Consider the following 65,899-nt stretch of genomic DNA (forward strand, 5'->3'; position numbering starts at 1 on the left):
AAAAAAAAAAAGCCCTAGTTTCTCAAATGTAAAAGTTGCCCATTCCCGTAAGAATAGCAGTTAAGCTGGCACCTGGTGTGTCACACTGTGTATATCTAGATGAAAGGGAGATTCCTGGCCAGCGTGTCTCCACAGCTCATTGATCTCCCCCTGCAGAAAGACTGGTATGTCTCCCTACAGACTCCTCAGCAGGATGATTTAAAACTTGCTGTTGAGCAATTTAAAGTCTGGCATTGGATATCTCTGTACGTTGCACAGTGAGGAGCATATTGGTAAGCTGCCACTTCTGCTTGCGGAGGAGGGCATTAAATCCCATAGCACAAGCAATGGTCCTCATAGTAATTTAAGGGATATTTTGTTAACGCTTATAATAGGAACCAGTGAGTCAGACTTGAGAGTGAGAAATCTGGGGACATGGGAAAATGTACTTGCAAAGAAATGTGGAGATCGAAGAAAAGAGTAGGAAAATATATATGGAATTACAATGCAACAGGAAAGTGGATGGAAATGTGGAGTATGTTTAGTGGAGTCACATATTGCTTGGCTTGTGTTGTGGTGTCATCTAAAAGCTCCAGTCAAGTTGTTAGTAAGCAAATGCTTTTCTTGGACTTAAGACTTTAATATCACTCTCTTTATTGATGTTTAATCAACTGGGCTACAAACTGCTAGACTTTGTTTTACAGCGTCAAAACTGAATGTAGGTTGCGTCTTTGAACAATTAAAATAATCTTCAGTTTTTAGGAGTATTTCAAAATTTTAACTTGATTGAAAGAGTTTCTGATCAAAAAGTATTGTGGAAAATTACAGACATAGAAATATATACTTGAAAGGAGAAGAACACATGAAAGATAGAAGCTAGGAAGAGTCCTTTGAGGCAGTGCTTCAAATAGAGGCAGTTTGCTATCCAACTGAGAGAGGTTGCTCAATATTTCAATACTTTTGTTTCTTCCTTGTGCACTTCTGGCAATTTGTCTATTTTTCAATTGAAACATCAGGCCTTTTGGTTAGGGAAGGAGAGCAGTGAGTCTCATTTTAGCATTGCTTAGATAACTGAAAAAATATTTTTGAGAGTTTATCTATCTGGATCTCTGGCAAAAATTGCTTAAAAAAAAAGTTAAATGAAGGATATTTAAAAGTCTTTGATAAGTTTATTTGTAGCTATAAGCCAATCAGTGTATATGAATTCTAAGTTTGAACAAAGTAAAAGGTGTAGTATTAAAAAAAAATATATCCAAGTCTCCAATCTCTCCTAAGTGTTATGACTTTCATCAGATTCTAGAATACCACCAAATATTTAGCAGAAGAGCTTTTCATCAGCCTCACTGATTTATCTGATGTGGAGGTATCATGGTGGCACACTGTATTGCATTTTAGTATTTTGTACATAAAAAGAGACAGATAAAAATTATCATCTCATAGTTAAGTTTGCCTTCTCTCTTCTTGCCTCATGTCAGATTGGTTGTGACAGTTTAGGATATAGCCAAGTGGTGATATCACGGTTCCTACCCTATGGTGATCTTTTCAGATTTTGTAACTCTTTTTGCTGTTTCTTAAAGGAGAGAATGAAATTTTTATTTAAAAAAATAAAAAAATTAAAACAAACAAACAAAGCAGCCCAATGTATACCTGAAGATTAATAAAAAAATTGCACCACTAGAAATTTTAAATAGAATTTTTGACGGGAGGTGCAATATTTTCAATACTTGTTGTTTTCTTTTCCCAGACAAAGTGATCATTACACTGGCGTTTGAGGTATGCTAACATATTGAAAGGTTCTACAAATCAATAGCGTTTGTCACTAACTTATCCAACTACACAAGTTAGATGGCTTTCTTACTGAGAAAGTTTGCCAAAATAGTGATTATAATTGCCATAATGAAAATATCCATTAAATGTAAGTGCATGGCTGCGTGCATGTCTTCTGGCCATGAGTACAAGGCATACTATAGAGAAAAAAAATATTTTCTGGAAGAGATTTGCTTTGTAGCAGTCATTGTGAGGTCAGTATATAATTATGATGTGAGTATTCTCACCTGATACAAAAACGTTGGAGGCCTCTTATTTTCCCACGTTCTGCACTGTACATCTCTAATTCCATGACTCTGCAGATGATTTCGGTTAACTTTGCTGGTTGTTGTTGTTGTTGTTGTTTTTTCCCCAATGATCTCTTCTATTCATTCATTTCTCATATTTGCTTGTACTGCTATGACACTACCATAGCAGCTGTGAAACAGTGCAGGTTTTTATGAGCACAACGGGTTTTTGTGGAATTAAATAGGAAGCATTACTTTTGAAGCAACCTAATTGTATGTGCCCAGTTAATTCAATGTAGTTGCTCATCTGCATGGGGTATCTCCCCACAGCCACTTTAAGGTAGTCTCCTTCTCTGCATTATCTGTTCACAAAGAATTTTCTCATTTTTTTTTTCCTAAACATTGCACTTTTTCTTTTTAACACCATTTACTGCTTCATGGTGTTTTAGAGCAAACACATGGCTTCGCATTTCCATTCACTTCCAGGTTTGTTTTCCTTTCTTTTGCTTACTTTTTCAGTCACCAGTTTTACCTCATGTTTCGTCTTATCCTTCTCCCTTATCATTTCCTGTTGAATTTCTCAATCAAATAGTCACAATGCAGCCAGCTTTTTTGAGAGCAAACTGGTTTCATTTCCAAGAAAAACAACAGAAGTGATGACTAAATTTTCTTAGAAGACTCAATTTTCATATGCGAAGTCTGGAGGAAAGTGATTACCGTCTTTCCTGAAGGTGGCCAGGTATAGTCTGAAATACTGGCCACTTTGATGAGAAAAAAATATATATGATTCTAGTGGCACTCTGTGCATTTATTACAATTATAGCCATCCTTAACAGGTTTTTGTTGGTTGGTTCTTTTGTGCTCTTATATTTTCAAGTGAAATTTCCTTTAATGTTAAAACTATCATCTTTAGAACATGGATTTTAATACAGTGTTGAGTTAAAATATATATTTATCTATGAGCATCTGTGTGTATTAACACAGATAAGAAAGAAATCACCCAAAATATTACTTTTATTTTTTAAAATATTTTTTAAAATATATTTTTTTTTATTTACAGCATAGAACAGAATAGTTCTCTTCCAAGAATTAAGAAGTTTCTGTAATTTTTTCATCCCTAACAAGCCATATTAGAAAAAAAATCATCTTTACAAAGCAGTTCTTCTTGACTTTAGAGCATTGTGAGTTTTGTTGTGGATTGCATCAAGACTGCAAATTTGAAGGGCTCATGTTCGATTCAGTTGGGCTCACAGCTTCATTTTAGGCTAGTGTGATATGATACAGATGGAAGAATACCTTAGTTGTATTCCCCAAAGTCTATTCTGCACTACTGATCTAAGAGGAATTGTATTCCAGGTCCTGCTACAGATTAGTCTCTATGTTAAGTGGCCAGATTAAAACATTTTAATCTGCTTTTCCTTGTCCTCTGAGTCAAACTATGATTAATCACTGCATTTTTTTAACCAGCTATTGTCTACCTCGTGGTCTTTGCAGTAACCATGCTAGGAGCTGGCAGAGATGTCAAGATAGACTAATTCATAATCTCTTTGTTTGTAGGAGAGGTTAGGTTTCATCAGTCAGTTTGATGGCACCAGGTACATTAAAATGTGCTTCTTATCTGTATAAAGTCTTTGCAGTCAGTTACTGAATCATATCTGTGTCATCACTTCAATCCTATTGGCGTGAAAGTAAAAGCTCTACATTTTTTACTGCACTTTTATGTTGAGAATTGTATTTTTTTTCAACAGTCACTGTTTTTTTTTTCCACAAAAGAGAAATTCCTTAACAGAAAAAAAAAAATCATTTCACTATAGTTTGTAACTATAGTTTAGTAACTGAACAAGGAATAAAACTTACGCCAGTTGCTCTGGAATAGTTTTCCAAAAACACAGCTTTAAAGCTTTCTACTCTTGATATCTTAAGAGCATCTAGTACTTGATATTTTTGTGGAGATTTTTTTTTAATTATTTGTAAAGGTGGTATTATTATTATAAACATGTCATCTCTACCCCAAACTAACCCACATAAAATATTTTGATGTACAAAACACATTTTATTCATCTGATAAAAAGCACTAGGAATATAAAGAATATTAGTCTCAGCTTTGCTGTATGTTACAAAGTACAGTATATTTGTAGAAAAAATTATTTTGGGTTTCATGAAATACATTTTCAAGCTGTAAAAGTAATATATGTCTGAGTTTATCGTGGAAGTTTTTGTGAGCAGCTCCAGTATCTAAGGCATATAACATTCCAGCCTTCTCACTGTGCTTACATTTGTCATGTCTTAGCGCTTGCTAGTGAACTGTAAGGCTACTAAGCCTAAATGGAGCCAGTAAGAAATGAATCTGTTACAGATACTTCAGTCAAAATTATTAATGTTCATTGTTAGGAAAGCGGCTGCCCTTTTCAGTGGACTGAATGATGATAGAAATTCTCTGAGGCTTGATAAGATTGTGACCAGGCTGGCTTTTGGTCTAGAAAGTAGATATAGCTAGGCTGTCTTTTGGTTTTGTAGGGATGTCTGGTTCTTTTTTCCTGCATACCTGCCAAAGTGTAACTCATTATCTATTTGTCTCATAGATTGTCTTTAAACTTAATCAATTTGTGTATGTTTGTCTTACAATGAATATGAGGTAGAAGGAAGTTAAGGGTACTTTTACTATGATGGAAAGAAGAAGCTATTTCTTTTGTTACAGGCAATGCTTATTAGACTCTGAATCTTTATATGTAGTAGAATTTGAGACACTAATTGTTGGACTCAGTGAGTAATTACCTATTCATTCACTTGTACTTTTAACTAAGCCAAGGATTGCTTACTTATATTTTATATTCCCTACGTACTTTATTCTTGTTGGGGCTGTTCAGAAAGTAATCCTTCCTGAAATAACGAAAGAAACATCTGAACTCAATTTAATTAACCTTATGGAACATGTATTTGTCCAGATACGCATTATGAGCACTCTTAGTGTGCACTTATAGAATCTGCGTTGGACCTGATGTTAAATCTAATAACTGCTAATAACTCTGCTCTTCAGATTGCTATAAGGAATTAAGCAACTCTGTTTGACTGAGAAGATTAGTTTTGTATGACTATGTCCTTATAAAGGCAAAAACAAAAATGTCTTGGGAACAGAAACAGCATGCCAAAAATGCCAAAGGTGTAGTGCTGATGCTATCTTTCCTATTGAAAAAATATGCTCCCTTTAAGCCAAAATTGACGTGATCTGGGACAGGGTTTGATAGCAAATGAAACCATCAGTTTATTGAAAGCAAGTGAGTTGGAAAAGCTGAGAAAAGTATGAAATTAGATAATTAGAACATCAGCCATGCAGAAGCATCTTAGCACACTGCAAACAATGTGAACAATTCCTACCACACTTTAACTGCGCCACCTGGCTTCTCCAAGAGCATGCCATGTGCCTTTTCATAGAATTGTAGAATATTCTGAGTTGGAAAGGACCCACAGGTATCATCAACTCCAACTCGTGAATCCACACAGGACTACTCAAAATTCAAATCTTATGGCTGAAAGTTTTTTCCAAGTGCTTCTTGAATTCTGGCAGCTGGCTGCTGTGACACCTGCCTTACCCTAGGGTGCCTGTTAATCTCCTTGATTATCTTGATGATGAACCTAATCTCCAACCTGACCCTGTTAGACTCCCTTAGGACTTCTTTCTCTCACCCTATCTCAGAACTTGCCTGGAGTTGCTGTTCCACTTCAGAGTACTTAGTTGCACTTGAGAGCAGTGATTCCACAAAGTGACCAAATTACCTCTATTACGGAAAGTATTAGTTGCATGCAACTGTTTTAACTAGAAACAGGTCTTCAAAACAATATATCAGTCTATGCACTTGCCTGCCTTTGCCTAAGAGTCATAATCTCTCAGACACAGAGAAGCACCCAACTTCCTCAGACTCTTCTTTCCATGGCTTCCCTCAGGGAAAACAAGGTCTTGACAATTGAATTCTCATCCTAGGACTGTCTTGTTAACTGTTTCAAACATTTTGAGTGCTTTGTTGTCTACAGAGGCAGAACAGCAGTGTCAGTTTGGCCTGGAGCCTGTAAGTATGTCACTGTCTACACTGAGTACTTCTTCCCTTTTTGTGACTGTTGGGAGGCTCACAGATTCATAGCGCTTGTGTTGTTTTCCCCAAACGTCACCTGCCCTCTTGCCAAAATTGAAAGAGATCTGTTAACATTTTCATGAAGCCATAACAATTGACCATTGTTGAATATTTAAGCCAGTCTTCCTAATATTACAACTTAAGTTATTGCAATTTTTGTTCCTCTTTGTCTTGCACTACCTTGCATCTCCATATTGATAATAGTTCTGCTGAAGTCAGGGGGAAGTAGTACAGAAAAGTTCTGAGCAAAATGATGTTACTGCTCTCTACAATTACTTGAAAGGAGGCTGTGGCAAGGCAGGGGTCTCTTCTTCTGGGTAAAAGCAACAAGACAAGAGATAATGGCCTTAAGTTGTGCCAGGGGAGATTCAGATTGGATATTAGGTAAATCTTCTCACAAAAAGTGGTCAGGCAGTGGAACAAGCTGCCTGTGGAGATGGAGTCACCATCCCTGGAGGTGTTCAAGATACATGTAGATATAATACATAGGTACATGGCTCAGTGGGCAGTATTGGTGGTAGGTAGACAGTTGGACTAAATGATCTTAGATGTATTTCCCAATGTTAAGGATGTTGTGATGATATGTAGGAATTTACCATAGTGATAACCAGGTCTTAACCTGTCTTGAGTTGACAGAAGCAAGGTGGTTTTGCCTAAATGTTGTAGATTTTATCTATGAGAAGATGAAGAATCTTTCAGGAGCAGGACAGAATATCTAATGTATATTTTTTGAATTGCCGGTGGCAATTAAATATTATTTTCCAGCTGAATTGAGATAATTGTCCTTATCTCAAAAGGCAACACTTCTTGCAGTTTAAATGATCTTGATATTAACATCAAAACAAATCCTTTTGCTCTTTTAGAAGGATTTGGGTTAAATTCAATAAAATCATAGTTTAGTTCAATGGTAAGGCTTTGGAAAATATATGCACACTGCAGCTGGTTCACAGTGCTGTAGAAGGCTAATAATTGTCTCTATGTTTCACCAGTGTGTTGACTTCCTGGAATTTATATATATATTATATCTTTAAATATGTACAGTTTTATGCCCTTCTAGTCTTTACTTAGTCATAATCTAGCTTCCTGAAAATAAGACTTTATTGTGCTACATTTACATTTCTAATGACATTTTTTGCTGAGGAAGTACATCTATAGATCATATTGGTTTCAGTGAGGCTTTATCCAACCACTTGAATCTTCATGCAGGATCAGGGCCAGGAGGCAGTGAACTATCCCAAACCCACACAATGAGTCAGTGATATGGTTGGAACTGGAACCAAGTGGCTGCTAGCTTTCAGTTTTGTCTGAAGTGTATTAGGGGATAATGCTTTTCATCTTCTCCATTCCCACTGTGATAAATAAATATACTTAAACTACAAGGAATTTCATAAAGACTCCAAAAAACTTCACTTCTGCAGCTATACTTGAGAGACTAGGGCCTCTTACATAATCCTGAAAAAATGGGTAGCACAAGCTTTAAGGCTGTTGGTCTTTTTTTTTTTTTCTTTTTTTTTTTCAAGTGCAATTTAAGTAACAGAAAAATTAAGACCATCTCTTTCACTAGCTGGCATTGTTATATTTTGTTCTTTCAAGGCAAGGCAGCATTTCTTCAAACATCTATTAATTCTAAAAAAAACCAGCAGATTTAGAGATGTTATACTGACAATGGCACTCAATAGGACTTGCTTTCCAGAAAATAACTCGTCACTGTATTATCACAAGTTCCAGTCCATACAAGGATTCTTGTTTTGAATGAACATTAAACCTAGAGGGGAAGCCAAGCCATCTTATGAGCTGGTGTGTTAGGCAAGCAGTGAGCAATCTGTTCTTTGTTAATGCAACAAAGACTGGAACTAGAGATTCCCTGATATTTCCTGAGAGTAACATCTGGATCTGTGTGAACTGGTTTAGTAAATATTTTTGTATATTTCACATGCTGTCGCTTGCATGATGAATAGTTTGAATACCTGCATATATTATGTTGCTTCTATAAAACAGTGATAACTTTGGTAGTGCTTCTGCGTTCCCCAGGATTTGATACTAATTTAACCCCAAGTAACATTTCATTTTCTTATTTAAGTTATGCCTACCAGTGATGGGAGTCAGTTATAGCTGTATTTCAAAAAGAGGAAACAATATGATATGTGAGCTTTTTTATTTCTGTGAGTGGTTTTTTATAGCTTCGAATGTGTCTGACTGTTTTGAAAAGATCATGAGAAGATTAGTGTTACAAATGCTCTTATTCAGATGTATGTAGAAATGAATCAGAAGAAAAGGTGGTGTTTTAAGGGAAAGAAAAAGTCTTTGACATTCATTTTGACTTTCATTGCATCCTGTATAATTCCTACAAGCTTCTATTTAAAACTGTCACGGTACTCTGGCTGTCGCTTTTATTCAATCTATTTAAATACATTTTGATGGTGAATTACTTGTCATTTGACATTTCTGTTCTACATTATGCTGCAACAATCTGACTGACTTGCAGTCAGGTCCAGAATGTTACAACTTGAAAATAACAGGTCTCAAAGCCTTTTATTTTTTCTTCTACCTGCAGAAGTTAAGGTCTTCCTCCCTTAATACAATATACCATTATCAAATGAAGAGATCAGCGTGCTAGAAAAGAACTGAAGTTTAAATTAAATTTTGAAAGTATGAATTTGAAACTTAGGAGAAGAATGAGGTGTGTTTGGTGAATCTAGATGAAGGAGAGATGAATGCAAAGGCAGTTTTTGTAATGTGCTTAGCAGACCCAGCTGGAGTCAAATTTTGAAAAATCTGGCCCTTACCACACACACAGAAAATATTTTAAAATAATAACAACATGAAGTCTGATTCTCACACTGCCCTGCGTAGCCTCAGTGAAATAGCAGACATGCAAGTGGTCTGGAGATGAACCGCAAGGAACCAGCCAAAGATATATCATTTCTTCAATATCATTTTACTGTTGGTTATTTTTTGTTGTTGGATAATGATGAAAAAGTGGACTAAGTGCTATCCAAAGTCTATACTGTTGGCAAGAGCAAACCAATATAGGATTTACATTCTTATTTTCTACTTTCCTATTTATAAATAATGGTCTCATCTCTCATAAAAAATAAAAATTACACATCTCACACCATTTAATGCCATCATAAAGAAAGGGTTTATGTAAGTCTTTGAAGCTCAGAGAATTCATAACTTAAATCTGCATTAGTGTTTCAGTAACCATGTGTGTTTGTAAGACTGATCTCCAAAATGAGTAAAAATGTTTGAGAAACATTTTATGGTGTGCTGTTGAGCCTACCAGCCTGATTTTGGCAGACTCCCAGTCTGAATGCTGACTTCTGTCTTCTGGGGCTTGTTCCCTATCTGGATGACTAAAAGGATATTTATCTCATCAAAAATGTAGCATTTTGTGGTATTTCATAAGCCCTAATTTGGTACCGTTTACCAAGTCATGAAACACTCATGTATGACACCCTCACATCTGGAACCTGCTCCTCTCTTTGCACCCAAGTGCTTTCATGCATGCTTTGCTGCTCACCCTCAATTGTGGAGAGAAAAGTGATGTGCACTACCTTGTTTGTAAACTGGATGGTTTTTAAGAACAATACTGAAATTTTTCAGTGAACATTTTTATTTAAAGAGCTAGAGAGCAAAGACTGGAAATGTAAATAGAGCTGCTTTGTCACTTTAAATACAAACAACATCAGGTTAAAGGGGGAAGGAAATTTGGTGAGAGTGTTTTTTTTTTTTTTTTTTTTTTTTTTTTTTTAACTGCAGTTGAGGTACTGAGGTCAGGACCTGTTGAATAGAGATTTAAAAATAATTGTGAAAAGTAATTTTCATAGCATTATTTGGCTTGAATGTTCTGAAGGCTGGTCTTCATGTCTACCAAGCTACTTTAAATCCTGCTAGATTTCAATATTAAACTATCGTAAGTACTGATTATTTTTGTAACTAGCATCTAATATGCCATTGATTATGCCTGATCTTTTAAGTACCAGAGCCTGGTGGTATGGCAAGAACAGCCAAGTGCAATTGCTGTTTTGTAGAGCCTATTAATGAAGACATAGGGAATAAAGTTGTCCATTTGCATCTTTAGACTTAATTTTTTTTAAGTTATATACTGTGCTGTCTTCAGAAATCATTTTGGTCTAGAGGAATGCTTATAAATTGTGTCTTGTTTCAGAGTTAAAGAGGCAGAAGAAGTCTGCAGACAGAAAAAGGGGAAATCACTCTACAATATAAGACCAAAACATGACTCCGGAATTGTAAGTAAAAATTGTAGCTATACTTCTTTTACCATTGTTCATTCTATCTTTTTCTTCTTTTCTTCTATAGACATCTTACTCTTGATATACTTCTTGTTCTGTTTGGCTATTATTTCTTTAAGAGGTGCTAGATTAAGCAACTTGAATGTTGTCTGTTAATGTTACTCCATAAAAGAGATGTAGAACAAGCAAAAGTAGTGTGTTATTGCTCTATCCTGCCAATATCTGCATCACAGTCTTAGTGTGGGAGGCACCTAGATGGGAGAAAAAACAACTACAGTCTTCAAGCTTATTCAGCCTCAAATTACTCTTTTCTAAAGTTACAATATGTAAAGAAGGTTCAGAATAGCATGCGTTTTGCAAATTGGATCACTGTGTCAGGTACTAGTAGCTTCTGTTTCACTGATCTGATTTTCTTTAAAATAGCAGCTCTTGGAAAAGATAATACTGTGCTTTGTCTGTTCTGAAAGTAAGTGTAATGATGGTAGTCTTGTCAATTCATTATTATGAGACTTAGAGGTAGATCTCAATACTAGGATCTTGGTTTATTTGGCGCTGCATAGATTTCCAATGATACTGAAAATTTGACAGAGAAAAGGAATGTAAATAAATTATTTCACAAGTTTACTGCAATTTACTTCAGTTCTGGTTTTGAAGGAATATTACTTGTGAATTCAGTTCTAGAGTATGTATAATTTAACGTTAACCTATGCATTTGTGTGCTTTACACATGTGAATTCATCATCTTGCTGAATTTTCTTCATTTGCATGTTTATTATTTTTCAGAAAGCCAAGATAAGTATGAAAATCTGACAGAAGAAAAACAAAAGCCATTGTTACATGGTTACCAAAACTCAACATGTCTGTGGGTGGGGTGTGAGGGGGAAGGAAACTACATCATCCTGATCATTTGCTTTCTGGACCCTTTGAATTTGCTTTTTGTTCTCTGGCGTTTTCCACCAATTGATGTGTTAATGTACATTCATGAATGAGTGTAAACACTTTAATGGAGTGCCCAGCAATAGACTAGATATTGACTTGAAACACCTTCCCTGTATTCAGTATCTCCTTTACCACTCAAAGATGATATTTTATAAAGTGTATGGTATGCTACAAATAGGCCAAGTCAGCATGCATAAAAACAGTATCTGCATCAGTTCTGAACATGCTGAAAATTGCATTAAGTTGAACTTCATAAGAATACTACTTGATAAAGTAAAACATTTCCATTCCTACTGGCAACATCTGTCTAAAGCAGATACTTCATGACAGTGCGCTTAGATTAGGGAAAGAAATGTTACTCCTAGTGAATTGTTTGTATCTGTTTCATGTTGGCATATGTAGTTTGTATTTTGAATCGTTAAGTGCTGCTTATACAGTATAATCAATGCTTTCCCAACTTGTTTGGTTGCCCTCTATGGCTAAATATTTGTGGAACAAGATGTTTACTGTAACTATGTTTAAAATCGATAAGGCAACATACTTTTACGACTTTTACTTCATCTTGTGCCAGATAGTGAATGCCAGGTGGTAATGGGGGTCAGAAATCCAGCATTAAAAAAAAAAAGGGGGGGGGGGGGGAGGCAGGGAGCAAGACAATACAGAAAAGCACAGAAGTACTATAGAGAGAATATGAGAGAGATTTGGCTGTTATAGTTTGTTAACATATAGAGCAGCTAATAATTTTACATGAACTTTAGAAAGCATAGTATAGATTTAACTGCTGATAAAAGTTACACAGGCTTTTGGCCACGTGTACGTGACTTCTCTTTTGGAATTAGCTTCACAGTTACTTTAAAACTCCTTTAGAGAGCCGTTAAATATGCACATGGGGACTGACATTTATGAAAAACAGTAGCCAATTCTAGTGACAGACACAGACTACCAACTAATTGACATTAATTTCACACTTAGCATAGTTGCAGGGTTTTCCTCCAGGCTTTCTGTGTCCCTTGCTAGATTAATGATTGAAATCTATGACACATGCTTTATTTCTGTTTGCAATCTAGAATTGATTATATCAGCCTTGATCTGTTCAACCAATAACAACTCTTTCCTCCAGTCATGATTAAATAGCACCAAAACAATCTGCCTGATTGATAACGTTCTGCTTTCAAGGCTCGCTTTTCCTGAAAGCAACCAGAGTTTAATACTGAGTTGGAGGCACATGCTTCATTCAGCCCTGCTGCCTGAAAGACACTGGAGTAAAAAGCAAATGAAGTCTAACCTGCGGGGGTGTGTTATTCCCTGTCTAATCTAGCACATCATCAGACATTCCTACCTGTCTAGAAGCTACTATACTATACAAGTGTCATAAAAGAAGTGTGAAATATGACCTCAGGAATCTGTTATTCTTCACTTATACCAAGCACTAGAAAAGATGGTTTTTTTTTCACTATGTGAAAAGTAAGTCTCCTGTTGCTGAAAAACATATTTGAAATTCTGTAGTCGTAATAATTTCTGTCAGGGGTATAAATTACTGAAAATGGAGTTCTAAAACTTTGTGTTGACAGGAGTAACATTACTATTTGGGGGAGTGAGAAGAGATTATTTGTTGTTACAACTAACTTATGGAAAAAAAAAACTTTAAAAAATAAAGCTATTTTAATGGCACTGATTCAAATCCATGTTTGTATTTATGTAAACAGTAGTCTTTTCCTCTTAACTTTGCTCCTAAGTGCAAGAATACAGTAGCATGTTTTCATTTGTAGCCTTCCTGTTCCCTTCAGTACCTACAGTATGTAATTATACTAAATGAAATAATAATCATCTAACAAAGATCACTATGTGCAATACTGTATTTAGTGTTTCTATTTCAATTTTTTTTAGAATGTTAATTTATATGAAAATAAAAGGAATAACAACAAAATAGTTGCCTTCTCTCTTCACTCTCATGCTGTGCTGTAGTTTTAGCAACCATGCACTAAGTGCCACTTCTCATCAAGAAACTAATGTGAAGGGATCAGTGGAAAAGGGGCTTTTGGATGCCCCATTTACATTACAATTACAGTTACATTACAATTTACATTACAATTACAGTACCAGTAACTCGTCCTTATGTGGATATAATACCTCTTCCCAAGTGGGAATACACTCACCATGCTTGTGCATGCCTCCAGTAGTGCATTAGGCTTAGCTGGTTCAAATACATCTCTTTACTACTGTGGAGCTGATCTAATACCTGTGAGGAATCTAACTGTTCCTACTTGAAGCACACCTGTAACCTGTTCTTATTAGTGCTGCCTGTGTCACATGCCTACTAAATTGCTATTATTGCAAAAATGTGTTCAAAAATATTATTTGCGTGTTATACCTTTTACAGTGTATATTGTAATCATATACTCATTTGACTTGGAAGTCACTTCTGTAGGCCATCTAGTTCAACTCCCCTGGAATGAACAGAGACACCTACAGCTACATCTGGTTGCTCAGAGCACCATCCAGCCTGACCCACAGCATGAGTGGAATCCCAATGTAAGTCACCATTACTTTTTTCAGTGGCACACAGAACTTTGTCAGAATTCAAAACGTTATTTTGTTTGCTTTTAGAAACTGGAAAGGCCCTTTAGGTCTCTCTCCCCATTTACTTGAGTATCTAACATGCTACACTTGCTGAGCCTTTGTTGTCATCATATAAATCATTCATAGTTGCTTAAACTGCAGCAGCTCAATAAGGACTTGTATACCTAAGCAGCAGATGTAACTTTCTGAGTATGAGAAGATCCTCCTTTCAAGATGACCTAAGATTTGTGTTGCTCTGCTTTGCGAATTAAACCTTTCAGAAGGACAGTACTTAGTCACAGTTGTTATGACGCAGCAGTGTTTGGCTTTCCTGTAGCAACTTTCATCTTTGTAAAGAACTTCCAAAAGTCAGTTAAGTATTAACCAACAGTGGCACTGGGAACGTGAGTAGTCACATCTTCCATAGGTTGTCATCTTTTCTTGTCTGATTTTTTTTTAAGTAATCAGCTTAAAAGTTGAAAGCAGCTATTAATTTCATCAAGAGAAGATATAGCAAGTCTTTGCATTGCTATTATTTGGTACATACTCTAGGCTAATAAGTAGGGCTCTGTTTATGCCAACTCCCTTATATCAGTTACATAACTTACACCAATTTTGAACTGCTGTGGACAGAGTAAGTGAAAACTGACAGAGCTGAATTCTTCTGAAGACAATATGAAATGATAAGAAAAGGAAAAAGACAAAGCAATGCCCAACATCCTTCAGGTCAGTACCCATCAGTAAAAAAGGATTCACACTACAGAATGGATTTTACAGGCTATTCCCTTGATGATGGCAGATCTGTCTTTATCTAATAAACATTCATCCAACCTACTTGTAAAGGCATCTAAGGGTAAGCTCATTGTCTCAAGAGTATGGTGTCTTTCTGAGGATAAAAAGACTGTTGAATCTAAATTGGTTTTGTTGTTGTTGCTTTGTTTTGTTGTTTTTTTGTTTTTTGTTTTTTTTTTTTCAGCTGCAGCTCTTAGAAATCAAGAATCTTCATGTGTCACTCATCACAGACCGGGGACTTGCCAAGTCAGCAGTTCCACAACAGAGCTTAACATTTGCTGTTCCCCTCCTTTTCCCTGTCCCACAACACCAGTTGCATTTAAGAGAGATTGGATCCGTCTGACTGACTGCCTCTTCCATCTATCCAGGGTGACTCACCTGCTTCTGGGTTGTTTTCACAAGAGGGAGTTCATTGGATTACCACATAAACTTCTAGTATGCTTCAGCAGCAAGGCAGGAAGAGGCTGAGAGAGCCAACCAAGCTGGAACACAGACAGAAGTTCAGCTGGGTGCTGGGCAGTGAAGCTACAAGCTAAGTAAAAACACTGGCCAAGAGAGGGGCAAAAATGAGAGTGGGCTGCTGGAGGATGTGGCTGCCTGAGCTCATTTTAAACCAAATGACTAAGGCGTTTGCAAGATGGGGCATCTGCCTCATCAAAAGTTGGGCTCAGTGGTCTTTAGGAATCCGTTCCAAATGGGGTGACTCTATGATTTTCACATCTGAGCAGAGAGCTCTGACCATACTTAGTGAAAGCACAGTAGAATTCTCAAAACAACAAAAAAAGAAAATAACAACAGAGAAAACAACTGGTTACTTAAAAAATATATGTATCTTTGCTGAACTGTGAGAGAATTTGGTCAAGAGTTTGGGAAATGAGGAGAGTGGGCTCTTACTTATGTTAGTTACAGTGCCATAATGAAGGTAGCTCCCCCTTGCTAATTGTAGTCTATGCACTCCTGTTTCTCTCAATATTCATGACAGATACCCCTTCTGATGGAGGCTCACCTCTCACTGTAAGAAATCCCTTTCCTAGCTAAAGCTTTCCTTCATGTTTGATTTTGGTTTTTTTGGTGTTTTTTGTTGTTGTTGTTTTTTGCAACAATCTTTTCTTTGGGTTGGAAAACAGCATCAAAGATACTACTCTACACTTTGGCGTGCATACACTGTACTCATTCAAGAGCTGATAGCCAGGGTTCAAACTCACCTACATCTTAAGAGACATATTTATTTCTGTGTGTAGATTGGTGACTATTATGTAAGGATTTGCCTACATTTTGAGCAGAACAGATGATAGCTTCTTCTCTGAATGTAAATGCCAGCAGTTCAGCTAGTGGTGGAACTTTGGTTGCCTTCTTGTCATTAACCAAAAAAGCCAGTGGTAGTATAGGGGATTAATAGACAAGTGTGTAGGGGTAAAGTAGCTAGGCTTCCCCAAGCTGTCAGGGCAATCCATTTACTTGTGTCTCATATGGTCAGAAGGAAACTGGAAAACAGACTGATTAAAAAGCAGCTGGACACAAGGTGTTGAAGCAAAGCCTGTACATATGGATGCCATATAACCCTAGAGTAGCTTTATTATTTAATCTATAATTTAATAGTAGACCTATAAAATAATTACATTATACTTAAAGTATTTCTTCATTTTTTGTTTTCATTTATAAAACAAGAATTAAATACAGTTTTAACCATTACAAGCTCAACTCAGTTTTTACACAAACATAGCTCCTAGAAGGAACTTTAAGCTGCAGCATAGTCATATTGCAAACTGATGAAAACCCCAGGCAGGGCATAGCTTAAAGATTCTTGCACATCATTCCTAACTGAAGTTACCACAGTGCTTTTCTCTCTCTCATTCCAAAATGACTGACTTTCAGTTTGTTTCTTTCAAGGGGAGACTGAGATCACTGGAGTCATAACAGATTAGTTTTCTCCACTTTGCCCCACACCCACACTGACACTATCAGGCCTGGAATGAACACTATCCATTCAGGGGTTGGCATGATGCTGTTAGTATAGTAATGCCAGCTTCTGAAAAAACAACTGTGAGGGGTCTCCCTCTGCATTTCTGAAAGATCACAGAAGAAAACACATAACTGTTCACTTAATAGGGCTAACACACCTGACCAACCTCATCCTGCCCGTGCCAATCCCCATAAACCGCTTGGTGAGCTCTTGTGGAGCTCAGTCCCAAAAGCCTCTTAGAGCAGCCTGTCTCACATAATATGGCACTGAACTCTTGGTTGGCCAGAGTCCTAAACACATTAACCCCTTGAAGGGGCTGCACGTAAGGAATCTGGAAGGAAAGGGTTCCCACAGCAAGCTCTTATCAGCAGATGCAGATCCTGAACCCTAAGACATGCATTGGGGAGTCAACTTGTCACTGTTAATTAGTAAGCTTCAGATGATTGAGCATGCATGGGCTACAGTTTGAGGGACGGGGCTGATTTGTTTTTAGACATCTTATGATCTTAATGCAGCTGGTACTAATACAGATCAGAACTGGAACAAACAGGATACACAGGACATGCTAAACTCCACCAAGTGAATAACAACACAGTATGATCAAAATTAACTGCAAAGTGTTCACCACCATGGATTATGTAGAACCCAAACACTGAGTGGGCCACCAGTGTCACAGTGATTAGCACTGACTCTCTCTCCCTACCATACAACTGTGACCTAATCCCACAGCACTGACTGATGGGTTTATCCTTTAACATCAACACTTCTTCCTGGTTTCCAATCATGGGAGAGATGTCACTCCCAGCACCTGATGACACTGAACAATAAGGCAGCTTTTGCATTCGGTCCAGCAATGACCAAATTTTGTTCTTTGTGCGACAGTGCTTTTATACCTTAAGTGAAAAACACCACTAGTGTTCTCAGCTCCTCTCCAATTACCTTCCACGTTCTCCAGTCTGAGCAGGCATAAATATAAGGTAATAAATGGATGTTGTCCTTTTTGGAGTAAGAAACAGGCGCAGATCTAACACATTAACGTACCGAAAGCCCAGTTAAAATGCATCCATTTTAAGCCAGGCAGCTGACCTAGCAACCAAGTCTCTTACCACATTTTAATCTCCGACATATTCTGTCACAAGAAAAATATACATGGCTAGGTCTATAATACTTTAAGCAGCTGTTTACTATAGCTAAGTTACAAAACAAACACTGCTGCAGAGACCACATGTTCAGTATATTCCAGCCACAACAGCTTAAGAATCCTCCTTCAGGCTGCTGATGTGATCACGGCGGCTGATCTGACGTTTCGCCCTCTCCCCTTCAGCTCTTATCTGCAGTTCAGACCACAGGTTTGGAACAGTTTGTCAATTGCACAGTAAGAGGTGTCTCAAGAAGCCGAGCCTTGTCAGAGAGTCTCTTTTTGTATGTTACTCTTTGTAGCTCTCCCTGGTCTGCCTCACCCAGATTTGGGCAGAACCCAGCCTACCGTGGTGACAGCAGCAAGCTCCGGAACAGCTTAATGGGAAGGCATCTCATCTGGTGGAGGGGACTGGAGTGTAGGGAGATGGCTTTACTCCACACAGTGGAAACATTTAACGTTGCATTCAGCCAACTGGTCACTTAGATGCACAGTCTCAACTTCAGGAGCCTGCTCCACCCTGTAAGATTCAACTGTCAGATGATACCAGACATAAAATGAACCTGATGGTCAAGTGCATAACATAGCCCATTAAACAGCTTTATTCCAGTAGGCACATGACAATGAGCCTTTCCTTTCTGGAGAGATATCTCCCGAAATAAAAAATAAACAGGGAAAAAAGAAAAAAAACAAGAAGAAAACAGGCAGTCTGCCCAATGGAGAGGAGATGCAGCGGGATGTCTGATGTGGACAACAGGAAAACAGCAAGCAGCAGCCACACAGCTGTTCTTACATCTTGCCTGAGTTGTTCAGATTCACAGACATGCACCGGCACTGCTTCACCTTCTGAATTTTCTTGAGTCGGAATGGTGGGTCCAGCTCGGGGCATTCCAGCTGCACAGTTGAGGAGGTCACCTTGTGTGGCTTGCAGAAAGCACAGGACTGGAAGGACTCCTCCTCCTTCTTCACATGCCGCGGTATGTAGAAGGAGTTGCACTGCCCATAGCAGAAGCGGTTGATGATGGTGCGGCTTATGCAGCCCTCCTCACTGACAGTCTGTCGCAAGGGCTGCGTCTTGCACCAGTCGCTCTTGAGGTACTTCCGTTCAGTGACCACAAGGGCCTCCTGGCTGGAGGCCAGCACCTCCTTGTTCAGCTGCTGCCTCCGCTCTGAGTTGTTGCTGCTGCTGTCCTTGTAGGGGGATGGGATCGCCCCCGCCGGGCGGTTCTTCCTGCTGTCTGCTACTCTAGCCAATGCTGCCATCAAAAAGATGGACACGGCAAATTTCCAAATCATCCTGCAATGGCAATACAAGAAGCTGTTAGAAGAGACGCGTTTTCAAACCACAAAGTTCTGAACCTAACACATGCTTTTAGAAGAAATGGAGACCTTCGTGCCTTTGTAATCCCACCACCTAAGAGATTAGGTATATTCTAGGGTGAGCATTTATCACAAAGGGGTCAGGGCCCTGTTGAAATGCCCCTCTCCTCTTTCCCCTGTAGGAAAACTAATGCTTTGATCACTGAACCACCGTCTTTGCAGAAACTTCAGCCAGAAAGGTTTCCTTCTTTTCTGTGAAATCCTGGGCCAAACAGCTGGGCAAATTCCTGGCTAGGAAAGGCTCAGCAGACTTCTGCCAACTCAGTGACTGCTCATCTGTGGAGACTGGTGAGAGGGAAGGGAATAGTACACTACACAAGGTAAACTCCCATTTGCCTCTTCAGATCTAAAGTCCCAACCTAGCCTAGTTCCAGGCAGAGGAGTGAGAGGTGTCCAAAAGTATATTTTTATCATTTTGAATTGCTTCTGGTGTTTCTCAGGGCTTACAGCACGTACAGCCCTTCATACACTGTGTTTGTGGGAGGCCGAAAACTTGATAGATTTATTCTTCCAACAGGAGGAAACGCTTAAATACAACACAGGGGACTTCATTACTGCAAGGTTTCCTAGGCAAATAGCTTAAGAAGGTTTGTAAACATGAGAGAGTTCAGTACTTACTTTAGATGTTAAGGAATAGGCTAGAGCATAAGCCAGTTGCTAAGCTAAAACAAGCAGCCAATTGGCAAAAGTATTTTTTCCAATAGTTGTCTATTAGAATTTCTTGTTCTGTGGAGCATATCTTAGCAGCTCCTGGATTTTCATCAACAACTTGTTGATTCAGTTTAGTAATGTGTCTAAATGTGCATGTATGACATCAGAGCAAAAGTACTGAATTTCCTCATCAAGCCAATGTTCACAACTCATTTGACTGTTTATTTAATTTTGTTGTCCCAGGAAAGGGAGAGCAGAGTATTTCTAGGGTGCCAGAAGTGAGTGCAGCCCAGAAGCTTTACGTTCAGAGGTTAGGGACACTTCAATTCTTTCTAAAAGTGCTCTGCTTATCTTTGTTCTGAAAAGACAGTATTTATGCAACAGTATGCAGATGAAAGAGTCATCCCTCTTTTCCCAGTATAGTTTCAAGTCCTTTCGAGTAGTGGTTTTTTTTTCTCCTTTAGAATGATGCCAAGAAAGCAAATACTATCACACCAATAAATATAGATATATCTAACACTGCAGTGCAGACATTTGAGATTTTGCATTAGGTAGTTCTAAGATAAAAACACACCATTTTCCAAATAAAGACACCAACAGATCAAAAATGTGTTTGTGGTGAAGATTCAAGACATCAACAAGGCAGAGTTAACGTATTTAAGCTCTGGATAGATAAAGAGAAGGAAAAGTACCAGATTAAGTGGAATATGTTATAGATAATTTTATAAGTTTATAAGATCTCAAGGTCAGACTTTGACTAAATTTTAAGGGGAGAAGTTGGAAGTGCTGAAGGAAAGTGCTTATCCTAGAGCTGTGAGTGGAAGATGCTCTGATGCAAACATCAAATATCACCAGACTGCATGCTTGAAATGGAAACCAGAGTTCCTAAAACCCAAATGAGCAAATTCATCTGTAAGTATGCCAAGTGACCACTGACATCCATGGTAGCCATGGGTTCTTTAAATCAGTGGCCTATTTTTGCACTGCTTAGCATTCAGCACGCAAGTCCAGAAGGTTTGCCCAGATCCTTCAAATGAATCAAGACTAGACTTGGATTTCATCACAGGTACTGTCGCCAAGAGCCCTGGATGTCAACCACCGCAGCCAGGCCAAACTCTAATCGGGTAATTAGTTTCACTTGAATGCAGTGTTCCATGTTTCCTCCCAAACTGTTCTCATGTTATTCTACACTGATGGCTGCTTTTCAGTAGTAGATAAAAAAATGTGTGCCCACTGTTTTGTGCTTTAGACAGAAAAGGGAGGGAATAAAACAGGAGTTATGAGCCGACATTCTCTAGAAAAAGACATGCCAGGATGCCTTATGCCAGCATTCCTCAGACAATCTCTTCTACTTCTTTTCTATATGCAGGGACACAAAGTAAATGCTCCAGCTCTACTGTCCTTCAGGGAAGGAGTCCAGTCCTTTTCAGCAGGGATATACCTCTCCAGTTTCATTTATCTTACCCTGACATGGAAGAGAAAGGTAAAAATCCAGAGACATGTCAAAAAGAGATGCACACTTTCCCACACCCCTTTCCTAGCAAAACTCTGTCTTACCACACCCACAATTTTCCATTACCAAATGCAAGTTAAAAGACAACTTCCTTTGCATGTCAAGGATGGGCTTGAGCAGAAATCCTACACAGGAATTCTATAATGCTGACAGAAGTAGGAACTTGAAATTTATAATGTGGAAAAATATTATAGTAGCTTTATAATTTCTCAAATAGTTTTATGTAGGCATGGGAAGCAATTCAACAGAATAAATAGGATTTATTCACTAAGTCTATGTTTATAACTAATAAAGCATTATTAATCAAAGCCACTATTGTACAATTATAAACCAAACTCTGCAGTACACATTAGCAAGTACTTCTACAGGCACTCAGGAACACAACGCCTATTTCTGTCATTGATTTCTACCAAATTTGAACTTTCTGATATGTACAGAGAGCACATTACTCTGGTTTACACCAGCTAGTCAAACGTGCATCCTCTCAGATCATGGAATTTCTAATCGCAGGGCTGCCCCTTACTAACCAACAAATCACTCCTTCCTAAACCCTGGCACACAAACCCCTATTCAAGCCAGTAAGGGTGCAAACAAGGTCACCTGATGCCAGGAACACACCATGGACTACATATGTTTTAAGTAATCACAAGCAAAGAAAAAAGAAACTTCACTGTTCTCAGAGAAACAGAACATTCTGGCACACTCAGCCCAAATGCAAGGCAGCATGCTGAACGCTGCCTGTCCACAAACAGAACAAAAAGAGAAGAAACAGAAGCATTCTGGTTTCTGGCAAGAACAGAGCAGTTATGTCCTTCCTCAATATCAAGGAATTATATAGCAGGTGGTCTTAAGAGTTGAAAGCTGCTAACACGTGTGCAAATGCCAGCCTGGGTCATCATTCCCGCAGCACTGAGGGGCTTCTCACGTCAGAGCTGATGGAAGCTGCTGTGTGATGGTTTTCAACTCCTTCAGGAGTTTCTGCCAGCTGCTGCAAGGCCTCTGTTACCCTCCCCCCACCACTTCCTTTTTTCGGTCTGTGAGCTGGTGCAGAAAATAACTTAATCTTATACTAGACATGAAACAGGGCCTAGCTGCATTAGCATTTCACATGTTAAGCTTTTATCTCTTTTAGATAAGGAAATCAGCATAAAACATGAGTTCACAGGCTCCTGAAACCTGTCATGCTGAAGCAGAGCTGTAAGGTACATAGGAGTCTACAAAATCCTTGGCCAAGGAAGCAGGAATGCCAAGACCCAGCTCTGTAATCCAAAGAGGTCAGGGCACGCAGCTAGGAGGGGAAGACCCACGACTGCTGTGTCTGCCTTCAGCTTTATTTCTTGTTTGTATCCAATTACTGTGTAACATAAAATATCTACTAAGTCAGGCTCCCTCCTGCATACCATTCTTCTGGCCCTATAACTCAACGCATTCTTGAAAACTATCCAGCTCTGGAGCAGGACAGGCAGTAGTGTAGCCCCCAAAATAACCTATAGTTTTGCCATTAGGGCACTTCCCTAGGAATTAGAGCAATGGCTGTGATCTCAGAATTCAAGCGCATCATTTTGGGAAGTCCACCAACAGAACAGGGAGCTATGGTCCCTGAAAGACAAGAGAGGAAGCAATGACAGCACCCATCCATACCAAGTGACTGCTCCAGAGTTTCGTTTAGTGACTTCAATTTCTGAGCTTAGGATGAAGTTTCTTCTCCTGTTTCACAGACTAGCCTGTTTAATTAATCCTCAAATGATGAAAAAGAGAGACGGATGTAAGCAGAACCAGCAATTGTGAGATCCATTTTCTTGTTTAAGCATGGAACACCTACAAACCACCCAGCATTATCAGCTTGCCCAAAAATCAAGCTCTCTGATGCACTCGTAAATACATTGGATTTAGTAACATAAATCTATTCCACCACCATCAAAAGTCAGATGTAAGAGACAAAGGGAAAAAGAACAACAGAAAGATGAAAACTCCGAATTCAGAGACACTTTAGTTTTTGAAAACTAAAATTGATAAGAGAAGAATTTGTCTTGGAAGATTGTGGTTTCTCTTCTACTAGCAGCAAAAGACAGGCAGTATAGCCTAAATTAAATCAAGTACAGTTTTGTGGCATGGTACATACACAGTCATGTGATTCTATGCATCACTCTTTTCCAACCTGCAAACTGTAGAGACTCAAAAGCTTTCCCTTGGGATCAGCTCTTTGCTGACCCTGGGACTCAAAGCTACGTTCTACTCCACCATTTACTTTATTATTATACCTAGTCAAAAAAGAACATGTACAAAACAACCATATGTTTATTAATGCAAGAACACTGTGTATATGGTCAGTTCTTAGCTGTTAAGATGTCACATAAGAAGTGTTCCTTGAAGATAAGCCAGGCGATAACTTTCCAAAGAACTAAAACGTGGCTTTAATGACTTACGTTGGAAGCAAGGAAATATCAGATTCTCTCCCAGGAAGTAAAAAATACTATTTATTTAATTTATCAGCGGTTAAGCATGATTCTAATAGTTAAGCATGATTCTAATAGTATAATATACAAATAAAGATGAAACAAATTAAGCACCTTTACACAAGGGAAGCATTTGGTTCTAGCCTCTCCCCTTGAAGTATCCTTTGGAAATCATTGATCTTATGTCTCCAAACAACAGTAATAAACGATCACTGTATATCTTTCTTTCTCAAGAGGAAGGGACCTCTTAGTGATTGATCCCAATATTAACAGATTCTCACAGTTAAAATGCCAAGACTGAGAAAATTGACTGCAGAAGAACTGGAAGCAAGTTACAACAACAACAAAAAAAAAAACTAGAAAATTCTTTGGTTTTAGCAGTGAAGTTCTACCATGTACAAGCAATACTTTTAAAGCATCACTTTTAAACACCACTGCACGCATCACCAAAGGGCATAACCGTTTCAAAACCAATAATTAAAGCCACTACAAGGAGAAGTCCACCCTCACCCTCTGAGAACCTTCTATAGTGATTTGGGAGAAAACAATTGTATTGCACCATAGACCAGGGAGAAAATATTCTACTTCAAAATGAATAAGCTCCTTGCATCCTCACTGACTGGCTTGGAGATCCTTCCTCCCCTTTATCCTTCCCTCTCCCTCTCACCACCATTTCTCTCCCAGAGAGGCTCAACATAGCTTATGTGCAATAACATAAAGGTGTGAAGGAAATAGGAAAGGTATGCCCACAAACTGAATGCCTCAGGAATTGTTCTATTCTGACCAGGCTCTTGATTTGTTTCCAAAAAGAGAAGGTGCAGAAGGGTTTCACTGAGGCATAGTTGCATTCCTCAGGAGAGGTCAGCATTTCCCCTGCAACTTAGACATTCTTATCAAGACAGTTCCTGAAGATATTCAATGTAACACAACTAAAAAGACAGCATATGAGTAGATAAAAGAGAAGTACAAAGAACAAAGACACTATGGGGCCTAGTGACATTAAGATAAAGCTAATCAAAAGCAACTCAGGCCATGTTACTAATTCCAGTTCTCACTATAGATTTTCTACAAATAAGAGTTTTATCTTAGATTTTCTCCGATAAATCTGGGAGATTAGAAGGATTCCTGGTGTGTGCATTCTGATACAAGAGGAATCAAGGACGCAATCAATTGCTGTTATCATATTCAGCAACATTCAATGTGTCAGATACATTATTTTTAGGATAGTAGCAATTATGAAGAAAATTTGAAGGTCTGTCTACACTAGGCATTAAACCCAATCATCTAGAACCGTATTTTCTTCCTTTACAGTTTGTCCTCTTTCTTATCTACACTTCTGCCACCAGAAATTCATGTTTATAACTATGATTTCCTTCCTTCAGGAACTTGGGACAAGCATATTAGAAGCAGGTTTGAATGCAGCTGCTCATTTCATCAGTTAAGAGATCACATTACTCTTGTGCTCCTCTTTGCACTGACACCTTGCCAGGCAGTATACTGATTTAAAGACTGTATTACCAATATATAGTATTAAGTTCTCCACAGGCTGAATCTTCCTGATTTTGCACAGCTTCTAACCCTGGCCTTCAATTTTCTTTCTTTCTTTCTCCTATTTTTTTTTTTTTTTTTAATAACAGTGTTAGTGTTAGAGGAGTTCAGAAAAGTCTACCCTTTTTTTAAAGGCAGGACAAGGATCTTGTGAGGACAGCCACTGAAAATTTCATTAGCTAAGACAGCAGCATTTGGCTATTACAGTCAAGATGAGATCTAGAGTTCCAGGAGTCTGAAGAGTGACTAAAAAAAAAGTATTGCTGAAATCCACCCAGGTATTTTTCTTTGAACTACATTTTCCAATACTTCTATCTGTGATAAATATCAGTACTTACAAATACGTACACCATAATAATAATAAATCACACCTACTCTTAAAATAAAAACACATTTATAAGAAATGCACTTCCTAAGGCAAGCACTCAACTAAAAGAAAATATTAAGGGAATTAGCTTCTAGTTTTATTTTAAGGCTAAATTTTACCCAGGTATTTAACAGCAGCTAAGTTTCAGTTCCACAACTGCATCAGCATTGCTCAGTTTTACACGTGGAACACTAACATACAGATGAGGAAGAAAAGTGGCAACATACTTAAGAGTTAAGTCATCCTAAAACATTCAGGCAATGAAGCAATGGCATTTTTAGCAATCTGAACTAAGATGATAGAATACCAAAAGGTAACCAGACAAAGGCTTTTTGGAATATTGTTAGGATCAAATCTCCTAAATTTTTATTGCAATTTTAGCTTCAGGAACTTGCGGTTTCAGAGCGAACCACAGTCAAATGTCTGCCTGGTGAGCACATGTGAATTGTCCCAAGCAGAGTGAGATGTCCTACTCAGAAGTGTCTGTGTAGTCGTAAGTACTGGCAGCACATGCAACATGAGGGGAAAAAAGAGGGAGTGAGAGGAGGGAAAAACCCACAAAATAAAACCAGATTTCTGCTTACTGCCCATGAGGTTGATTTTCTTTCTCCCAACCTGGTTTTGGAGAATGCTACACTCAGGGGGTGGGAGGAATAAATAAATCTCCTTGGAGACAAGGAGAATAGCTTTTTGGAAAGCACTGAAAGCTAGCCCTACTGTGAATCTAAAATTGTGTCTATTCATGAGTGAACTAGGTTGAAAAGATACTTGCTCTCCTTTTCAGTCTCTTCAGCTTTTCAGCATAAGATAAAGAGCCCCACATAGGCAAGTCATTTCTGTTTGGACATGAACATTTTGTCCAGCACACAATAATAGCCTACATTTGACTTTATTCTTCTGTGCAGAAGGCAGCTGGTACACTCCCATTTGGCAGTGTTTCATTCGGGAGAAAACAGCAGACTTCTGCCCTTGGGAAATTAAAAGCTAAATAGGAAGAGAAGCAGTGGCTTGAGCAAACGTCTTCATCTGTGACCATCCCTCAGCCTTCTGGAAAAGAGAAGAGCCAACACAAGAATGGGGAACGTTCAGCACTTACATACAATAGCTCATTTCAAAGCTTCCTTGCTGGAGTATCGATACTACAAAAGACTATTTTGCAAGGAGTAGTCTCCATTATATTTTCACTGTTTGCATTACAGCAGAAAATAGAACTCTCATCCAAGATCAGAGCTTGACTAAGCGGCACAGATTCAAAATGTTTGTAGTCTAACTTGGTGAGCTACATATGGTAGAATCAGAATAGAGCACAGGGGGGAAGTGAGTTACCAGAGGTCAGAAATTAACTGGGAACTGTTTCTAATGTATTTTAATCACATCATATGATACCAATACTACTTTAGCTCATCAATCCAGATTTGTTATATAAGCATTTTCTTAAAAACATTATACCTTCTTACGTTAAAGTGGTTCTATATGAAAGTGCTGGATGCAGTTTCCCCGAATTTTGGTAGAAGAGATATGGGGTTAGGGGTTGTAATGCTTTGCATCTTCAAACAGTGTTTTCTGAGCACAAAGCTCACTTTCTAGCTCACAATGTGGGACAAAGCCATTAGTCTTCAATATGCACGCATTACTGTATTTGTCCCATTTTCAGAGGAAGGCATCTGGATGAGGTATGTTGTACAAGAAAATTGAGTCCACTACCTGAAAACACCATAAAAGTGCTCATCAGAATTACTGTTTGCTTATCCTAATAGAAAAATGTAATTCCTTCTGAAAATCAATAGGTGGCATGGAATCTTGTACATGCAAAATACCACACTAATCAACAAAGTAAAATCTACTTTTCCACATTCCATTATTTGCCTTCTGTCAAGCTCTCTATGCAAGATGTCCTCAGTTTCTGCATTGTGATTCTTAAGTAGTCCTGTTCACGTTTGAAAATCTAGATTATTTATAGTCTAATATTGACATTATGAAGTTTAATTAGCCAATATCTTTTTTGTAGAGTTGAAACATGCAAATGATTCAAATAAGAATTGTTCTTATCTTAATATACAATGGGCTAGCCCTTCTATAAGGTAGTTTATGCAAATTCCCATACACACAAGATTTCAGACATGTATCTCATTACTTTACAATGTGCAGCTTGCAAGAAGCTCTGCAGTTCATTTTTTCATAAAGTTCTCCTTTAAAACAGCTTGAAGAGTTTTTCAATTACATTTTTTCTGAGCTTAAATTTGCTTGAAAAAGCCTCTGTTCTGCTAATTTAAACTTATAACAATTCTGAGGACAGAAGACCTAATGGACAAATAAAACAACCAATAAGCCAATCCAGCCTGTTAGTCCCAGCCAGGTCTATGCCAGGCAAACGTAACTAAGTGTCATACCAGAATGATTTCTTTCACAGAACAGCATTTTTTCTCCTCAGTGATTCTCCCCAGTGGTTCTTCAGAGAACCTTTTTTGTTCTTTATTCTTTGGTTAATGATCAACACTGAATTACACATCTGACAATTCACCACAATTACAGTTTTTAATCCACCGACCAAATTTCAAACAACTCTGACAACAAGGCAGTTTTGAAACTTCTATTGCATTACACTGCGTTTTCTCTCAGGGTATAACAGGAAGGCATGAAAAGTATTTCAGATGAGAGAGGGGCAGACAAGTCAACGATATCACTGTTTGGTACCCTAAGAGGCACGATTAGGACAGAGGACATTTAAGTTTACTATAGTGGACTGGCAAATCAAATACAGAATTTGTGAGCTCTAGCGGTCACATGTAATGCAAGATATATTCGAACAACAATGGGTCATGTCCAAGTTTTTACGGCATTCTCTTGCTCAGGGTGTAAGCTGGCCCAGCAGTTAAGAAAATCTTGTTTTTTACATCATACATAGACAGAAGCCAGGTGAGAATGCATCACTGCTGAAGACAATATATGTTATTACCATTTGATTGATCCTGTAATATCTTGGATTCCTTTTTGTTCACAAACTTGAGGAGCTATGTCTTCTTGTGTTCCTAAGAACACCAGGGTTCTGTTTGGCTTGTTTTAATGCTTACTTACAATCTGTGGATTAAGTGATGGTCTGTCAGAATCCCCGTTTAACTATACTTTTGTTTCAAATGTTTAACTCAGCTGTTCACTCAAACTCTCATGTGGGAAAATTCAGGTACAAAGCTGAAGTTCAACTGAAATTTTTGAGTGCTGAGAAGCACGGGAACCACATGCTTTGATGGCTGTTTGTGTATGTCTGTATGTAAGCCCATAAATTATGATGAAGTTTGGAATTCAAAAAACCTTAGCATTGTATGGCTTCTTGGCTATGGTACTACATATATCAACTGATGTCTTGGTCCATGTTCCTCAGTACAGAATCATTCTGATACTTAGTTTCAAGTTATTCTGTAAGTTAACTAAATAAATTTTCATTTATTCACTACAGTCTATTGATATTTACAAACTGACAATACTGTTTACCAAAGATATAGCTGTTAGCTGAACAAAATAAAAATCACATCAGCTGATGCTCAACAACTGCTAAAAGTACAAAAATTTAAGGTGCTATAAAATCAGAAATGCAAATATAATTGTAATTAAATATGCCACAATAATTTAAGTATTTAACAGCATTAAGCTTTTAAATTCCATTTTCTAGATACAATGGGAAACATATAGCATATGGAATGAAAGGACAAAGTACAGTTTATTCCTCATTACTGACAATATGTGTTGCTTAACCAGGAGCTGAATTTTCTGTGAAATTCTGCAGGATGACCTGCACTTCGGGAAAGTTTACATTCAAACACTGGAAACTTACCCTATCCTTCCTACTTCACACTGATGGCAACACATGGCTGTCCCACATCTATGTTCTTGTGGCTTTGATTCATGCACTGCTAAGTGATTCTCCCTCCAACATTGTCCTAAGAATGTAAATATTTGTTCTGTCTGTATTCTGGTTTACAGACTTGGCCCATTATTGAATATGAAGGTTGTAATTCAATCATAGAAAGATCTGTTGCCATGCATAAACTGGGATTTTATATTTTATGACTTAGGCTTTGCAGAGCAGACGTCTTGCTACTCACCTCCCCCTCTCCTTGCCCATGACTGAATTATGGTTCTCTAATTGAAGGCTAGTATTATTCTATTTCTCTTCTTCTACTGAGAGGAAGACCAGAGCTATCATTCTGAATACACACCAAGCCACAGGAGCCTGGATGAGATACTTTAATGACAAGTCCTCCTACACAGCACATTTGCAGTCTTTCTGCTAATTAATTTGATTTCCTTTGTCTGGACTAACATAATAACAGTAAGTTATGCTCATTTAAAGGAGGATTGTTAGCCTTTCAGTTCCCTTCAAGTGAGAAAGAAAGAAGAGTCAATAGACTGGAATCTGTGGGAGACTGACTTTGTCCTTGACTACACAACTGCTTATGTTTCCCCTTGACCAACACTTTGTCTCCGGGAGAACCTGAGACAGTCCTCTCATCAGAGGAAAGACTATAATCAAAATCAGATATTCTCGGTATGTGCATGGCAAGGCAGTCACAGTTACACTGAAGGGTTCTGTCTGCTATGCACTGGAGTCAGCATCTTTCTTCCTGGCAAATCATTTGGCATTTACTGTTCACAGCTCCTGCCATCCACAGAGGGCTGAACAAACATATAATTAAAAACATCCAAGCTGGTTTCTTTAGACTTCCTTCATAGAATGAAAGGAGATTCAGCAATGTGCCACTGGTCAAGTAAAACAGAAGCAAAAATAATATTGGGAGCTAAAGTAGCAACTCATTATTTGGAAAGAGAGATCTTTATTCAGCAGGCTTTACAATGATTGGAACTGTGAGGCTGAACAGATCTCAAAGCTGAGCTGTCAGTCAGATACAGGATTTGGGAAATGGAGTGATGCATGACAAACAGATGAATTTGGATATGAAAATTCAGTCTTAAATCAAGTGGACATACCCAGTTTTAATACCCATAAAGAAAAGTGTCAAGGACTCATATATCATCTGTGTATAAATGAAATGGAATGAATGCACACATATCTTAATCATGGCAGGAGAGATGCCCCTATGGCAGAAGAATAAGAGAGGAAGCCTACAGAGAAAATCCCTAATCTCTTTTGCTCACAAACCCAGAGAAAAGAGCCAGAACTCCCCTTCTGTAGACTGTTTCAGGATCATTTCTAACCTTTTAACCAGAGATGCATTTATCATTTTGCAGAATCAAATAGGGAAGGATTCCAACTTCTGGATCTACTGGCCTCAGCTATTTTTTTTGGTCAATAGACATTGAGGAATCTTTACATAAACACAAGCAAAAGATGAAAAGCACGTAGATGCTCTTTATTAACTCAAAGTGACCCTGTTTTTTTTACCAGTGTTTGGCCATAAGCCATTCCTACTGCTTCACAACTGTTAGGTTTGAATATTTTTCCATTTCTTTTATCCTAGATCTAACTTAGACAGCACTTCCCTGAATCCAGAAGAGAGAGATGGCTGTCCTGCTCACCTATGATGACCTCCTATTACTGCATAGAAGGAAAAAGATAACATGACTCCATTCCACATCACCGCTTAATTTGAGAGTTGTTGAGCAAGACAGTTTAGTTGTTCATGGTTTTGCTTTGTTTGTCACTACAAAGCTGTCTTACTGCAAAGCACTTACTACAATCTAAATTAGTCATTTTGTGGTGGTCTAAGCATTTATGTATTTCTTGCTGAGGCAACAAGAGAGAGCAACCAGCTGAAGGGTCAGCATACTACTTATACTAGTTCTAATATCAGCACAAAACTGCACCACTCTATTAAATAGTCAGTTGGCTCAGCAACTGAATGCAGACAGCATCACTTGCCAAGATCCATTTTAGCTGATGAGACCAAATAAGACCATCCCTAGATAATTCTAAGGAAAATCTGCCTCTCCATAGCTCTGCTTTGGTGAGTAATTCACATAGTTGTAAGTGATTTAGTTCAAAGGTATAAGCAACAATATCAGAATAGTTAGTTCAAAGGTATAAGCAACAATATCAGAATTGCTTTCTCAGTCATAAACACACCTTTTCCTACTTTCTCTTATGTTTTAATTAAACATAAGACTTACCAACAAAACTATGTGTAGTATCAGATTAAGAGGACTGGATTCACAAATGAAAGAAAAATATTTTATGATACAATGAAAACTAGGCATGTTTGTATGTTCATGTTATGCACAAACTGAAGAAAATGTCAAGTTCTGATCCCTGGTTTTCAGTTCTCATCAGCTGAACTGCTACATTCCTGCATCTTCCTTCTTTGCCTTTCAAAGGAAAGAAGTGGAAAAAAAAATGGTTTTAAGATACTTTTAATATAAAATTATTAAATTTTCAAAAATGAAGAAGACATGTCACAGAAATAAAATGAAGCATCCTTTTTTGCCTCAGCAATGCTAAAACTCTAAGGAGTTATAGAATGGCTTGGATTGGAAGAGACCCTGAAGAACATCTAGCTCAAAGCCCCCTGCAATGGGCAGGATTGCCACTCACTAGATCAGGCTGCCCAGGGCTCTATCAAAGCTGGCTCTGAGCACCTCCAGGGATGTGCCATACATTACATGCTCCTTTTAAGTACTGGAAGGCTGCAGTAAAGTCTCAGGATATTCTGTTTTCCAGGCTGAACAAGACCAGCTCCCTCATCCCTTCTTCATATGAAAGGTGCTCCAGCTCTCTGAGCAACTTTGTGCTTCTCCTCTGGACCCACTCCAACAGCTCCATGTTTTGCTTATGCTAGAGGCTCCAGGCCTGGATGTAATACTCCAGATGACACCATCACAAGGGCAGAGCAGAATCACTCTGATTCTCATGAAGTGAACTATAATGCTCAGATGTTTTCAGCCTTAAGATGCTGATATCCTCTTTGTAAGTAAATAAATAAATAAATAAATAAATAAATGAAATAAAAATGCTGAAAGAACACTTTTGATCAACACTTTGAAAGTCTTTCACTCCTACTACACAAAAAGGAAAAAAAGAAACTTTCAACTCTGAGCAGTCAAATTACCTCACCTGTCTGAACAGTTGCTATCTCAGCACACAATGGTTTTCCTAAATGACCCTGAGAAGCTCCTAATTAGTTCAAAGACCAAGGAACATTAATTACCACTTGGCAAAACTCTGCTCATTAAAAACAAAGGATAGACGTGTGGGCTTTTTTCCTTCCCACCCCATACTCCCCACTATCAAATTCTTGTTTAATAATGTGAATGACATAAAAGGCTACATGGCTACATGAGAACAAGTTTAGAACTTAGTATCTACGAGGGTGATGATTCCTGTTCATTATGACCCAAAAAGCAAATGGTGATGGTAAGTCAGTAGAACCTCCCCACCAATATTCTGTTACATTTTGTTGCAATGCGACAGCAGCAGCAGAACAGTCTGACAAAATGATGCCTGACATGAAAGTGCATATGAAGCAAAGATGCAAGACTGAATTTCTCCATGCAGAAAAAACTGCACCATTGACATTCACTGATGTTTGCTAAATATTCATGAAGACCAAACAGTGGATGTGAGCACAGTGAGGTGTTGGTGCATTTTAGCAGCGGTGACAGCGACTTGCAAGATAAGTCATGCCACATAAAAAAAATGACGAGTGTCTTGATCAGCTCATCCATGCAAATCAGCAGATTATGACCAGGGAACTGTGTGTGGAGCTGAATATAATCTTCACTAGAAACGATGGCGGCAATAGAAATATCACAAATGTTGTGCCAGGTGGGTCCCACAGATGCTCACACAGGAACAGAAAGAACACTGTATGTAAGTTTGTCAGGACACATTAAACCAATACAAGGCTGAAGAGGACAGTTTTCTGGTTTGCATCATTATTGGTGACGAAACATAGTGTCACCACTACAAGTTGGAGTCAAAACAGCAGACCCTAGAGTAGCCAAGTGTGAATTTCCCAATGAAGAAAAAGTCCAAAACGCAGCCCTCAGCAGGTAAGGTGATGAGCATTGTCTTTTAGGATAAGAAAGGAGTGATCCTGCTGGACTTCCTGTAACCCAGACAAACCATCAACTCTGACCTCTACTCCACAACACTAAGCTGAAGGCTCGAACTTCCAGAGTCAGACCACTGAAGAAGACAACCTTTCTCTTGCCACACAATAACACCAGGCTCCACACCACCTTGCACGGGCAACATTTTCCTAGCAACACTGCTATCATAGCAGCTGTGAAAACAGTGGCTCACCTCCATTGGTGCAGTTTTATGAGTGTGGCACTCAAATTCTTGTTCACTTTTTGTGAAAACGCATAGCTAATGGCGGTGACTATGTTGAAAAAGAGGGTCTTCTAGCTGCCAACTAGCGTTATCATGCTGTTTCTATATGTTGTAGTTTCCACGAAAACAAATAGGCATTACATTCAGAGCAACCTATGTATATATTTCTTAGAAGGCTTAAGGCAAGGACAATTAGCTTATCTAAATGAAAAAAAAAAAAGTGATAATTCATCATACTGTATATTTTAGGCAAAACGTTCAATGGTACTACATAGCAAAACAGGAAAGACTGCAAGACAGGCACATCTGAGTTAGCAGAAACAGACACGAGAAGGAAAGCTACTGTGTGAATTTACAGAATTAAGTACAGAAGAAAAAGACTTCATCTAGATACTGTGGTTTCAGCAACCTCCTCTCTATGACTATTCTCCACCCCATTCAGAAAAAAAAACAATATTTTTTTAAGGCAGCTTGCCAAATCCACGGTAAGTCATCTAAAAGCAATCAGAGGTGAGATTTAGAGACACTTTAGAAATAGGTGACAGGGACATAACTGTCACTTGAATCAACACAAACAATACAGAATACTCTTGTTCCCACACCTACAAAGCCTCAGTTTTCATCCTGGACTACAGCATAGCTCATATATCCATATACCAGTGCCTCCTTAGGGTGCACAGATGCACTGCCGGCTGCGTGGCAAAGCCATCTGTTATGATTCACACAGAAGGTAGACAAAGATTAGGTGCCACACAGAAGCTCCCTGGATATTGGGAGTATTTCACAACACTGAGCCAATATCACTGAGTTGAATAGCATTAACTACTACCAGCCACTCAGATATTCAGCCAGAGGGAACACAGCTACTCACCTTTCCCATGAACAACTTCTCCATAAGATATTCCCCATTTATAAATGTAAACTCAGAATCTCAGTACCCACATGAACAGGAGGTAATACAATTCACATACCCCATGCAGCAAAAAATAACGTGGGGAAGAGCAGAGCACAAAGAGGCATTACCCATACTTTCCACTAAAGCAGGATTATTAGGTAGAGAATAAAAATAAAACTCCTGGACATAAAGGGATTTAAAACAAGAAAGTGCACCACTATTTTTCTGCGATTAATCTGTGCTATGTGTGAGGTCTTGATTTTAGCTCCCTGAATTTTATCATCAACATATTAAAATATGCTTTTGAATCCAAACTAAAACAATCACACGTCTAAAGAAAGAAAACCTATGCCTTTCTCTTTTAATTCAACATTCTAGTAAGAATAATGCAGAATGTGGGTTCAAATACATGTACCATCTACATACATACACATCGTGGAACAGCAGCGGAACTTTCAGGTAAAGTACCAGAGCAGAGAAAACCCTGTGTCTGACCTTGAGAAATAACCAAAACAGCAATTAATGTCAGCTGGATATATTTCAAACTGTAACCCGTGGCCCTCTGAGATAAACCTTAAGTCATCTCTTGCAGTCATCCCGCCCAGCTTGGCTGTAGTTTAATTAAGTTAAACTGTGCCGCAGTCCCTTTGCCCCGGGCCCCACCACCACCACCTCCCCTCCGCCCTCTCCTGCCCGCTGCAAAAGTGTATGCGTGCACACAGTCCTCAGTTACTCAGTGCCAGCACTAACAACCAGGCAGCCACACAGTCAGCAAGATGAGCTGGCTGATCCAGCTGAATGCTATATTTTCTGTTTAGCCAACCAGCCTGCAAGATCAGTAGTACCACCGAGCCTCTGTGCCAGCGTGGGGCTGCTTTGCCCTGTCGGTCCCAGCCTACAGACAGGCTGCCTTCATCCAGCCGCCACACCACACCCTGATACTGCTTCCTACTGGGGCCTGGGAATGCTGTCACCCAACTTACCTGTTTCAGGGTGGAGGAGGCTAATGTAACTGGGAGGGTGTGGCTGATAAAGGTGCTGCTGACTGATGGAATGGCATGCTTTTGCTTTCTGTATGGGATGCATGGTCTTTATGTACAAATGGCTCACTGTTAGGACTAGGGCCTGCACCACAGCAGTGAGAGGAAATAAAATAATAGCTATAGAATGTGAAGATTATATCACTTCCTACACAGACTTTACAGAATCATAGAATGGCCCAGGTTGGAAGGGACTCAAGGATCATGTATCTCCAACACCCCCTGCCATATGCAGGGCCATCAACCTGCTCATTTAATGCTAGACCAGGCTGCCCAGGGCCCCATCCAACCTGCCCTTGAACACCTCCAGGGATGGGGCATCCACAAACTCTCTGGGCAGCCTGTTCCAGCACCTCACCACTCTCATAGTAAAGAACTTCCCCCTGATATCCAACTTAAATCTTCCCTCCCTTAACTTAATAACCATTTCCCCTTGTCCTGCTATTACCCACCCTTTCAAGGAGTTGACTTCCCTCCTGTTTGTAGACTCCCTTTTCGTACTGAGAGGCTGCAGCATTCAGTTGCCTCACTGGAGATAACTTAGTACCATTCCAGATTCTGGAGGTGTTTGTATAGGCTGCTGAATCAGAGAGAGTCCCTATGACAGACGCACAGCCATCCACAGTGTCCACTCAAAGCCAGCTGAGAAAGCGAGGATATTCAAACAAGCACAGGGCTCAGTTGCTGAGGTAAGCAGCTCTCTGCCAGTTCATTCTGCTGTAAAGCAGAATTTTTTCAGTGTCTTAAATACTACAGCTTTTATTTAAAACTATATTTCTAGAAGAGGTGTGCATCATTTATCTCACTTCCTCAATAGATACGGTATTCTTAAAAAGAGAATCTTCTATCTTGAAAATAAGCTCCACAATTGTATGCAAAATTAAATGTTAAAGGTGAAAGAAGCAGCATAGAAGTCTAGTCTAGGTGCTGCATTCTACTTTCTTACCTTAGAGTATCTCGCTTTATAAGTTGAAAGGTTTCTTCCACCAAGACTCAAGGGTTTTAAATTTGAATGCACACACTTGCCCAACTTCCCTTCCAGAATAGAGTACTAGAGCCACAACAGAAGCTGTGGACTTGTTCTTGTTGTTGAATTCACATGGATTTTTGCCCTTGTTGGGCAAAGGTATAAGTTGTGCATGCCTATGACGTAGCAAGATACAGAATTATGATACTAATGGATGAACAAGGAAAACAAGGAGACGAGTTTTGCAGGAGCATTCATTCAGCAGAAGACTGAAACAGCATCTCACCAGCCAGCGTCTAAAATGAAGCTTTCAATGCCAAAGGGCATCAGACTGTATTTCCCACCTAGTCAGAAGGTACGTATGCCACAGGCTATCCAAAGGGCATGGAACCTGCATATTAAGCTTCTCCCTTATTACAAACTAATGCCTTTTGATTCTCCAAAAATCCAGAGAATTTTGGGTACAACACAGGTTAGTGTTTTCCCATTAAAAACAGTTGTAGGTAAGTAGAAATATACTTACACGTACAAGGGCTAAGCTCTCATACAGGTATGAACACATAATTCTAGTAATTAGAACTCTGATTATGAGAGTACAGCTTTAAACTAACACATTATAAGTTAAGAAAACAATTAATACATTTCCTGTATCCAGATCCAAAAGGCTGTTAAAGGAACCAGCCATTAGAAGAAAAGTTTAATAGCATATCCTGTACAACAGCAAGTCAAAAGCATCAGGGAACACACCCTATCCACTTGTAATTAAAACTGAGATGAAAATTTTGTCATGGCTGTATAAATCTGTGCTTCTGAACAGATGAGATTTAAATGGAAAAAGCCATCTATCATCTCATATTTTTAGCTCTTATTTTTCATCAGCTGTCCCAAGCAGTATTTATTCCACTTAAACAAAGACTTAGTTTCTGTAGTTTACTGACAGTCTGCTGCAGTTTCCATATACACACACCAAACTATATGTTGTTTCCACATGCACTGACGCCTCTCACAGTGGTGGTCTCACAATAACCAGTGTGTTCCAACACGTCCCACGTGAGGACAAGAGACTTCTCATCACATGGAAACTTAAAAAAAAATTCCAAAAGTAGAAGACAGCCCAATTTATATGCAAATCTTGGGGGGAGGGGGAGGAAGAGACAAATCTATATCCACCAAATCTTGATAACTGTGTTCTGAAGACATAAAGGGCAAAAGTCAAAGTTCTGGTTTTGGACTTGAAAATATGGCTCCACAAGTACACAGGTTACATACATAAAGTTATAGGTTATGTTCCAATGATTCTATGATTCAGTAAAGCCATGAATATTTCTAGGGGCAGGGCAGGGAAGAGAACTTGTATCATCTATATGCATGGAAACTAAAACTTGATGTGGAAAAATTGCAAAAATTTGGGAACTTTAATACAAAGAAGCGAAGACCTTTCAAAGAAGTGCTGTTAATGCTTCCCAAATGCACAGAAGAACTGCAGAACAGAACAATCTTTCTTTACCTTTCACGCATACAAACACTACAGCGCCAGCAAATAAGATTTAAAAAAATACTCTTATTAACAAGCCTAAAGATATACACATAGTGAGGCACTGGAGTAGATATGTCCAAGTTTGTATACCTATCAGAATTAGATGAAATGAGTCTTACCTAGCAGAATATGAGCCAGATGACATCTCAGAGTCACCTTAATTCCCTTTTAAGCAAGTAAATAAATAAATAAAAAAAATACAGTTATTGTGGTCCAAACAACCAATTTTTAATAGATTTTTGCCTAGTTTTCATTTTTTCATTTATTTCTCTTTTCCAATCTTCCTAGCCTTTTTAATTTTGTAGTAGCTATCACAAAAAACATTGTTTTTTTGCAGAACCCTTATACAAAGCTAGCCATATGTTTAATACATTAAAGTCCGCTAACTGTGAAATTACCAAGTTTATAATGCAGATACTATCAGATATTTTCAGAATTCAATAATCGGTTTCTTTTATTGTAGGCAGAATATTTAACATTTTTTAATACGTCTCTGTTGTCAATAGAGGCCAAGATTCAAGACTCTGGAAAACATCTTGCTATTTAGAGGACATGTTGCCTAGATTATTTGTTGTGGAAGGACAATTTAATTTATAAAACATTATAAAATAAGTATTTAAAGCTTCATTATTTATAAAACACACAACTTTTTCCCACAGAAGATGTTAATGTACTTCAATGCATCCAGAGGAGCCAACAAGCTGGTAACAGGGCTGGAGGGCACTACCACTGAGGAAAGGCTGCAGACATTAGGATTGTCCAGCCTGGAGAAAAGAAAGCTGAGAGGTGACCTCATTGCTCTCTACAACTTCCTGACCAAGGGAAATTGTTCTCTTGTCTCCAGTAATCAATGAAAAAGAAGGTGGTTAAACACTGGAAGAGGCATGCTAGAGAAGTGGCCATAATAGGCCATGTCTGCCAGTGTTCAGAGGCATTTGGAGGATAATACCCTTAATAATACACACTATATTTTGGTTACCGCTGAAGTAGTCAGCCAGCTGAACTATGTAACCTTAGAAGATCTCTTCCAAATGAACTCTACTTATCTTTGTAGCCAGATTTCAAGACAGAAAAGTCAAACTGATTAACAATTAGGTGTGGATAGATGATACCACACCAACAGGACAACAGAAGTACCTAGCCAGACCTGGGGGCATGGCTGGGCAGTGTGATGGCACCATGGCAGCTTCTGGAATATCACCCACTGATCTCAATCCTGTGCTTTAAACAAGTCATGTTTGATGGTGACCTTTGCAGCTAACTGTTCCTTACTTAAAGCCTGAATGCTGTTGCTGTGTATGTCTAGCAGCAGTGGTTTAGGGGCCCTAGTTACCATTGCCCACCAATTAGGGCACAAGTAATTTGGCCAACATGCACAGTCTGCTGCAGGAATATGTGGTCTACAAGGCATAGGAAGCTTTTTCCCTAAGCCATTTGATATGTAATCCCTTTCAAGAGCACTTTTGCAACTCTTACCTGTTCTCAAATGTTGATGAGACAGGCATTAAATAATATATTGAAGCACACTGGTATCCAAACTCCAGACAGGGATATGGGCACAACCATCTTCTCAGAGATGCGAGGCAAACACACAGAATTTTATACAGCCCAAAACATCTGTACTGTCCTAAGAGCAAACACCCAAATTCCTCTCTATTTGTAATACTCTTAATTAAAAGGTGTGGAATAGTTTGTCAACAGTTGTCATCATAAAGCTATAATATTTGCCCTATAATCACAGTAATACCACATGAAGATGTATCTAATGTTCAACCCTTCCTTTCCCACAAAACCCAACAATTAAATAAATCAAATTGTTCTCAGACAGAAACTAAACACACACTGGAATCACAGTACAGTCTCCCATAAGTTTAGAAATTTCATTTATTCATTTCTGCTAAAATTAGTCTACAAAGTAAAGGCAGCTCTTCAATGTTTTCTGTGAGAGGAACTGCTCCTTTACCCAGATATGTTAGAGTATTTCTGAATACGTTAAAGTGGTAGGATGATATTGCATTATGAGGTTCCCTAAAAGCCAGAAAGATCATTCATATATGAACAACTTCCAACAAATAAAGCTGTTCTTTCCTAACTGTTGTTCAAATCTTCTAACTAGAGCTGTTTCTGCAAGGAAACAGTTGCTTTTGTACATTTTTACACCCGGGTTATAATATATTCTTATTACTTCAGGCAAAACAATGATCAAGTGGATATAGACGTTAAGAATCTAAAAAGAAGCACATCTCTAATGGTGAAGGTATTGAGACAAAGGGAAAGTTTAATACGAGACAAAATTCTGATACAGATTAGTACGATATAGCATAAGTACTCTGCTAAGCTACAGAGTGTAAGATGAAAGGCTTCATGCAATAGTGCAGCATTTGCTACCAACAAGAAGACCCCACCATTTCTCTTCACTGTGCCAAATAATTCCAGGAATAAAAGAAAGGAAGAAAAAAGGGAGGATTATTTGAAAATATTTATCTACAAATTATTTCAAGAGTATTTATATGACAAATATTGACTTCATTAAAGTGGAAAAAAGTAATATCTTATTCCAATGGAGCCAATAATTTTTCTTCATGGGAATGTCAGTACAGAGACTTTCAGAGACTTCAAGTTTACTATACACAGCCATTTAGATCAGTCAAGGAACTGCCTTCAGGTCATTCAAGAAAGAAATCACCATTAAAAATGCACTATCACTTTCAAGTAACAAACAGATGACTACAGAGAAATTGTTGTGATGGAAGACAGGTGAAATACCTATTTTATATATTTATTTATTATTTTATATATGTATATATTATATATTTAAATATTATATATTTTGTTTCAAACTCCCTGTTTAACATATATATAACATATATAAAACATAGCTTATATATATTTATAATATTATAAATATATGTAAAATAAATATATATATAAATATATACATATATCAAGTTTACCAGGGAGTAGTTTGAAACAATACATTCACAACATTTATGTTGTTGATATCTTCTGATTACAGAGCAAATTATTTTTCAGTTCTAGTCAGCATTAAATTTCTTCCTTTACTTTTCATATATTTGAAATTGTATTTCAATTAGTGAAACTTGATTTGTCTGAACAAGTGAAAAAAATTACAAGAGAAAAGAAAACTCCACGAATGTCTTTTTTCTGCCTAGTGTAATATTCTAAATAAATCTAGCATAGTTAGCCCTAATCTAGGCTACAGTGCTCCTCACATATACAAGGGCACTGGTAGCTGAACAGGTTCTATAAACAAGAGCTAAAAAGTTACTCCACTAAAAGTGTTTGCAAGAATGAACTACTGGCCTTTTTTTAAACATGTGCAGGCTGGTAAAATTCTGGAAGTCCTATTAGATGAGCCAATGTTAACCTCAACTTTTCTGCACCTTGGTTTTGTGATTTAGACATTCAAGAATGGTTCTGACTCTTATTACAATACTTTATAAGAATTTTGAGACTACAATAATTAAATATCAACACTCCACAGCCAAATAGCTCCTAGTGTTATCTTATCTTTCTTAGTTACTGAGATCTAGTAAGAACTTAGTGGAAGACCATTTGGACTGAAGAAGAGGGAGAAAGAGCTGTAACACAAAAGAGGGAAAAAAATGTAGGGGCAAGGACCTCCTCCTACATACTCCGCCACCCGGTCTCCAAAGATATTCATGCTATTTTTCCTCTTGTTAGCTTTTTCAGACTCTCAAAGCATCACTCTACATGCTTATCACAAGCTCCACTTATTTTTTTAAAAATATACTCTGCACAAAAATATCATCAGCTCTACATTTTATCACTCATGAAGTTCAAGTGAATTCCATACAGTCATGTATCTGCACACTGGAGTTTTCTTTGGTCGACTCCTTTTCTCCTCCTCACACCAGTGCTGTAGAAGAACATGGAACCATGCATTCCTTCTGAGTGCAATTAAATTCTGCTAAAACAATCAACATTAACAACTAGCTTGCTGCCATCTCCCACCAATGTTGAGGTACGTTCCATGCTGACCAATACCTGATTGACCATATAACTGATCACATATGGTACGACTGCCATGTTATCTAAAACACAAAAGTACAATCAGAATCACCCTATACCTCACTGTTTTCCACCACTGACTTCAGCTAGATTAAGATCTTATCTATATGTTTACTTTAAAGACATTAGTCCTTAAGTCATTAGGATCAGTTTCGGCAACAGTGACAAACAGCAACCTATTTTTTGGAAGCTAATGGTAACTTTCCACAATGTGTGCATTAATTGTAGGGTTCTTAACAGTTTGTTGTTTGGTACAGTTTCCTGGCTGGGAGGACCAAGTTCCTGCCAATTGGATGTTCCAGGCAAATAATAAGCAAAGAACTTCTGTTCCTATCTCTCTGTACACAACGCTAAGATGGTGTCAAAGAAGAATTCACTGTCATCTTGCTTTGTCTGCACAATTTCATACTGGACTTCGTCCTTGTAAAATTAGAAGTTATACAGCAGTTTCTCATCTTGTATTGAAATCATGGTGTCCATGATCATCATTTGAAAATGCCCCAAAATTACTTAGGAAGCAGACTCTGAAAGGCTCACTGGCTTCAAACTGTGCATTCTGGCACTGCCACCTCAGACCATTCCCTACGTGAGGGCTTAAATGCAGGTTGGGGGAGGGGGTAAAATGTGTCTAGCTGTACTCTGGATCTGATTACATCTTCTTATAGCTCTGAGGATTTTATCACCTTTAGTTCCAGAGTGTAACTTAACCTGTGCATTCAGCCCTCATAGTGATCCTCCCTACCCTCCAGTTGCACCTTTTTCCTTGCAGAAAGAAAATCTCAGCACGTGCATCCAAAAATGGGAGCATTAAGAAGTGTACTGGAGCATTTTTCAATCTATCATCTGTTTTTATTCCTCAACACTTGCTTTAGCTATCACTCTCCTGCTTTTCTGCAAGGCGAATCAAGCTCAGCATAATCTATCTTCACAGCTTCACACACACAATGAGGACCCTGCAAAATTCTTAACCATCTTCATAAAGCTGAGCAGAGGTAAACCTGTGTATTCCAAGATACAGGATTAAGGTGAACTGCCCAACATTAAACACACGTTCATGGCTCCACGTTCCCAAACTAGTAACTAGACATTGTTATTTGTAGAGCCATTTGACCTTCATAATAAGTCAGTCTTCTGCATACTGAGAATAGGTGGAAGGAAAGAAGGCAAAGGCTACTTTTATCCTTCACATATCTAAGCAGTGCCAGAAGTACCAGATACGTTTAGATTCTTCATAAGTTACTCAGAGACTATGCTGAAATATCAAGAATAAAAGCAAAGGGCTCCTTTCTTTAATAACTTACGCATGTGTCGAAGTTTTATTACACATCAGAGACATGCAAGGATTGCCTAACAAGCATATTTTGGATAAAGAGTAAGCTGATACGAAAAGGTGACCCAAAGAGAGAGAGAGAGAGAGAGAGAGAGAGAGAGAGGTAATGTTGTAGATACCTTTGATTCATGATTTTCTGAGCAGGGCAAATCCTAGGAGTAAAAGCAGTGAAAAGGAATGTGACTAAGTACTTAATATTTCTTTCCCCGTATGCCCAGCATGTCCTGGAGAGAAAACCAACAAACAGGAGAAGGAAAAGCTACAAACATACAACCTTCCACTTTGCAGACATCAATTATTGCTCTTTTAAGAGCAGAATCAAAAGCACACCGAAACTTGTCTTTTTTCATTTTCCCTTTCCCGTTTCTTCTACAAACCTCTAACTACATTCTACAAACCCCTAACATTACATTAGGGAAATACTGAATGCTGCAAGACAGTTTGGAAAGACACTACTGCCTCAGTGTACCATGACGATGACTAAATAGTGACAAAGCAAATCATGCCTCAAAGTCAATAGCAAATACGTAATTTTATCTGTCAAGAATTAACATGCAATGAATACTTGCAAAGTTTACTCTGTAGAATCTGTTAGCAGTTAGATGTGATTTCCCTCACATATGCTAACCGAGGAAGCCTGCAGAGGAGTAGATCCTATTAGACTCCTTTATTAAGAGCCTTAACAACAGCAAGTAGTATGTATAAACTCCTAGAAAAGGATTATATATATCCTAAGAGATTGTTAGCTTACAGCCGGACATCTTACAGTAAAGACACAATTTGCAAGTATTTATCAGTATACTTGTTCAGTTTCCATGAAGAATATTTGAAATGACCATTGAATAAGTGAGAGGGGAATAGTTTGCAATGCATTAAAAAAAACCCAAAGGTTATTCTAAAAAAATTACAGATTGGAGGAAAAAAAAAAAAAACAACGCCCATTTAGAGGCCATGAACAATTTTAGCTTATGGTTAAAGCTGGCAGACCACTGAAAAGCTCACCTTGCTTTTTCACTTCTGTCATTATTTGCATTTTTCTTTTTTACCTGTTATCCAAAGGCATGTTTGAATTTTTTTCTTGAACATATTGTCAAATACACAAATATGTTTCTATTTTCTGGTATAATATCTGTCCTAAGCACTCTGTAAAAAGAGCTTAAGATGTTTTAAAAGTTCTTTTTCATTAACTGAAATTAAGAATCTTGATAAAATATGCAAGCTATGACTGTATATCCTGAAAACTATGCTGAAAGTATACGTCCCTTAAATTTTCCCATCTCTTTGAATAAATAGATCCTCTGAGGTTTCCCAGAGTAGATATATTTTGGATTACTTGGGCTATCCAAAGAATGTTTTTGCTGCTCTGTGCCATTAGAGCTGGAAGTGCATTTATCTTGCTATAAATAAGGTGACTCTTAAAGAATGAAGTTCAGAAGTGTTAATTTCAACTCTTTAGTGAAGACATCTTAGATAGATTAACTCCACATCTCAAACTAGTCTACTTTCACTCAAATTTGAAATGAATTCTGACCCTTATAACATATGCAAGTTTGAGAAAAAAAAAAGAAAAAAAAAAGTAGGAAAACTGATAAAATAACAGAATGATTATATAATGAGCTTTGTTATAAAAGCTAAGTGTTTACAGTGTTTCCAATTTTATGTGATGCCAACTGAAAGCTGTACCTAAAATCACAGAAAAAGATTAACTTAACTGTTTCAAAACAATCCATGTATGGAATTGCTATGTTCATCAGAAGCAAATCCACTCCGTCTTATCACGTACATGTCTAGGGTTAGATACGCTCTTTAAAAAACTAAAAGTGCAAAGAGAAAAATGCAATGGCAATTAACTGTAGTTTCATACTTTGACTACAGTTATTTATATATATATACACACATATATATATATTACAGACACTAGTGTAAACAATATACAAAACATGGATGTTCAAGTTTGGAAATATTAAATAATGAAGATAACAAAGCAATACATAATGGGAGGTTCTTCCCTCTAAATAGGCATGGTTATCAGTGACTTTTTTGAAGTACAAAAATATTTCTGAATTATACTGAAGCAATGCACCATCCAACTCCTTAGAACAGAAATTAATTTATAATTCTGTGGGTACAAATTTACATTAGAACTTGCATCCTTAAAGGCTCTGCAGTAAAGCAAGCCTCTTTTCTGTTGTTTTTTTGGCATCTAAAGATGTGAACATGGCAACATGTTTTATGTATTATTTGTGTTTGTGTTCATATACATATGAGAGGTGCTCCAAAAGTAATGCCTCCTAATTTATTATCAGAGGCAGATGTTGGTGGTATCGCAGTAGAGGCTGAAGCTTCCCACCAATATTCCATTACACGCCATCTGACATGAAAGTGCATATGAAACATAAGAGTGTCATTGAACTCCTCCATGTGGAAAAAATCTTACCCACTGATATTCACTGACACTTGCTGAATATTTATGGAGACCAAAGAGGGGATGTGAGCACAGTGAGGTGGTGGGCGGTGTGTTTCAGTAGTGACAACAGCAATGTGAAAGACAAGCCACATTCCAGAGGCTGTAAACAACTGTCACACCAAAAATGAAGAGTATCTCAATCAGTTCATCAGCGTAAACCAGCAGATTATAACAAGGGAACTGTGGACAGAGCTGAATATCAGCTTAAATACACTGGAAACAATGGTGGGAAGGTTGGAATATCACAAACTTTGCATCAAGTTAGTCCCATGATTGTTCACGCAGGCACAAAATGAACACTGTATGTTAAGTTTGTCAGGATCCATTGATCCAAAACGAGACTGAAGGTGATAGTTTCTTGGACACAGTATCTTTCTCTTGCAACAAAATAATCCCAGGCCCCATATTAACTTGAAGACCACGGTTATCTGGACTGTTCTAACATACCTGCCTATATTCTGGATTTGGCACCTTTTGTTTTCCATCCATTCAAAGCTGATGAAAAATGGTATGCATGAGCAACATCTTCCTAGCAACAATGCCATCACAGCAGCTGTGAAACTGGTTCACCTCTGCTGGTGCAGACTTTTACAAGTGCAGCATACAGGCTATCGTTGGTCCATCACTGGTGAAAATGCATAGCTAATGGTGGTGACTATGTTGAAAAAGAGTGTTTTGTAGCTGAGAATTTGCTCAATCAGTGTTACTGTGCTCTGTTGTAGTTTCAATGCAAATAAATAGGAGGCACTACTTTCAGAGCAACCTATGCATATCACACAGTAATAAGCAGTATGTAATAGAAGCATCCTAGTCCTTTTTTTTATATATATGTATCTTGCTAATTACTGTAACAGTTTTTACAACCTGTAAAGTGTAAAATGACCCATAAAACTCTATTCAAGGCAATGACAGCATTACTCTTTATTATTCAGAAAATCTGGAAACACTGAGCTGCATCTGCATTAGCATAATTAAAGATCTTCCTTATTTACCAACTGAACCATACTCTACGAACTAGACTACTAATGCCACCCAGCCACACAAAGTTTCTGCACTTATTAACAATATCAGTGAGAGGACAGAAAGTTTTCTAAACACTCATGCCAGCCTTTTCAGTACAGTTTATAAGCTACTTTCATATAGATTTTAAGTGTACTGTTTTTGCATACTGTGGTAGGTGTCATGAAGTCTGTAATAGAACTAAGACACAACCAAGTACTTATGAGTAGAGCCAAGGAGGGAATGACCCTTTCAAGACAAGTTTAGACTCATGCCCAGATAAACTGACACCACAGGCTTAGCCATAAGCATCATAACAAGTAAGCAATGCTCCCTGGACCATTTATGCTTTTAAGAGGCTATTAGGTGTTGCCAACTCAGAAAATTCAGTCACAGTGAAAGCAAAAGTCCATCACAGAAGATTTGGGAAAGGCTTACTATTAGCCAGAAGACAGTACTTATTTAAAAGCAAAATTGAGGTGTGACTCTCACCCTGAGTGTGAGAGTGAATTTCAATGACATAAATGAGAAATGGTAAAATAAGCCAGTTTTCAAACGTAGTCAGCACTCGGGAGGAGGGGGGGGAATCTTATTTGAGGCACTTCCATAACAAAAGTGTCATATACTGCAGTTCATTTTTACTGAGAAACTAAGCATCTGTTTAACTAGCACAAATCCATCCATTCATATCCCAATATGAAAATAAAAAAAGTATTTTTAATGCATTTTTTGTGCTATCCTGTAAGCAGAAAAGAAAAAGACATGATAAATGGAATGAAAAATATATCTCAATATTCTCAACAAATAAAACTAAAATTCAGTCTGGAGGGAATATAAAAGTGCTGCATTAGCACTGCAAGAACACTATTTTACACATTCAGAAAAGGAAACACCTTAAGTCAATCATGTTTGATTGCTACTATACAGTTATTTGTGAGTAAATAAACCTTGCAAGGGAGTGGGGAGATGAACTGGCAACTTGCTGCAGCTTTGAGTTACAAGTTGTATACAATGGAGCAAACTGCAAGCAGTCCTGTTATAGCCTATCAATGTGGATGAAGCTAAGCAGAAGACCTCAAATAGGCAATGTTGTTGTTTGAACAATGATAAAACAAGATCGAGATTTCTTCAGCCTTCAGGCAAAGTTGCGCAGGACAGATCAAAAGAACTGTCCCCCACAGTCTGAAGCACAAACTGCCAGCAGAGTAAGGCAGACAATGTTATCTTCCTGAGACAGGAAAACTTTGTTTACAGACTTCTCAGCCATAGCTAGCAGTGCATAGAATCAGAGTGGTTTAGGCTGGACAGGACATTAAAGACCACCAGCCTTCCTGCCTCATTAAGTTCTTCTTCCAGTCTATATTTGTACCTGGGATAGCCTTGACACAAGTGCAGCACTTTGCACATGGCCTTGTTAAACCTTGTTAGATTCTTCTGCGCCTACTTTTCAAGTGTGTTCACCTCCCTCTGGATTACATCCCTCCCTCTGATTCTATCAACTGAACCACTCAGCTTGGTATCACCACCACTCTTGCTACCTATGTCATTGATAAAGATGTTGAAGAGCTCTGGTCCCAAGACAGACCCCTAGGGAATACCACTTGGTCCAGCGTCCACCTAGACACAGAGCTAATGACTATAACCCTCTAGCTAAAACCATCCAACCAATTCTTTACCCACCTAACAGTCCTTCAAATCCATTTACATCCAATTTAGAGATAAGGATGCGGTGCAGGGCTGCAGGATCACGTCAAAGCACAAGTCCAAGCAAACAACATCAGTGGCCCTTCACTTGTCCACTGATGTTGTCACTCCATCATAGAAGGCCACCAGACTAGTCAGGTATGATCTGCCCTTAGTGAAGCTGTACTGGCTATCTCAGATCATCTCCACATCTCACAAACGTCTTAACATCTCTTCCAGGAGGATCAGCTCCATGATCTTCCCAGGCACAGAGGTGAGGCTCACTGTCCTGTAGTTCCCCAGGTCTTCCTTTCTACTCTTGTTGAATATGGAAATGATGTTTCCCTTTTTCCAGTCACCAGGGACTTTACTTGACAGCCATGATTTTTCATAGAGCAGCTTAGTTCTGCTGTCAGAATGGAGTAGCTGAAAGCAAGTGGAAAATGCCTGTTGTTGGCTCTTTCAGAGGTTCTCCAACACTCTGGACTGTGTCACGGCCATCATTACTACAGGCAGGTACGGATCATGGAAGAAATAGTAATTCCACATATCTTTATAGATAATTTTGGATGAGAAAGAAAGGAACATGGTAGAAACGAAATTATTCCCCCTTAGCACAAATGTGCTGAGCAGAATAGGAAAGATTTCTTCAGTTTTGAATATCTGGGAGCAGATTAGCTGCTCACAGTACTCACTATATGAATGGGAGAAATGGGTATTTGTCAGTAACATAATGGATAGTGTACAAACCCAAAAATTTCATATGAAAAAAAAAACCTGTTTTTCAGACTCTTTTCTAATAAATTTTAAAGAGTAGATTAGAAATAATAAGCTAATTACCATAAGTGTCTATTTATTGAACAATTTTATTACCATACACAGCATGAACAGCTCACAGCAGCAGCTTCCGAAACCAACAGTGAATCCATTCTGCATTTCCTACACATTCTCTGTGTTTGTCAGGAATAGTCCACAGGCTTTTCTAGGTTTTCAGAAGTATAAAGTAAGTAGTTGCCCACTTTTGCAAGATACCTGTCACTGGTGATTACAATATTTACTATGGTAGCTTGTGCATCATTATCTCTACTGCAAATTTCCCTCCAGTCTTGATATTTCCTAAAAAATTCTCTGTATGTCACTCATAGCAAGAAGTACTTCATTCTGTTTTACTGATACACAGCATTTATGTATCTTTCCGTGTAAAAAAAGCAGATATCTAATGACCTCTCAACATGTATTTAGGAGTGAAAATTCATCCCTGAGGCCCTTTCTTTCTCCTGAGCTCAGTCTCCAGTTCAAACATTGGCCAAGACACAAATAAACAAACATGAGTAAATATGAGACTGGACTGCCATTGCTCCCCAGCAGTAGAGCCTGCCAGCACCAGATATGGATCCAGAGGTACTGCTGGGTTTGCCTCTTCCAGAATAAATTTTCCAAGGAGCTACACCCTCGTCTAGCTTTTTCAGATTTTGAAAATCACTGTTTATGACTGTGGCTACAATAGTTGACCTAACCAGAAGTGCTAGGACTCAAACCACAGACTTTGGAAAGCAATGGGATCCATACGCTACAGACTCCGCATTTTGAGAGTCTATGGTATGAAAGGTCCAGTGCTAAGCCACACAAATGGCCATGCCAGGATAATTTTTCAGATTCTGCAAGTCACATCCATATTGATAAGCCTTTCTAAGTCTGGTGTAGTCTTAAATGGACAATAAATCTGTTTGTTGGATAAAGTCTATATAAATAGTGATAAATGTCCTAATACTACTGGGCAGACTCTTCCTGCAAGTACAGCGGGTGTTTATCGATTCCCCGCTGAGCTAGGGTTGACTTTCAAATTTCCTCTAATCCTATTATAGTAAACATAGTACAGCTCTCTGGCAAACAAGGGAAACATTCTTCATGTAATATCATATCCTTCTTTGAAAGAAACCTTAGAGATGTCCAGAAAAGAACAAGGCTCAACTTGGAATGACACAACAATCCCGTTTCCAAAAAAGCTTAAGTTTTATAAAATATTAGATTTTAACCTTTTTTTTTAAAAAAAGTACTTTTTTTATAAATAGAAAATTGGCAATTTCTGATAGTTACTCAATCTTATGTTTGCAAATATCATACTTTAAAGTCAGTTATCTGAAATAAAAATGTTTTTTGGAAGCTGCATACCTGAGTTGAACAATAAGTCAACTGGCATTTTGGTAGAATTCAGAAAAAAAATAAACTCTAGCTTGTGAAGGTGCTTTCTCAACACTTCATCAAGAAGAAAGAACATCAAGTGCAGAGAAGTTTTAAAAAAACGCAAATAAAGAAAAACAAATGGGATTTGTTACAGTACAATTTGTATTTAAAGTTCCTTCTCATTTTGGAGGAATTTATGGTAGACAAAGGTGGGATCTGTCTTGCAGCTATTAAAAAAAAAAAAAAAAAAAAAAAAGTAAAGAAATAGAAGGAGAGAGAGAAAAAGAGAGTGAAAGAAAAACTAGATTGAGCTGTTGAATTTATTCTTGTAAGAGACAGAAGGGACTTTGGAAACCTCAGTGAGAGCCAGAGTAAATGACAAAAACTAGCTCAATTTCCAACTACACACATTTTTCTCAGTTAGTTCAGGGACCCTACAGAAAAAGCGACACATAAAAAACAGCACATGTGTGATTTTCTTTTTTTTTTTTTTTTTTTTTTTGTGAATTTGAATGTAACTATACATTTTCTTAAAAACTGGTTTATGTTACATTGAATCCTCAGTTTCAGATAACCTTAACAAGACACAATTTTGGGCTACGACTTTACTTAAGGATCAGCTTCAGTAAGGAATGGGAAAGCAGAAGAAAGAAATCAACAGTCTTGCCCTGAGTATACACAATCTAAGATGCTTATAGATTGTAAATATTTGTGTTTAAGAACACCTGGGCAAAAGTTATTTTCACTGAATTATCAGGAAAAGTTTCCATGGGATACATTAATGAAGAATATAGACCAAAATCAACAAATATGCTCAGTATAAATCCATTGTATCCGCTAATCTGAAAGGTGTCAGCCAGAGAACAAATTAAATTAAAATACGACAGATAGCAATCTCTCTCTTTACAGGAGACTTTACTGGATGAATCCATTAAGTCATGCAATAGTAACAGAGCATGTTCATGTATTTCCCATCTTCACTGCCTGTCAACCTCCTCTTGTTCCTAGGAAAGGACACTGAGCTCCAAATAATAATGCTGTCAGAACAGAAACTGACAAACGATAGATGGATCATAACAAAAAACATGCCTAGAGCAAGGAAATCTGACATCTGAGAACGGGGATGTTTTCATTTTGGGTAGAAGCTCTGACCCACTATTTACACCCCTGTCCCAATCTCTCCCACATCTCTTTAAATGACTACTTTTCAGATGTTATCTGCGTGGAGACTAGCCAGATTTATGGGCAGGATCCTACTCAACTCTACGCCAAACTAGTTTTTGGCCTCACTGGAAATAGGATTATGTCTGAGACTTGGAAGAGGAAAAAAAAAAAACTTCTTTCTTGCCAGAAATGGTCATGCAGAATTTTTACAATGCTGTTTATTTTTTTGTTAGCACTACTGTAGAATATCAGGCTATTCAGTGCTAGCATAATCGCACTTAAACAGACTGGTAGAATAGACTACACATGGCTGTAGTCCATAGTGAAACTGCATGCAAATGAAGAGAGGCAACCAGTTCACTTGTAGCCCCAGCACGGTGCAGTTTTCCAGTTCTAACAAGTGTTTGTACAAGGTAAGGTCAATAACGCATTCTGTATGAGTTGTGCAAATGTTGTTTCCAACTCTGAAGAGGAGTTAAAAATTTAGGAAATTTCTAAGATTTATAACTGTTAAATACACAGTCTGATGTTATATTTGTGCACTGCCCATCACACTCAATAAAAACAGTTTCCAAAATGAAATTTGGAGGGTAAATGCTGTATTTTCCTTTGCCAGCGTACTTTTCTTCTCCCACTTACTTAACACAAAATAGGCAGAAATAAAATCTTTATAAGACTTTCTGTATTCGAATGTATCACCACTTTAATTTCCTCCTAGTTTTTTCAAATACTCACTTCCATGACTTTAAAACTGTCCAAAATGAGAAAATTTTACCTTTTTGTTTCTATAAAGACTCTTATAGTAAAGATGGTAGCATGCATATTTTTATACATAATATACATTTACAACATAATTCCATATGTCAGTGTAGCCTCTAAAATTCTGACCCTTATGACTAACCTGAAGTATTCTGCTATAGTTATTACATACATTATAGAGAAAAAAAGAAAAAAAAGAATAAAAGTATAAAAAAAAAAAGTTGTACACAGAGTTGTACCCAGAATGGAAAATGAATGTGAAAAATAGATGCTGTGAGGTATCCTTTTGACGAAGACAGGTGACAGGTAAGACTTCCATGGTTGTACCACACTGGATATTGAAAGATAGATTGCTCCATGTTGTAAAGATCTGGAGCAAGACACATTTTTGTGGTCTGTTTCCCTTTCTGAAGCAGGCATCAAAAATCTTCTTGAAACAAACAAACAAACAAATGGTAATAAAAGGCTTAATGCACCAAGAACGAGAAATACCATGTTTTCAAAGTGGCATACCCATAACCTAGGCAACTCATCTTAAAGTCTATCTGTGCTTCATCCCACAAAGCAGCTGTGTATAAGAATAAAGTTAGGAGTAGACAATCTCTAGTAATACAGTCATCAAGAAAGGAAAAAAACAAATCTTGTTTTTGAAATCATTTTGAATAGAACAACGTTTTTTGCTTTTGAAAGTGCTTTTTGAGCAGTCACAGCAATGTAGAACTAGGTGGGCATATACAGCATTCATACTATCCACATACAACCCTGCAAACTACGTTATGAACTCTGTGGACACATTAAGCGAGAAACTAAAGTATGAATAAGACTGATTTTTGCAGCAGTGACAATGATCTTACAACCCACTGAAAGGAACTGCTTTAGCATGAGAGGCTGGACTCTATGATCCCCAGAGGTCCCTTCCAACCCCCATGGTTCTGTGATTCTGCTACTGAGCAGAAATTATTTGAGCCCCTAATAGTTCCAGTAATGTATTTTCTAGCCAGAAATGCTTTCATACAAAAGATAACGGTAATGGTTTATTATTTTAAAAAAAAACATCTTTTTTTTTTTCTTATTTAAAATAATTTTCACAAAAGCAGCAAGCTAAGGGGTACAAGAAAGTGCAAACAGTCAGCCAAATCACTGACCAGATAAATGTTTTCAGCTTTAAAGTGAGAAATGCACACAAAAATGTTTTAGAGCTTTTTAACCAGCATCTGTTTCTAAAACTCTATCCGGGCAGCTCGCACTCTCACCTGCCTAGGCTGCAGGCATTGCCCCTTCCATAGAGTGTGCTCCTGGGGTGCTATGGGAAGCGCAGTCAGCCGGCACACTGCACCCATGAATGCAGAGCAGCAGCGCTACGCGACAGTTTTCAAGTTTCGAGCCAATATTTTTCACCACTCCCAGATGACACGAGGAACATAAACACAGCCTTGCGAACCATCACACACACCGCGGCTACAGCCAACGCGGGCAAACAAGCACAGTGGGGCACTGGTTGTCCTTTTTTAAGCACAACGGCTGTGTTCGCATTCAGCAGGCAAGCTCAAGCCTGCGTTATCCAAAGTTCTCACTCTAAAAGTAGTCTGCAATCGCATACCAGACTGTTACAAAACAAAACCAAACCAAAACACCTCTCCGTCTGCGGAGATCTCAGTGAGTACAAGCACAACCAGGGGTACAAGCTGGCTGCAGGGCCATGATCTCCTGGGCCAGAACAGCCCCTCAATAACACTTCTGCAGCAGTGGTGCGAAGATCAGGGAACAGTCAACGCCCTGGAAGTACTGCTTGCCTCAAACTGGGCTGTGCACCAGCACTGCGTGCTGCAAATCAAATGTGTCTATGTTAGCAACAGATCGGCTCAACAGGAACACATGGAATACAAGTGTGGGAGACTTTGTACCAATGCTAAATGCATTTTGTAGGGTTTCACTTCAGGCTAGCACTGGTCTAGTCCCACGGACGGAATTTCCAACAGTGACTCAAGACTCTAGCACATCTTCCAGTTTAGATTCATCCTAAAGGAATCCAGCTGGCCCACCATGAGGTATATGGAGATGGACAGTAAGTGGGAACAACTGGGAGACTGGCGTCAAAGAGCCCTCCTGATAGGAACCACAATCCTAATATAAATGCACAGCCACGCCTATCAGCATCTGGGAGAGTGAAGGGAAAGAACTCAGTGTGCAGCGCTTGAGAGGCTCTTCGGGTGTCAGGAAATCTGCACAGTGACTTCAGCAACTCAGCCTGACTGCTCTACATGCAGCGCCGCTAAATTTACATTGAAACTGTTCTAATGCAAGCATCCAATCATGGTACATTGGGATTTGTCTTCTACCATATTTATCAAGAAAATCGCAGCAGGACAAAGCTATTTGCTACCAAAGGGATTGATCTGCATATCCTTGATTTACACTCACATAAGCATTGACAAATCATGACCGAAAACCACCAATTTCCAAAGGACAGGGTATACCTGCATAGTTCAGCTGGCAATTCAGACTGTTTTTTGCCATCACCTGATACTATGGAAAGAAACAAAATTCCCCTCAGATTAATTCTTCACCTTCCCACACCTTTGTTCTATTCCACACTGTAGGAGTGTCTCGTGAAAGCACAGTCTATTCAAGAGACAAACAAAAAACAAATAGATCAGCTAGACCAGCCGCTCAACATCCAGAGATAGAGGCCTTCATTTTGGTGCCACCCTTTCAGAGCCCCTCTGATGCTGCTCACTGGCCTTATACCACTCCTGGTCCTGCTCAGATGCTGAGCAACCCTCACTGCTATGGGCACGCTTCCTTCAGGCACAGAGCTCTGTGTGTGCACAGGAGGTGAAAAAGCAAAATGCCACAGCCAGACTGTCCTTCCTTCCACAACACATTGAGCAAATAGGTCCATCCTCTGCAGCTTTATAGTGATCACACACAGCTCTTCAGAACTTAGGACTTCACTTCTTGGATGATGGCAGTGCGTTGCAGACTGTGCAACAAAACTGAGGAAAGGTGCTTTGCTCAGAGCCTGCACACCAAGACAGAACACTGATTCTTGGCAGAAACCAGACTGCCTCTATTACATTATTTTGTCAAGGCTCTGCTTTCTAGTCCTAGAATATTAATGTTCCTCCTTAGCATTTGGAAAGGCCAGTCTGAAAGTTATGCACCAAAGTTACCAAGTGAAGCATCTGCATAAGAAAATCTCTCAGGCACGTATTTCAGGTGACACACATTTCTTGGAGTTTACACAACAGATTTATCTCCTGACAGCAGTGTCTCCATTGCATCAGTGCTGCTGGGCAGCAAGGACTCCGTGCTCACGCTCGTTTCTCTCTGCTTTAGCACTAAGCAGCCCAGAAGCAGCCTCAGCACCAGCATGACCCAGGGCTGTGGGCAGGCAACTCCTGCACCTGTTGCCTGGGGACTCCTGCAGGATTTTGAACTGGAGTTGTCCTTGGGGAGCGTCTGCCTCAGTCACTGCTAAGACTGATGCCCACCTGATGGCACTTATTGGGCTCTCATCCAATTCATTTCGCCTCTTTTGTAAAAGGAGAGGTTAAACTTGTTATGGGCTGTTAATTTCATCCTCAAAAACTCCACCAAAGTTATATAATCCCTTTCACAATAGTGTGCTAAAAATAAGAGTCGTTCAGCCAAATGCCAGTGCAATTTTTTTATGGGACCTGTGACTCCAATTCTGCAAGAGCGCTTATTTCCTTAGCTCTTGCAGAAAGTCAAGCATGGTATGATGATAATCATCATCTGCAGGATGAGAAAGTGGCTCCCATGTATTTTCACCCTCCCATGTATTTTCAACTCCTGACTTAAAGCAGTGCTGGATCAGATCCCTCGGAGGGAGGGGGGGGGTTCATAATCGCAAACCATCATTAACCCAAAGCAAAGAAAGAAAGGTACAAAGGGGCACAGCTCTCACGCACGCACGCGCTGCCATACTCCCGGCCCGGGGGGCTCCGGCCCTGCAGGTACCTGGGGCAGCCAAGGGAGCCGCCTCTAGGGTTGCTGTGCGCGGAGCCGCCCCGCGGGCGGGCAGCTCCCTCCGGGACGCGGCGCTGCCGACGCCGCCGCCGCCGCCGCGCGGAGACGCGCTGTCAGCTCTCGGGGCCCTGAGCCCTGCCCTACAGCCGGCACAGGGAGAGAAGGGAAGGAGGAAAGCGAGCGGCCGCCACCGGTCACCCCGTACCTGCGGTGAGGCGAGGAAGGCTCCGCAGCGCGCTCCGTCCTACCGGCTATAGGTCCAAAGGCGGGGTGGAGCGGGGTCGCGGTCCTCGCCCGCTGGCGGTGGTGCGAAGTCCTCGCTCTCTGCAGATGCCCATAGGCGCCCGGTGGGAGAGCGCGGTGCTGGGAGAGAGCGAGGCGGCTCGGCCGGGTCCCGGCTGCGGAGGGGAGCTCGGCACTGACTCCTCTCAGCCGCTGCCCGAGAAGAGGATCAAGCCCCAGCTTTCGATTGGCTCCGGTGGCCAAACAGCTCGCACCAGCCTCCTGCCCGCCCGCCGCCCGCCTCCCCGCGCCGCAGCCGCACACGCTCCGCTCCCGCCGCTCCTCTCCCGCTGTCGGACGCAGCCCCGGCCTTCTCACCCCCTTCGCCCCACCAGGACGCCCGGTCCCGGAGCTATTGTTCAGGCGAGGACGTTCTCGCGTCCCGGGTCCGACGGAAAACACTCGTTCCCTCCGCTGGCTGAAGGACCTGAAGCTTTAAGCGTTTGTGACACTCTGTGTCACGCTCAATATTCAGCCACGTTTGTTCTCAGAACGTTTTCTCAAATATCCCCGGCTAGTCAAATTAAAAGCATGCAGAGCCTGATCACCTGAGGGCTGAATCAGATGTAGGACAAAGCATTCTTTGCCTCAGTTCAGTTTGCTTTTCTTACACTGTTTGGGTTCCTTGCCCCTTTCTTGGTTAAATCCACGTCAACTCACAGCGTGCACAGCAAATAGAACCAGGATGCTCAGCCTCCTCTTCCCACATCTACAGTTACTAAATCATAGCAACTCTGACTGTCATTTCTCGGTGCATCTGGGCTGCTGGTGTTCTATTTGCTTGGGCTGACTTCAGTGGCTTCTAAAAAAGGAGTTTCTCTCTCACAGACATGCGGCTGTGTGAAGCCAAATCAGACCTGTCTTCTGGGGGAAACGGCAGTCCCTTGGTTGCAGCGTGACCCTCTGTTTAAACAAGAAGACGGCTCAATGGGATAAATGGGCCCTTTGGGTTTTCTCGGCACAGGAAGATGTTGTAATCTTTCCAGTAAACGTGTTGGCAAAATTGCTTATTAAAAATCAGGAAGAACAAAAATTATCAGTTGTAACAGATGTGCTCGTAATTAATGTAATGATCTGCATCTGAGAGGTGCTGTTAAGTAGTGTTGGTATACCAGGTGCCCTCAAAAGTCAGCATTTCTTCACATTTAGTGTTGTGGCATTTGAAACACAGAGGATGGAGTTGCTGAGATACTCCTGCATTGCAGCATATATATGTTTTTAAATGGTAACTTCCCCAACATTTCAAGTAGATTCTGTGGATTTGGGCTATTTTTTTGTTGGTTGCTTTGGGGTGTTTTGTTTCCTTTTTTTCATAAGGTTGGCTCCTATTTCTCCCTCTCTAGAAAAAGTGCCCATGCAGATCTAGTTAACAAAATGGTTTTGTTTATTTTTTTTTTCAGGGAGAAGTCAGAAAAATAAGAACAGAAATATTGAGAAATATACGAAAACAAAGATATTTAGAAATATCCGTACTTGTGGTATAGTCATTCCTTATGTTACCAGCTCTGGTAGTGGAAATGTCCCTCGGTGAATTCAGTGGTTCTATACCTCTGGAACATGAGAGTAACAAAATAAATAAATAAATTTAATGTTTCTTTTTTACTATACGTGCTTCCTTCATATATTTTCTATTTATTTTTTGCTGAGATAAATGAAATTGCTGGCTTAGAGACCACATAACAACCCTTGGCCCAGTGGGTTCAGCCCCAGCTGCCACAGCAGCTCCCTGACCCCACCAACACCTCCACAGTAGGCACGTTTCTTCCTGCATCTTCTTGACCCATTCTCCTGCCTTATTTTCCATCAGAATTTCCCATGTCAAAAAGTGATTCCTACTTTCACACTGTCTCTTTTCTTGGAAGAGTCCTATATGTAATATAGAATTGCTGCTTCCCATAGCCCATTCTCAACGTTACATTTGTCTCCTTCTTTTTCAGTTCAGATTCCTTTGCAGCACTGATTAGGTTTCTCTCCAGTCTTGTTCAATTTAATAGCTTTTAACCTGTCTGTTTTATTTATGTCTGCTTAAGTGCTTATTTAATCTTTTCCTTTATAACTATAATGACCTTCCACAGGTTACTATAATCCTAGAAGGTATGTGGAGAATTTAAAGATTTAAAAGTCGTTTGACTTCATAAATAATTTTTATTTTCTCATTATGTGCCTTATTTCTAAAACAGGGATTTTTCTATTACAATCAGTATTTGTTTCTCACAAATATTCCTTCTGCATATCTTGTAGTAGGGCTTGGTGAGAAATTCTGGTTACAAAACAGCTTTATTTATTTATTTTTTATATACGTACAATTTTGATAATGGGAATTACAAGAGGTGTTGATCTGTCATTGGAAATATGTAACACATTTGTTCTCTGCCACAATTTTATGCCATAATTTTACGCTGTAAAAAGTATTTTAGTTTATGTGCAGGTTTAATTATTAAAATGTTGTTATTACTGCATCTTTCCTACAGCCTCATGTCTGTTGCATGCCCTGCTTAAGCAAATTAACCAAATTTTTAACAGCCCCTGCCAATTACTGCTGTTGAAGCATATATCTATTTTTATTCTATGTATTTCTGGATGGTCTTTCCTTCTGATGTGGCCATTCTTCAGAAATGGCTATTATCCATATCTTTGGTCTCATGTTGAGACAAAACACAAGCAACCAGTGCTCATCTCCTTCACAGCAAGGACTATATCTCTGTCACCATCATGATAGAAACACTGTTCTGCTTTGCAGCACTGAGCACCATGATCTGTGACAGTGTCTGGCCAGAGCACCTGGAGAAATAGTAGCAGTGTCCCAGGGCCATGGAAGTCCTGGGAAGTGGGAGCAGCCCATCACACCCCAACCTCCTCCTGTCCCCAAGTAAGATTCACAGTTTCTTAGATGGAAAAAAAAGCCTGACTGTTTTGTTAATGTCATTACACCCATTTTCCCTGCGCTGACCGGATAACCTTGTTATATGCTAGAGGTTCAGCACATGCCGTCCTCTCTCAGGCCCTGCAGCCAAGCGCTGTAGCCAGGAACTGAGAGGTGAGTATCCTGGGAAGCCTGACTACCTGAGATTTGGGCACAGAAGGAGATCTCGCTAACTGCTTTCATTACGTGGTGTCCCATTTGGTCCTGAAGAAGCTTCTTGGCTAACCTGCTTTATATCTTTGTAGACTTAGGTCATCTTTGTCTAAGACTTTACCTTTTACTGCAAGCTCTTTCATTTCCTGACCTTGCTTTTGATTTGCTCGTTGGTTTGGGGTAGCCCTGATTTCTCCATTTTTCTGAGTACACTTTCCATCTGGAGCCTTGGGCTGGTCTGTCCTTGGGGACTGACTCCTGATCTTGAGTTTCCTCAGGCTCAGTGACTGATCCCACCCCAACTACAGTCACCACGTGAAAGTATTCCCACTTGTGGCTCCTTAACAGTACCCACTTATATCCACCTTACTCAATGGAAATGATATTGCGTGATATCACAGTGCTGACGCAGAGAATTTAGCTCATATCTTATCTGCATGATAATTCAGCACCTCTGTAAGAGACTGTAGCAGTGGTATTGGGTAAAGGTTTAGGAGAATCTATGAGAGCACATGAGAATATCATGTCCCCTTAGGATAAATCACACTTGTCAAGATCTTCAACAGCTCATACTGTTTTCATAGACAATTAGGCACCTAAATGCCTTTGGACATAGTGCACCTGTTTTTTAATTTGGAGTTCTTTCTGACATTGTGGATTCAAGCCAGGAACGCACTCTAAGCAGCAGTAATTTGAATTCTTTTTTTTTTTTTTTTTTCTTCCCACTACTTTATCTCTGCTGTGTAAAACAATTCTAAAGTACATATCTAGCTGAGTCAGTGCAGTATCCTATCACTGGACACGAGTAAATACTTCACCCAACCGCCAGTAATGAAATTCCTTACAGTGAATAAAACATTTTTTGTCAAAAATGCCTTATTTGTATTTCACAGCAAACATGAATGAAACTTTCACAGTCTAGCCTGATTCCAGCTTCAAACAAAAATTACTCTGTTTACTCTTTGGAAGGAAAAGAAAGAGCTAACACATTTCACTACCTTTATCTTCTACCACTTCATTTCCAGCAAAATTTCATTCAAGTCAAATTCCATCCAGATGCCCAGAGCCCACCTCTATGCTCCAGGAACTTGTGCTCTGGGTAGCACATCTCTGGCTATTTTTCAGAGGCTCACATACTCACATACCAAATAATTAATAATTTTTAAAGAGTCCTAGCAGAGGCCTAAAATAAATAAAATTTTCCTTGACCAAAATGTTTTCTAGCATGAGGGTGATTTCTTCTAACCCCAATGAAGGTTCAATGATACATGCTGCCAAATTGTTTTGGGAAGATCATGGTAGGAAATGGAGTAACAAGTGAGGAACAGAAAAAAATCTAAGGGGATGAAGAGTTGTGAGATGTCAATGCTGTCATTCTATTTTTAGACAGAATGGGTCTGTAAACATTCACTGTTCCTTTCCTTTAATGTACTCAAGGTAGACCAAAATATACTTTTCATCACTAATTTTAAAGCTATGATTTCTTAAGTCATGAAAATTTTACAAAACCTTTGATGTCTCAGAAAGAGTCTGAGAGCCCTGAGCCACCCACAACCCTTTGAAAAGTGCTCACTGAAAGCAGTGATCTCATGTGTCCGAGCATTATAAGTGTATGGATGTATATTTTCTGTCTCACAGTCTAAGACCTAGACTAGGATTTTTGCTTGGATGTACCTTCAGAGTCGTCCCTCATCTCCAGACTAACCTTAGACACTCATTTTTTAACCTGTTTTGATGATGCTCTTTCTGTTTAAGAGAAGATGATCCTGCCTAAATCCCAGAGGAGGTAAATGAATGAGGGGACTTACGCATTCCACCTCTGTTTTCTCTTATTGGATGGAGAGAATGTCAAGCCAAGGAAGAGAGAGAAATGGCACAGCACAGAAATACATTTGGGATGAGTTCTCTTCCTTCTTCACTGTCATAAGAGACTGTGAGGACATCTGGATCTCTTGGGAACATCACTAAATAGGACCAGATAACCTCAAAATATTAGAGCCAGACCAGCTCTGTCATGTATGATTCTCTTGCTGTATAACGACTAATAAAGGCAGTATGTGTGGAACAAGGAAAGCAGCCAATATAGCTTCTTCCAAGAACTGTGAGTAATTAACTGGGTCCCTGCTTAATTTCTTTCATGAAAATGTGTTGAGTGAGATTCTTACAAGTGGTGCTCTTTGTGTGACGTCTCCCTCTACTCCTAAATAGAACAAGTTCATGCAATTAGAAAGGAAGGAAAAGTAAAATACGAAGCTTAAAAATCTTGGAGATATTTTTTTCTACAGAAGCATCAGCTTACATTTCCTTGTTACTCCTTAGTTCTTAATCTCCTGATGGTTTTCCTCTCAAAACTTGTTCTATAGTCCAGATATATATATACACTGAATCCCTGTATAACATGCAGCGTCTTTCTTTAGTCTGAGGTGTTTCAGTTTTCAGGTGTTTCAGAGGAAACATTCTGTAAAACTTTCCTAAGATGGAAGAAAACCTATTAGTTGGAGAACGTCCCAAAGGAGGAAAAACTCACACAAGGTGTCACGTTGTCCTTCTTTGTGAATCTTCCGTCAGAGCAAGGAAGAAGAAGAAAAGACAGCTGTTAGCCCAACCTGCTACATCACTGTTGCACCTCCTTAAGAAAGCTTGAGTTCTTTCGCTCTGAGTACTTATGGCTTTCCTGTTACTGCTCTGGAGGAAGCCTGTAGCCATTCACTACTGAGAGCATGCCTCCTTCAAACTTGAGCATTTTTTTCTAGCTACTACAGAATTAGCAGGCTGTGAGAGATGTTCGAGTTACACAAAGCAAACAGAGCTTCCCCCTCTCACACCAAATGCAGCAAAGAATCCTCCAAACAAACAAATTAAGTGATGGATTGCTCATTCTGACAGCAGGGCAGATTTTAAGTGACATGAATCCCGTGAGGGATATGTTCAGTACAGAGTACATATGACAGCAATTTAATACATACAGCACATAAGGGAAAAGTATATTAATATCACATGGTGAAATTGCATTAGATGTTTTAATTAAACTGAAATTTATCTCACTTTGATAATGAAAGATAGTGGATGTCTTGGGAAGTGCACAAGTATTTTGCTGAAATCATTGGTTTAAACAACAGGATAGTAACTTCTTTCAACATTTCAAACATATTATGAACACATCAGCTGAAAGTTATGAAGAAATAATATTAAGCTGCTACTGGATGAGGTAATGAAGTGACAGAGCACAGAATATCCTATAGCATAACATTTGCCACAAATTATTGTCACTGAAATTCCAGTCTTTAGGACGCCACTTGACCATAATGTCCAATCTGCATCCTCTCACACTATTTTTTTTAATGTTTGTGTTTTTTTTTTTCATAATCCTAAGAAATAAATAGATGTGATCAGTGCCCAGGAAAACCAAATGACAACAAAATCTGTATCATCATGAAAACATTCACATGTATTGCATGAACTAGAAAGGGACCAAGGTTTGGCCAAAACAAGTGGAATCTATGATTTGTTGGGAATCTAGGAATATTTCCGCTTTTTTTTTTTTTTTCCCTAGTGAAATGTACCAGTTTGAATAGCACCAACTTGTTTTTATTGCGTAATTTGACTCTGTGGATTGAGTTATTTTTGCCAAGTTTTGTCAATCTGCCTGGCCTGTTTTGTACGATTTATACACATTTAATACATCATTCATCAACTCCATGTAAACGACAGTATTTTTTTCCTTCTTTCTGCTTGTAATGTCATATAATATTGTCTGCCCAGTTCTAAATAAAATATCCAGCTAAAGTTTGAGATATTCGTGTATTAAATATAGCATTTTGTTTCTTTGTCCTTCAGTTTCTTCTTCTTTTTTTTTAAATTAATTTCCAGTTAATAACACATCTGTTAGATGTGGGTTTGATTCTTTTAAGTAACAAATAATACTGAATACTGAGCATTATGCAAATAAAATCTCTTATTTTCTGTATATTGAAAGTATTTACACACAGGGACTTACACGAAAAAAAAGAAAAAAAGATATTTCCTTTCTTTTTCTTGGAGAGGCTAGAAATTCTTTGAATTTGAGCTGACTACATATGTGTTTTTCTACAAAGGTACAAATACAAGGTTCAAACTGACACCTGAGCAGAACTGTCAAAACAGATGTCTCAAAAGCAAATCTTCCATCTGAAAAGCTTTGTTGCTTTTCCTGTCCTGTTAGAAAAATCCCCCTGTAATTTGAATTAAAGCAATTATTTTTAAGAGCAAAGCATACTATCTTCCCACAAAGTGCAAGGGATCTGGATGGAGTGTAGGAACAGCAAGAGCCTGATCAGAGGCTGTGGTTCTTCAGCTCATTCTTCCATTCTTACATAACTAACCTTCTGCCTCAGAGGAGTCTGAGCTGCATCCACTCTCAAAAAGCAACTATATATTCATATATATGTTCCTTTGAGTACTGGAATAGATTGCTCAGAGGAGGATTCTCCATCCTTGGAGATCTTGAAAAGCCACACCTGCAGCCTGCTTGGGGTGGCATTACTTGAGCAGCAGTTGGACCAGATGGCCTCCAGAAGTCCTTGCCAACCTTAACGGTTCTGTGACTTTGATTTTGTGAACACATGAGCAAGCTATTTAGGGAATTCCTCAGTGATGGAGTGGAATTATTGATGAAGTGCTGAGCATCAAAAAGTGGGGTGTTCCAGGTATATGTATCTAACAAATAGCAAGTTGTTTATGGATGACAAGACGTTCTACTGATTGACATGAAAGCATAATGAATGTGCATTCCTAAGTGCAAATGCATTTTTGTATCAATAATACATAAAATGAGACATATATTTTAATTCATGTTAAATTATACAAGGACAAGAAGGGAATCAACCATAAAAAATACAGATCAATGGGTGGAGTGTAATAACATTTATTACTTTTGCACATTTTGTAGGTGTTATGAATGCCTGACAGTACAATTGGAGAAGTATCATGCTTTTTACAAGGGGCTGAATTATAATTTTTACAACCAGATAATTGTAAGGCCTCCAACTCCAAAACATTTGAGGAAAAATGGCATTATTGATGAATATATATTTATCTCTTTTTGTAGTCACACTATATAGGATCCAATAATTAACCTATCTAAATAAGACAGTAAGCCTGGGTCAAAAAGTCTGCGTGATAGAGAAAAAAGGTAAGACTACTAAAACTATACTAGAAACAGGAAGATAAGACACACATAGACAAGACCCCATTGAGAACCCTTCTAGTCCTCCAGCTATTTTTCATATTTTTTTTCTACTGCTCAGTCTGTGTTTTCCTTGATCTACCTCGAGTCATTTTCTTGTTGAGAATGGATGTTAGTGATGGACTTGGATTATTCATATTACTAACTCATATTAAGCCAAGTTAGAGAACTACAAATACTACTAAAAATATTAACACACACACACACACACACACACACACACAAAAAAAAAAAACAAAA

At 38.8% G+C, this 65,899-nt stretch overlaps 2 protein-coding genes across 2 annotated transcripts in view; one reads left to right on the plus strand and one right to left on the minus strand.

Annotated features, from left to right (window-relative positions):
• The window catches only part of FMN2 (formin 2), a 141,286-nt gene extending 129,327 nt beyond the window's left edge, over window positions 1–11,959 (plus strand). Inside the window, exons 18-19 of the mRNA XM_042811192.1 lie at window positions 10,332–10,413; window positions 11,200–11,959. Coding sequence (XP_042667126.1) covers window positions 10,332–10,413; window positions 11,200–11,226 — 109 coding nt within the window. The 3' untranslated portion in view covers window positions 11,227–11,959. The remainder of the gene's footprint in view (window positions 1–10,331; window positions 10,414–11,199) is intronic.
• Window positions 11,960–16,231: 4,272 nt separating this feature from the next.
• GREM2 (gremlin 2, DAN family BMP antagonist) lies at window positions 16,232–57,518 on the minus strand. The gene is made up of 2 exons (XM_042811205.1): window positions 57,283–57,518; window positions 16,232–19,104 (listed from the first exon to the last, which is right to left on the minus strand). Exon 2 carries the CDS (start codon window positions 19,101–19,103, stop codon window positions 18,597–18,599), a length of 507 nt encoding a protein of 168 aa, XP_042667139.1. The 5' UTR covers window position 19,104; window positions 57,283–57,518; the 3' UTR covers window positions 16,232–18,596.
• Between the last annotated feature and the right edge of the window lie 8,381 nt (window positions 57,519–65,899).

This window comes from Centrocercus urophasianus, unplaced genomic scaffold (genome assembly GCF_019232065.1).
Source record: "Centrocercus urophasianus isolate 14NV4802_14NV808 unplaced genomic scaffold, USGS_Curo_1.0 seq_10, whole genome shotgun sequence".
NCBI lineage: Eukaryota > Metazoa > Chordata > Aves > Galliformes > Phasianidae > Centrocercus > Centrocercus urophasianus.

Coding starts and splice junctions, on each gene's coding strand:
- GREM2 (XM_042811205.1), bottom strand. CDS start 19,103: ATGATTTGGAAATTTGCCGTGTCCATCTTTTTGATGGCAGCATTGGCT.